This window comes from Anabrus simplex, chromosome 14 (genome assembly GCF_040414725.1).
Source record: "Anabrus simplex isolate iqAnaSimp1 chromosome 14, ASM4041472v1, whole genome shotgun sequence".
NCBI lineage: Eukaryota > Metazoa > Arthropoda > Insecta > Orthoptera > Tettigoniidae > Anabrus > Anabrus simplex.
Genome location: NC_090278.1, coordinates 20,835,300 through 20,907,388, shown reverse-complemented (window position 1 = coordinate 20,907,388; position 72,089 = coordinate 20,835,300). Strand labels below are relative to the sequence as shown.

Below are 72,089 nucleotides of genomic sequence, written 5' to 3'. Positions count from 1 at the left end.
CTATATGCTAGCACTGTGTGTTTTTTTTAACCTCTCCGTACAATCATGATAATTGATGTTAGGAGCTTACACGGGCTTCGTGAGTTACAAGTCGCTCATCAGCACACCGTGTCTTCGTTCAAGGTTAGTGCAGCCGGAAGCCGAGTGTACAATTTCAGCTAACACATGCATTCCATACCTCGCTCTGAATGACTGCGCCGATACAACTTCAAAGATAGTGTTCTATGTAGTAGAACAGAAAATGTAACCCATAACCCGTTCCTAAAGCTTAAAAAAACTGTAAATGTTTGAAGCTCCTGTTTTTACAGCTAGATGTGGTTCCTAACGTAGCAGGACCGGGATTAAAAATATGTTTTAAAGCCGAGTGCCTCCTCCTGATGCATGAGTTTAAAATCGCAAGAATTCGTTTTACGACCCGTTGCCCTTCCTGACGCGAGATTTTAAATCACAAGAATCCGTTTTACAACAGGATGTCCTTCTAGGATTTTAAAAAGCAGTATCTAGCCTCTTACATCATACACTATTGTTTTCGACAGGTTGCCCTTCCTGACGCGAGATTATAATCACAAGAATCTGTCTTACAACTGGATACCCTCCTAGGACTTTAAATAGCAGTATCTAACCTCTTACATCATACAGTATTGTTTTCGACCGGTTGCCCTTCCTGACGTCAAAGAACTGGGATTAAGAATCTGTTTTACAACTTCTAACATGAGAATCGGGGTTTTACAGCTAGATTCTCTTAGATTTTAAATCGCTGTATCACGAACTATTGTTTTACAGCCGGATGCCCTTCCTGACGCAAAACTAAGATGTTAATCTTATATTTTCAAACTCACTGCAATGTCTGACCTGTACAGGTTCAAACTTGGTTTCATTCGAACATCATAACTTTAGTCTATTGATAAATAGTTATTTTCTCTAATCTGCATGTCATAGAAGAGGATAATCTTATAATTTCAAACTTACAGCAATGATTAACCTCTATAGGCTGAAACTTGGTTTCTTCCGAACGTCGTAACATTAGTCTAATGATAAATAGTTGTTCTCATCAATCCTCATGCTATAGAAGAAGTTAATCTTATAATTTCAAACTCACAGCCATGTCTGACCTCTATAGGTTGAAACATGGTTTCTTCCGAACATCGTAACTTTAGTCTATTAGTAAATAGTTTCCCTCTTCTATCCGCATGCTACAGAAGATGTTAATCTTATAATTTCAAACTCACAGCAATGTCTGACCTGTACAGGTTCAAACTTGGTTTCTTCCGAACATCATAACTTTAGTCTAATGATAAATAGTTTTCGCTTTAATCCACATACTATAGAAGATGTTAATCTTATAATTTCAAACTCACAGCAAAGTCTGACCTGTACAGGGTCAAACTTGGTTTCTTCTGAACGTCGTAACTTTAGTCTATTGATAAATAGTTATTTTCTTTAATCTGCATGCCATAGAAGAGGTTAATCTTATAATTTCAAACTTACAGCATTGTCTAACCTCTATAGGTTGAAACTTGGTACCTTCCGAACGTCGTAACATTAGTCTAATGATAAATAGTTGTTCTCTTCAATCCTTATGCTATAGAAGAGGTTAATCTTATAATTTCAAACTCACAGCTATGTCTGACCTCTGTAGGTTGAAACTTGGTTTCTTCCGAACATCGTAACTTTAGTCTATTAGTAAATACTTTCCCTCTTCTATCCGCATGCTATAGAAGAAGTTAATCTTATAATTTCAAACTTACAGCAATGTCTGACCTGTACAGGTTCAAACTTGGTTTCTTCCGAACATCGTAACTTTATTCTATTGATAAATAGTTATTTTCTTTAATCTGCATGTCATAGAAGAGGATAATCTTATAATTTCAAACTTAGAGCCAGGTCTGATCTCTATAGGTTGAAACTTGGTTTCTTCCGAACATCGTAACTTTAGTCTATTGGTAAATAGTTATTCTCTTCAATCCTCATGCTATAGAAGAGGTTAATCTTATAATTTCAAACTTACAACCATGTCCGATTTCTATAGGTTGAAACTGGGCTTCTTCTGAACATCGTAACTTTAGTCTATTGATAAATACTTATTCTCTTCAATACACATGCCATAGAAGAGGTGAATCTTATAATTTCAAACTTACAGCAATGTCTAACCTCTATAGGTTGAAACTTGGTTTCTTCCGAACGTCGTAACATTAGTTTAATGATAAATAGTTGTTCTCTTCAATCCTCATGCTGGTTAATCTTATAATTTCAAACTTACAGCAATGTCTAACCTCTATAGGTTGAAACTTGGTTTCTTCCGAACATAGTTAACTCTAGGCTAGCACACTTACCCTTTAATATCCTATTATTACTATGTGTGATGCAAGTGCTAACGCTACATTTATATATTTGTTCTTTTTAGAAAAACTATGGAGAAGATTATCCAGCTAGGTCATATTTCAACTCCAACTACCAAGCCGCTAACAAGTCTACCGCTAAATGAGCAATTTAAAGTACTTTCACTACGAAGATTAAAAACGAAATTTGGAGAAGGGATTTTATGCGTCTGCAAAGACTTTCAAGTTTTTTTACCTAATAGATTTAGCGTGCTAACTGATTTAGAAATAGAAGAACTAAATCAACGTTTTATTTTCATTATATATCGCGGGATAGAGAACAAATCTTGTGTTATTAGTTTTATTGACGCGTAAAAGCATGTACATACAAGAATTACATCGAGAAAGCAAAAGTATGCAAACATCACTACAAGTAAAATCATTCATGAAAAAACTAGTACATGCAAGATGCGAATAAATACTGTAGAATTGGCATATTCTTTTATTTTAGATTAGGTATTACCTTCTCCTCCTACTCCTTCCTCTCTCGAAGAAGAATAAGGGCAAGAAGGAAGGTGTTGATTAAATTCGTAAGTATGTTATCGTCTAGCACAGTAAGTATGTTGAGAAGATATTATTTTTCTAAACAGTGCTTGATTCCAGTCTTGCAATGCAGTGTACTACAACATCGCACTATGGTATGTATATATATGCTTTTCGAACGGTAGTATGTGTTCAAGTCTAAACTTGCACACTCTCGCTTTTGCAATGCATGTTCGATAAAGATGTACCTTGGCAGAGTAAGTAAAGGTAAAGGGAGTTATGCACATCAATTAATGTTCTGATCACATGTTAAAGTGAACAACATCGAGTGCAGTGATCGATTCTAGTCTTGTTATGTTTCAATCTGATTTTCTTAGAACAAAGGTATCCCCTAACATGTTCTAAATACATGTTGTATCGAGTACAGTGTTCGAATCTAGTCTTGATCAGTTATCTAGTGTTTTGAACACATCAATTAATGTTCTGATCACATCTTAAGGTTAACAATATCGAGTGCAGTGTTCGATTCTAGTATTGCTACGTTTTAATGTCCTAATCACATGTTGAAGCTAAGCAAACAATCACTATCTTACGCAAGCTATTCAAAACTGTAGTCTTGTTTTCTCTTAGAACAAATCGATGTTCTGATCATATGTTGTATCGAGTACAGAGTTCGATTATTTTCTTAACCGCTTCTTTTTAAATTGTCCGCTACTACGATCAAGAGCGCAGCACGGTGCTCTCAGATGACGGATGTGGAATTTGCCGCCACCACATGTCGAAGAATAAAGATGACAACACGATGCTTTCTTTGCAGCTTTTCAAATTGCCCGCATGATAGCAGCACGATGCTCTTTTGATTAAAGATGGTGGATGACAGGCGTCGAAAAAGCACGTAGGCTTGTAAAGCACGTGGAATTCGCCACCACCACAAAGAGGGCAGCACGGTGCTCTCTAGATTAAAGATGGCGGATGATAGCTGAGATAACTTTTCAAATTACCCGCTACTACAGAGAGCAGCATAGTGCTCTATAGTTTAAAGGTGGCAGATGTCAGCTGAAGCAAGAGGGCAGCACGGTGCTCTCTAGATTAAAGATGGCGGATGACAAAAAGCACGTAGCCGCCACCACATGTCAAAGAATAAAGATGCCAACAAGGTGCCCTCTTGGCAGCTTTTCAAATTGTCCGCCACCACAGAATGCAGCGCAGTGCTCTGTAGATTAAAGATGGCGGATGACAGCTGTCAAAAAAGCACGTAGGTTTGTAAAGCACGTGAAATTTACCACCACCACAAAGAAGGCAGCACGGTGCTCTCTAGATTAAAGATGGCGGATGATAGCTGACAGAACTTTTCAAATTACCCGCTACTACAGAGAGCAGCATAGTGCTCTGTTGTTTAAAGATGGCGGATGTCAGCTGACGCAAGAGGGCAGCACGGTGCTCTCTAGATTAAAGATAGCGGATGACAAAAAGCACGTGGCTTTGTTTCCAAACAAGAGCACGTGGAATTTGCCGCCACCACATAGAGTGCGGCACGGTGCTCTGTTGATTAAAGATGGTGGATGGTAGCTGTCAGAAAAGCACATAGGTTTGTTTCCAAACAAGAGCACGTGGAATTTGCCGCCACCACAAAGAGGGCAGCACTGTGCTCAAAGATGGCTGCTGTCACGTAGAATTGTCTGCCACCACATTTCAAAGGTATCTAGCTAAAGAGGGCAGCACGGTGCTCAAAGATGGCTGCTGTCAAAAATCATTTTTTCAAGTTATCCGCCACCACATTTCAAAGGTAAGTAGCTAAAGAGGGCAGCAATGTGCTCTATAGATTGAAGATGGCGGATGACAGCTGTCAAAAATTCACGTGGCTTTGTCTACAAATTCAAATCTCGCGCTAGTGAGGTTAAGTTGGTAGCACTAAGGTTTAGGCCCGTCAAGATGGCTGCACTGAGGTTTGCGATACGTTGTTGTCTGTCAAAAAACACGTGGATTTGTTTACCTATTCAAATCTCGCGCTAGTTAGGTTAAGGTGGTACTACTGAGGTTCAGACCCGTCACGATGGCAGCAGTGAGGTTAGCGATGCGTTGTTGTCTGTCAAAAAGCACGTGGCTGTCAAGTTCTGATCATATGTTGTATCGAGTACAGTGTTCGATTATACTCTTAATCACTTCTTTTGTAATATAATCTTCAAGTATTCGATAAAGCTATACCTTAACAGAGCAGGGAAAAGGAGGTTATAACAATCGCTATCTTACGCAAGCCGTTCAGAACTGTAGTCTTTTCTTCTCCTAGAACAAAGGTATTCCTTGACATGTTCTTTTAAATTGTCCGCTACTACGATCAAGAGCGCAGCACGGTGCTCTCAGATGGCGGATGTGGAATTTGCCGCCACCACATGACGAAGAATAAAGATGCCAACACTATGCTCTCTTGGCAGCTTTTCAAATTGCCCGCATGATAGCAGCACGATGCTCTTTTGATTAAAGATGGTGGATGACAGCTGTCAAAAAAGCATGTAGGCTTGTAAAGCACGTGGAATTCGCCACCACCACAAAGAGGGCAGCACGGTGCTCTCTAGATTAAAGACGGCGGATGATAGCTGACAGAACTTTCCGCATTAACGCTACTACAGAGAGCAGCATACTGCTCTGTAGTTTAAAGATGGCGGATGTCAGCTGACGCAAGAGGGCAGCACGGTGCTCTCTAGATTAAAGATGGTGGATGACCAAAAGCACGTAGCCGCCACCACATGTCAAAGAATAAACATGCCAACACGATGCTCTCTTAGCAGATTTTCAAATTGTCCGCCACCACAGAGTGCAGCGCGGTGCTCTGTAGATTAAAGATGGCGGATGACAGCCGTCAAAAAAAGCACGCGAGTTTGTTTCCAAACAAGAGCACGTGGAATTTATCACCACCGCAAAGATTGCAGCACGGTGCTCTCTAGATTAAAGATGGCGGATGATAGCTGACAGAACTTTTCAAATTACCCGCTACTACAGATAGCAGCATAGTGCTCTGTTGTTTAAAGATGTCGGATGTCAGCTGACGCAAGAGGGCAGCACGGTGCTCTCTAGATTAAAGATAGCGGATGACAAAAAGCACGTGGCTTTGTTTCCAAACAAGAGCACGTGGAATTTGCCGCCACCACATAGAGTGCGGCACGATGCTCTGTTGATTAAAGATGGTGGATGGTAGCTGTCAGAAAAGCACATAGGTTTGTTTCCAAACAAGAGCACATGGAATTAGCCGCCACCACAAAGAGGGCAGCACTGTGCTCAAAGATGGCTGCTGTCACGTAGAATTGTCTGCCACCACATTTCAAAGGTATCTAGCTAAAGAGGACAGCACGGTGCTCAAAGATGGCTGCTGTCAAAAAGCATTTCTCAAATTATCCGCCACCACATTTCAAAGGTAAGTAGCTAAAGAGGGCAGCAATGTGCTCTATAGATTGAAGATGGCGGATGACAGCTGTAAAAAAAGCACGTGGATTTGTTTACCGATTCAAATCTCACGCTAGTGAGGTTAAGTTGGTAGCACTAAGGTTTAGGCCCGTTAAGATGACAGCACTGCGGATGACAGGTGACGAATTTGCTGCTACTGCGATAAAGAGGGCAGCACGGTGCTCTGTAGTTTAAAGATGGCGGATGGCAGCTGTCAAAAAAGCACCTTGATTTGTTTACCGATTCAAATCTCGCGCTAGTGAGGTTAAGTTGGTACCACTTCGGTTTAGGTCCGTCACGGTGGCTGCACTGAGGTTTTCGATACGTTGTTGTCTGTCAAAAAGCACGTGGCTGTCAAAAAACACGTGGATTTGTTTACCTGTTCAAATCTCGCGCTAGTTAGGTTAAGTTGGTACAACTGAGGTTTAGGCCCGTCAAGATGGCAGCAGTGAGGTTAGCGATGCGTTGTTGTCGATGACAGCTGCCAAAAAGCACGTGGCTTTGTTTACAAATTCAAATCTCCCGCCAAAATTAAAATATCCCGCGGGAGGAGGAGGAGGCGGCAGAACCATCCAATTATACTACTGTTACTGCATTGAAATTCGTGTCAACTATTCTACTACTTAATCTGTGTTCTCAAAATTATTTGTGATTTTTAATTCTGCGAGCACTTGTAAGCTCTGACTGTTACTGCTATCTTACGGCTATTGTGGGAACTATTGGTCGCCGTTCTCCTTCGTTTTGCTCTGGCCAATCAGAACGCTTGAGTCGGCCATTTTGGAAACTTTCGACTCCAGAGAGAGAGAGAGAGAGAGAGGGAAGCGATGTCTTGCACTCGCTGTGGTTCCATCATGGAGAGAAGAACCTTGTGTAATTGTCGGCGCGTTATGTACTGGTGTAGCGGCATGGATTACGGATAGTTGAAATAAGGTGGATGGTTCTATCTTTTTTCATCCTCTTGAAGAAGATTCGTGTTCTTTTTCTATTTTTGGTGATCTTGGTCTGGTAAGCTTGCATGGCTAGCCTATGCCTGATACTTTTCTACTGCTCGAGCAGCTAAAATGTTAGACCACATCCTTAAAATTACCTCGGTATTTCTCACCCGGAGTGAACTACTTCAGTGATTTCTTCGAAGAGAGCCTGTTATCATAAAATTAGTGGTGTGCGGCGGAAAATTATGATAAAACCTTCTTGTGAATACTTTATGAACATACTGTGTTTTCATACATCGCGTTGCAAATGTATTAGTTTTGCTTATTTATGTTTCTAGTGTGTTTAACCTTCACGATAAGGAATTTAAATGGTTTCTTGGGCAAAATTGTAAAGAAAAGTAAGAAATGAGGAATTTTAATTATTATTACTATCATCAGCTTTTGATGTTACTTCTGTTTCAAATATCTTGGTCTTAAAACTGGGTTAATACATGGGAGTTCCAGTAAGGATTATCACGGTGGATACCTTTCGTATTAAATTTGTTTCTTGTTGCTTTAAATTAATTACATTGTTCTTTTTGGGATTTTTACGTGTATTTGGGAATGGCTTAAGGCTTATCGGCCTTCATTTTTCCTACCATTGTTGTACTCCTCCGGGATTGGTCCTCGCCATGTATAACAATTAGCTATGGTATCCTTGGTGATGATGACTGTTTTTTGAAAAAGAGATAATTAAGATTTAATATGGTGGACTGCCCCTTGTGATATTGCTCTGTAGTTTGATGTAACCCGTGTTGGGTGTGATTGATTTTATCTTTGGAGCTCATTGACGCTCATTTCCTTTCGTTTCCCCTGTTTGTGTTGCTGGGATTTTTCCTTTTCTTTTGGGTATTTTACTAAAAGTTCTGATATCCTGTGCTGGACCTCCCATTGTAACTGGTCTCTCTGTCAGAAAGAAAAAGGAGAGTTTCAAGAAAGTAAGAAAATATCTCTCAAGGTGTAATTGGAAATGTTGGTAACGGTTGTAATTTCAAATCCCTACCTAAGACATTGGCTAATTTTAAAGGTACATGTTCTCCGTTTAGAAGGAATGGTGGTTGTTGCGAAGGTAACCTAAAGTTTTGTTTGTATCTTTGTCATTTATTTCATTCCTTGCTTACCGACCGGCGGTTTTAATTTAATTTCCTTTAATTAAAGTGTTTAGTTCAACTTGAAATACATTGGAATTTTGCTGTGGATTTAAAACAGTTGATTTAATTTAATTTGTTATTGTTTTAAAGATAATTTGATTCATATTCCATTTCAAACTGATTTTATTTTAGTTCAGGTAACCTATATTTTATCTTGTTAAATCATCGAGGATGATCTGTAATTTTATCTGTTAATTCCGTTTTGAGTTTATGAATTATATTTTTGTTAAAAAAAGGAGAAATATTTGACTTCTTTCTACTCAATAACTATTTGACACACTGGCAGTTCGTAGCTTGATCCACCGTTTTTTTTGTTGTTTTCTACCACCTGGAGGTAAGTTTACTCTCTATATTTTTCATTTGTTCTGGGTGTGTAGTGGTGTGTGACACTTCCTGTTTGTTTCACTTGCACTGGACCTTTCCCTTGGGTGGTGCAGTTTAACTGCCGATCAGCTGGGTTGGTACAGGTTACCTAGCTGATGGGGCAGTATTCAGAGTTAGTTACTGAATTATTTATTCGGCAGTGGATATACGATCATGATTCTATATATTACTCTTAAATAATAAGTAGGATATATCTACTCAGTGGGTATGGTACGAATGCTTCAGTTATTCTCGCTTAACATTTCTCAAGCTTGGCCCTAGTTAAAATATCGCAGTGTATCCGCTACGGTCTGATTCAAGTTCTCTTATTTAATTTGTATGATCCGTGCTGCCTTCTCTACGGACTTACCTATATTCCACGGTAGATTTTGATAGCAAAATGCCACTGATATGAGTTTTTAGAGTGAGAACATTAAGGTTTACGTACACTATATAATTGCTTACGGAATTTCGGCCCTTGGTGCATTAACCCGTTCGGTGGGTGACGCGTGGAGATCCGCGGTTACAAGTTGCTTGCTCGGCGGGGAACGTGGATATATCCGCCGATAATAAATATATTTTTCTCAGTTACCTGCCTGCAGAGGTTTATTTCTTTTTCAGTACCGTATTCTGGATGAGTCTACCCTCTGATGTGAATTTCCTTCAACGATATTCTCTCAATTCCAATGTATCATCCAAGAGTTGGGCCATACAGAACGCAACTTACGTCTGGGCAAGAACGTCCTAAAGCCCAATAGCCCCGCACCGAAGCTTTGGCTCAACGCCTAATCGTCTCTTGGATGAAATAATATTGCAGTAGGAGATATTACTGGAGATCGGGATACTCAACAGACCTCTCTGGTGATACTTTAGAAGTGACTTTGAGTTTTGGGTTCTTTCTTCACGACTGAACTGTGTGTTTACTGCGAGTTTCCATTTATTATAGTACGCATGTGTTCAGTAATACAGGTACAATTCATTATTTTCCTCCAAAGTGCAGAGATCAGGGTTCTATTCAATTCCTTTTCTTATATTTTTTCTGCTAAAATGTCCGAATGGAATCACCAGTCCCCACCGTTAGCTGAAGATGGTTTACGGGTCACGATAAACGAAATGTCGATATGTAGTGGGTAGGATAGTGATCTTAGTGAAGTAAGTTCTGCCACAGTGGAAATCGTGACAGGAATTTACACGGGACAAGTACTGCAGCCTCGAATGTACGGAGTTAGCACCCAGCTGATGCGAAAATTTAGAATTCGCGAAAGAAAGAACCTGTGATCAATATCTGTTCAAGTAGCGATCATGACAGTGACAGAGGTGACGATAATACTGATACGAATCGAAACAGTGTAACTTCTTCGTCAACCTAGACCCAAAAATTCCATCAACATGTAAAGCGCGAGTTTTTAGGGAGAGCAAAACATAGCGAAATATTTTATTTTTTCATGACGAGTTATGCCAGAACATACTGCGGCTGAACAGACAAAAGGTGCCCAGCAGAAAATCGCATCTCAGTTTAGTAAGAAAAACGAAGGGGTGGAAATCAAGATCGGTTCCGTACAAATATGGACGAAATAAAGATTCTTATGGGCGTAAGGTTGCCGCAGGAGATTTATAGAAAACTAAATAAGGTAATTATATTTCCTGCAATTGTTTGTTGACTAGCTACTCCTATTTGCTATGAGCTGATGATATGGAAGTCATTTTTCCTTGCCAGGTTGAGTGGCTCAGACGGTTGAGGCGCTGGCAGGCCTTCAGACCCAAACTTGGTATGTTCGAACCTGACTCAGTCCGGTGGTATTTGAAGGTGCTCGACTACATCAGCCTCGTGTCAGTGGATTTAATGGCATGAAACTGAAATCCTTTTTGACTAAACTCCAGCACTTCAGCGTCTCCGGAAACCGTAAAATAAGTTAGTGGAACTTAAAGCCATTATTTTCATTAATATTATCAAGGTATTCTTTCACATATTTTTAAATTTATTTGATAATAAGGCATATAATGAACAAATTCCTCCCAAAGTAAAAAATAAAGCAAGTAAATGAACACCTGGTCGCAAAATTTTTTGAAGCTTACACCACTGATGGCAACGTTTCATTTGATGAGAACCCCCTGTTACGGAAAGGGTAGCTACGGCGGAAAGTTTACATACCAAGAAGACGCTCGCGTTTCAGAATGGAATCATACAAATTATGTGAAACAGAGGAGGGTACGTAACAAAATCTGCATCCGTGTGTATCACAATAAAGAGCTGTACAGAAAAAACACTGTGAAGACTACAAATACTGTACATATTACCTATATTTTAGTGTAATATAATTAGTGACAATTATGAATAGCACGCATACAAACTGGGAACTTCAGAAGCTCTAACGAACATAACAGATTATTTCGTATCATTTATTCCATTTAAATATTTTAAGTACATGGAAAGCTTTTAAATCTAAAATTAACATGCAGAGAAAAATTTACTTCCAGAAAGAAATTTTTAGTGAACTGCCTAAAATATTTACGTACACGTTATTGTATAATCGAAAACCAGAACTCTGTCATTGGGAAGAAACAAAGTCGGTATCACAGTCTGAAAGCACTTAGTACATTCTTCCACAAGGAAGTCAAAAATTAAAACAGTACGATTTTTAACAATTAGATGCACTGTAATCAAGTAAATATTTCGTAGTGGCCTTCTTATTGATTTTAGTCCAAGATTGTTTTTGAGCAAGTAGTTACGTATTTTCTTCAATCAGGGAAATCAATCCCCACCTGGGAGTGAGCCAGTTTAACGAGCTCCCAGTTTAAGGAATTATATTATATGATTCTCTGAACAATTTAGAGTATTACTGAGCACGCGTTTGCGTTCACACCTGTGTTCGTTTTCAAGTGAACTGTTACACTGACTTTCTGGCTGAAGGATTTGCCACAGACATTTCATCAGTATGGTTTCTCGTCGATAAGCGTCCGCATGTATTTCAGGAGTGCATTTCCCGCAGTGAACAGCATGCTACAGATACTGCAACTGCCTTGCGCCTCATCGGTATGAGTCCCCATGTAGTTGCAAGGTGGATTTTCTAACTGAAGGATACGCAGGAGACATTAAAGCGGTTTGACTTCAAGTCTGTAGGCGACTGCTATCGGTGAAGAGATTTCTACAAATACTGCAGCGGTGTGGCATTTCGCCCGTGAGAGTCCACAAATGGCGTGCTAGGTGGACTTCCTGGCTGAAGGATTTGCCACAAACATTATATCGGTGTGGCTTCTCTCCTGTATGAGAGCACATGTGACGTGTCAGGCTGACTTTGTGGCTGAAGCAGATTACAACAGATATTGCAGCAGCTTGGCTTTACGCCGGTGTCAGGCTCCATATGATCTGTTAAACGGACTTTCTGCCTGAACGAGTGGCCTCAGACATCACAGCAGTGTGGTTCTCGTACGTGTGAGTTCGTATATGGACTGTTAGATGTACTTGCTGGCTGAAATATTCACCATAGATATCGCGCAAGGTGGTTTGTCGCCCGTGTGAGTCAGCATTTGAACTCTTAAATGGACTTTCTGGTTGAAGGATTTGCCATAGATAATGCAGCATTGTGGCATCTCGCCCGTGTAACTCCGCAAGTGATCTGTTAGACCAACATTGAGGCTGAATGATTTAACCCAGACAGTGCTGTAGTGTCGCTTCTCGCCTGTGTGAATCAGCATGTGACGTGCCAGACTGACTTTACGGCTGAGGCATTTACCACAGACATTGCACGAGTATGGCTTCACGCCCGTGTGTGTGTGTGCATATGACCCGTAAGAGCTACTTTCTGGTTAAAGGACTTGCCACAGATACTGCAACAGTGTGGCTTCACACCTGTGTGATTACGCAGGTGGACTGTTAAATTCCCTTTCTGGCTGAAACATTGGCCACAGACATTGCAACGGTGCGGCTTCTCGCCCGTGTGAGTAAACATGTGAACATTTAAATGGTATTTCTGGTTGAATGATTTCCCACAGACTTTGCAACACTTTGGTTTCTCGCCCGCGTGACACTGCACGTGTCTTGTCAGATGTACTTTGCGGCTGAAGGATTTTCCACAGACATCGCAGCGATGTGGTTTCTCGCCCGTGTGAGTTCTCGTGTGATCTGCTAATTCCCCATTGCGGATAAAGGACTTACCACAAACATTGCAACAATATGGTCTCTCGTCTGTGTGTATCCGCATGTGTCTTGTCAGATTTGCTTTGCGGCTGAAGGATTTTCCACAGACATCGCAGCGATGTGGTTTCTCGCCCGTGTGAGTCCTCGTGTGATCTGATAAGTCGCCATTGCGGATAAAGGACTTACCACAAACATTGCAACAATGTGGTCTCTCTTCTGTGTGTATCCGCATGTGAACTCTTAAATCGCTATTGCAGATGAAGGATTTACCACATACAATGCAACAATGAGGCCTTTCGCCTGTGTGAGACCGCATGTGAACTGTTAAATCGATATTGCGTTTGAAGGATTTAGCACAGACATTGCATCGGTATGGCTTTGCGCTCGTGTGAATCCGCATGTGGACTGTTAGGTTGAATTTCGTGCTGAAAGATTTGCCACATTTATTGCAGTAGTGTGGCATATCTCGCGAGTGAATTTGCATCTGATCTGTCAGAAAACATTTTAGATTGAAAGATTTACCACAGACATTGCAACAGTGTGGCTTCAACCCCGTTTGGGTTTGCACGTGGACTATTCGGTTCAATTTCTTGCTGAAGGATTTGCCACAGATGTTGCGCCCGAAACAAGCACCAACGTCATCCGGAGGTTGATGATCTGTGCAGCTTACCTCGGGTCTCGATCTGGAGTCAAAAAATGAAAACGATGTTACCAATTATTTAAAGTCAACTCCGCTACCACTCTCACACAAAGGAAAAGCTACTGAACATTCCACTCCCTGATATCACATGCAGAGAAGTCATTTCACATGAACATTACATTCTTGAGGTTAAACATCATCTGAGGTCGAATTCAGAGTGTAGTAAATTTTTAAAGCTCTCACTTGTTACGAGGACATGTTGCGCTTTTTCTCTCGAGTCACATTATTACGCGCAAGAAACTTCTGACGATATAGGAATGTACGAGCTCGTAGACGTCATTTAAAGAAGGCATGAGCAGAATTGGTCTAGAATAAAGGAGAAATACAAGCTCTTTAATCCGGCAAACATTTATGTACTGAAATCCGTATACGTCTGTCCTCCAATGCTTTGGAGATTTGATCTTGTTCAACCACTCTGCGGTGTTTGGCTGGCGAGTAATAATTTTTGTAAAAACCCTTTTTTCGGTTGTTTGAGAGAATCTCAGTCTTGTAGACATTAATAAAGTTGAGAAAATTGTTTGCCGACAGTCAGCAGGGTCTGCTGAACTATGGCAAATCATTTATAAATATTATTTACTTTCATGCAAAAATACGTATTGTATTTGCACATTGTTATTATAGCAATGCAGCATTTTATTATATCACAGTGTGGTTATTTCTAATTACATAGCTTTGTTGTGCAATAAGATCCGACACACTGTAAATGTAGAACGGTAGGTTTATACTAAGAAGTTCGTACTACTACCACGTATTACAACAATCTACGTCTTAATTGCTGTCTCTAACAGAGGCCGCATGCAATATAGATACAAATAAAGCTGACGAAATCCTCGAAAAGGTGAAATGTAACACCTAGATGATGGCTCTTTCCCCAACACTCATACTTTCATTTCACCTGCAGATACTTCTGTCTTAGATATGATGGCAACAAGGAATATGGCTTAGGTTGTAGCGTTTTATTACAATGTTCTGGTATCCTGAAATAACTGAACCCAAATGCAAGCTATCACGTCCTTAAATATTCTTACGAGTGTTCCCTTAACACTACACGTAAGAGATACATGAAAATCAAGGCTAGAACCAGAATTTGAGATGATAGGGCACTGAATGGAACAGTAGTGGATACTACTGCCATGTAAAGGAAATAATAAAATTCATTTTATTTCAAAAACTTAATGGACCATGTTTTATTTTAGTAGAATGATAACATCGCTGAATGGCATCCAAGTCTATGCATGTGTCTCCCCCTCAGGGTGGTTCTAAATATCCTAGGAAGGACGAGCGGGAAATACAAATTTCTTGGCTAAAGGTGAGATTCGCCTGCAACAGGCACATTGGAAAAGTCGATCCCACAGGAGAAAATTCATCATAACGTGAAGTGGAACTTCCCAATTCATAATGTGTGCACTGAATTCAAATGTACCGGTGGAATGCATGACTTCCTCAAAGGCAAAGTAGTGGGAGGCTCGAACATTTGTTGTTACTGCACTCTTAGGAAAAAATAAGTGGACAAATAAAAGGGGGTCAATGATTACAGACGATACAGACTAGACCACTTGATCATCACACAAGGTATATATATTGCCACCACAAGACACCACGGGGAAGAAAACACGACACTGGTTTGCATGTCGTACGTATTGTGACATCACGCCAAGCAAAATGTTGATTACTGTGCGGCAATTCTTCTTTACGTGATTACGTGATTTTTGCAACAAGTGATTTAACAGGTTCTCAATTAGTTTTTCAGTAAAATGGTATTTCATTTTGTATTCATAAATATTCTCCACGAACCATTTAAACTGCAATAACACATGGCTCGTCCCAGGTGACTGATATGGGTTCCCCACCGGCCTGCCGGCAGTCTTGAGCGAAATGTAATTCCTCTCGTAGACCAAACACACACAAATTTCTTAATGGCAACTTTGGCTGAGATGGAGACGTTCAGTACGGAGCAGTTGGCAGAAGAGGTACTCTACCTTTCTGGAAGTTAATGCAGAAACGAGCGGAGGAGGAGGGCTGCAAAAGGCGTCTGTTCATGTCCGGCGCGACATAACTACCTGCTGTCATGAGCTCGAAAACTCTTTATAACAAGCGAGCCGTGAAATAACTGAATAATGGATATACGTCTCATGGAATCGGAACCAAGCCCAGGGCGTCCCCTGGAAGGGACGTCCAGTCAGCGTGAAAATTATGCAAGGGCTACCGTCGCATGGGCTGTTACGGTTGAACAAGCGAGAGGCCCCATTTGTATCGCATCACTGAACTGCGTCTGGACGAAGTAGCCACAGCACTTGAGAGATGGCATATGTACGGTGCAGGAGAAAATATGGGGTGCAGTTACTTAATGATGTACAACGGAAACTAAAGAAAATTAATTGTGTTGGCATTGTTATATCAGCAAAATTATGTGTGTTTAGTCTCTGAGGTGCAAATGTATGACACTCGCTTGATGTAACATGTCTACGTCCGGGATAGAAGGAAAATAAAATTGTTCAGTGCAACGCTACACAAACTGGCCTGCGCACGCAAACCAAAGATGCCTTCTGGGCAGTGCTTTACAGGAAAACCGTTGACTATCTTCTTGTTGCCTGTGATATGAATGGACGTCAGACGGAGGAAAGAAGAGCACAGAGCCCACTGCGGTCATGGATATGGAGAGAAGAACGATAAAGACAACCAACAAATTCCCGATAACGCACAAAGTGATCATCGCGAACAAACAGTTCAAAAAGCGTGATACCTAGGCAGGTACTACAGTGGCTCCCATCCGACTCACAATGACTAAATCCTTGTGAGACGACAGAATCTCAGAGATGTTGCAGACAACTTCACAGGAAATCTACCGAAATGGAACAAATGGTGGCGTCTGAAAGAGGCCGACGTTGTTGCAAAAATAACAGTGCCACCAATCACCACAGTTGATGTGAGCCGGACTAAACTGTTACACGCCACATGCCATATTCTTGGAACAACTAAATGAGGGCGACGACGACGTATTGGCAATGACACGTGGCTTCGGAGTGACAATCTTCAGGATGCAGTAACGTTGAAGGAACAGCTGTTCCACACGTTTCTGGCTCATTGGAATGCCTACAAAGCAGCCAGTAGTAATGAGAAGGAGGTCACTGCCAAAAATAAAACCAAAGAGCTATGCAGATCTATATGTGAAACTAGACATACGAGAATATGAGCGGGATATTTAACAGCTAGTCAATTCGTGGCATCATGAAACGGAACAATTCAAACGTTTTTACGGCATCAATAACGTAATAGACGATTTACTACTCGACCGGCGGGAAGCGCGAGAACGCCGGCGGAACTACCTTAACAAAATTTCAATCTTGGAATTTCCGTATCTATCAGTCCCAATCACCTCCGCTCAAAATTAAGGGAAACCCTGCCTATTTTTATAATTACCGCCAGATCATACTTCTGATCTACGCAATGACAGTTTTCGAACAAATCCTCGACAACAGGATTAGCGATTTAGCCAAAGTTACAACTAGCCAAGCTGGATTTTTGTTAAATTGTGGCACAACCGGAGCAATTAACATCGCACGGCTGTTTTGTTGAGACACTGAAAAAAGAATAAGATAATAGGAATAAGAGGCTTCATCTCGATATTCTGGACCGTGAGAAAGCCCTCCATCGGTACCTCGTGACATATCTGGTCAGCGCTACAAGAAAGTGGCATTCCAAAGCACCTTGTTGAGAGGGTACAATTGCTCTACGTAGAACGAGGGATTTATGTTCAAGCTGCCACAGGAGCATTTGATGACTTCCGCATAACTGTAGGAGTCCACCAAGGCCCTGTCGTATTACCGCTGCTGTTCATTCTTGTGGTGGACAACAATATATCAGACCTGCACAAGCCAATACCATGGACACGTGTCTATGCTAATGATGTCATTTTGGCTGTAACGAATAAGCTTGATCTGCATCGCCAAACAGAAGACTGGTACAATCGACTAGCACTATACGTCCCACGCCTCAACAAAAAAATAAGACAGAATACATGACATTACATCGTCGAGAATTTGGAACCATGGATGTTGGCGGTGAAAATTTAGCACGAGTAGTGAAATTTAAGTATCTTGGCTCCACAATCTCTGATGATGGCCGACTTGGTGATGAAGTCAATTTAAGATTACACAAAGCCTGGCTGATGTGGAGAAAGACAAAGGGCACCCTTGCGATCGTGGGATGAAGAACAATCTGAAATCAACTATCTACCGAACTGTTATCTGTCCTGTCGTTTTCCACAGCAATGAATGCTGGCCAGCTACAAAGGAGGTAGAATGTCAACTATGCGTCATGGGTACAGAGATACTTAGGTGGAAGGTTGGCATAACTAGAGTGGCTGACATTACAAAAGATGTTATTCGGAAATGTCTTGGCATTGCACCAATCCAGAAGAAAATTGAGAAACGCCGTTTGTGCTGGTTTGGGCAATTGTTGCATACAGAGTATAATATATTGTGAATGTCAGCATATACACAGGAAGTAAGCAGTAAGAGGCACAAGGTATGAACAAGAAAGCGAACGACAGATACAGTGCTCAACGACCCGAAAGCTGTGAAACTACATACAGACACGGTCTGAGACCGATCTAACTGGAGACAACATATCACAACACTGGACCCTTCCACGAGGCAGGACTAACACAAGTGTAACTGTCGTTATTATCACAACTCCGCAACTCGCACTTAACATTGGAAACAGCGTCTGCAGACCTCCCTATGCTGTTCCTCGGATAACACCAATAGACATGCAATTTAAAAATCTTATTCACTTCATGTGCAGTAATTTACTTCGATATCCATATACAACGTAGAATACCACAGCAAAGCATGGCTACATTTGCTAGTATTCTCTAAAACACGAATAAATTTCAGAATTTAACATACAATGTTGGCTATAAGCATATAAATACAATGTGTGTACTGCTCTAAAAATGACAACAAGATCAATGCTACTACAGTTATTCATGATCATGCAACCAATCTATTAAATAATCCAATTTCACCTATTAAATATAAAGATTGGGGGTGCAGTCATATTTGAAGAACTAAGAAGAAATCACCATATAGCCATCGAAGGTATAAAATTCATTAAACCCTTTCTTACAAGTATACTTCAACTACCAAGTCATTCATATGTAATATTTGCCAATGCAAACAACCCAGAGGAACATACTTATAAGAGTATAACTTCTACTGAAATCTCAAATGCTCAATGTTATTAAACCCCCTATACAATGGAAGAACGGGCAATTAAAGCATTCAACTTAATACGTTCCAACACATAACTCAACAAAAGAAAACTTTCAGGATTATCTGTATTAATCGGGAGATACAGTTTGTATAATCAGTGAAATTATATGGGTACCAACAACAGAGGAGTGCGTCACGGTATTCTAGGCTGAATGGAATTTCGCAATTCATATTTCTGCTTACATCCATCATAGATAGCAGACGATCAGATCAATCATTTTTTTATATAAATTAACGGGCCTAACATCAAAGGTCATCGGCCCCTAATGGTACGAAATGAAAGAACAAAAATTGCAAAGGCATCCACTGACCAAAATAAAAATAAAATATGGCATGAAGAATGAATGGATGGACAGGAACTCAACAAAACACAAAACAAACAAACAAACAAACAAACAAACAAAAACCATTGGATCGGACGCAATACAGATCGAAAATAACAGTATTACCGACCAAGGAACCACTTATAAAGCACAATGATGCTTGGTGTCTAAAGGGGGTGCAAAATCTACGTCTAAGGCCCCACAGAATGGTATATGTCGCGAGTAAAATAGAACCATGGTATGTGTCATGCTGGGGTATTAATCAGAAGTAGCGAAGACTCACGGTGTTCCACAAAAGATGGTACTACTCACAAGTATTGCAATACGTACAAGTAACGCAGACCTATGGTGTGTGTCACACAATGGCCCAACTCAGAGTCAACGCAAACCGAGAAGGTTCCCCACCTAGGTGTATTAAACACGGGCGCCGGTATTCCCGTGGTGTTCCTCACATAGTGGGTACTAATCACAGGCAACGCAGACCCACGGTGCTGCTCATATAGTGGTACAACTCACAGGCTACGCCCAGACCCGCGGTGTTGCACATATGGGTACGACGCACGGGTACTGGAATCCACCAGGCCAGGCTTTTACTGCTACTAATCACAAACCTATTTCGTACCGAATTTAGTGGTACGACTCGCAAGTACAGGAAACCTATGGTGTTCCCCGCGTGATGGTACGATTCAAAATGAGTTTCATGGTTCTAATTCAGTCAGCCCTTGGTCGCCCCTTTTAGTCGCCTCTTACGACAGGCAGGGGATTCAGCGGGTGTATTCTACATGTGCGGCCCCCACCCGCAGGGGGTAGTGTGTTTGGTCCGCGAGAGGTATTTTATTTCCCTCAAGTCCGCCGGCAAGCCGGTTAGGACCCCCCTATCAGCCACCTGGGACGCGCCACGTGGGAGTATCACCTCTCCCCCTGCGTAGCAGGTTCGTGGATCAGATCAATCCATTTATTTTCACCCTGATTAAGTCTATAAATATGAAGACCACGGAGGAAAGGCATAAAGTAGTCAGCTCAGGGCCATGTGTTCCCATACAAACAGACGTTAACCTCATCACTAATTATTTACCTTATGGCGATGTGTCTCTCCACAAACGGAAGGTAACCTCATCACTAATTATTTACCTTATGGCGATATCTCTCTCCACATGTGGAAGGTAACCCCATCACTTATTGGTAAGCTCAGGAACATGTGTCCTTCCACAAGTCAGCAATTAGGAAATGTTATAAATCTTAAAACCTGTTCTTATGTAATTCAGTACGAAATTGACTCGACAAACCTATTAGACATTTTGAACGAAGTCATTTAAGTTGCTGCATGATATTTGTAAACTGCTGAAATGAGAGTCTGGATAACACAGTGCCAGAGGTGAGATATAAAATTGTACCGGGCGGTACACCTCCACGCCGCTAATTCAAACTTTGCGCCTGTTGAAACTCCCCTACTGGAGGAAGTCTGAACTTTATCTAATGGGTTAATTTTCAAGTTTCTCAGATGTCACTACTTGGAAATTTTGAAGTTTCTGAACTAGGTCGTTTTCGATGTGTTTTTGTTTTGCCTGTAGTAACAAGTGTGAACATTCTCTTCTAGAGGACACTACTGAAGAACTACAATGGTGCACCCTAGTGCGAAGTGAAAGAACTGTTTTTTTTTTTGGAGAAATTTTTATTTCAAAAGTTTGTTTCTTGTTAAATTTCTTTCTGTTATTGTTTAAGTTGGCTGTATAACCCCTTCTTTCCCCCTGTTTTGAATTTAGCCAATCCCGAATTTCTTTAATTAATTTATGACCAATCAGGTGTATCTTCCCCAAAGGGGATATATTGCTTAACCCTAGCCAATAAAGTTTTTGTGGGAGGGTGTTCTCATTCCAAAAAACGCCTCGAACTTTCCGCGAGAGTATATAAACTGCTAGCCACTTCAGTAACATCTTTCAGTGTGTAAAGTACATAGCAGGGGGCGGGAAGCGCCTCTTTCTTCGGGCAGCAGTTCATCCATAAGGTAAAGGCCGTTTAATAACTTCTTTTCTTGCTAGCTCAGCAGTTTAACTCTCGGGGCGGGTTCGAAGCTTTTCCACCATGTAACTTTTCCCTAAAATGTAAAGACTCTTAGTATCTATTCTCTTTTAAGCTACATATTGGGATAGAGAGTGTTTAACCCTCTCGAGCTCCCACTCATATTGTTTTGAGGTGAACTTATTTTTCTCAACCGTTTCTTCCTTAACGTAATGTAAATTGTTTCCTTCTGTAAGTCATCTCTTTAGTATGGGATTAGCCCTCGCATTAACGGCCTAGTGCCAATTAGGTTTTACTCAAAATGTATTAGGAGTGCAGATCGCCTCCTCTCAAATTGGTATTTTAGAGGCCATGTAATTAACCTTTCCTTTATTAATAGGCCTCAGTAGGTTGGGTATTTTACCCCTGTGTCTATGTCCCTAGAGGACAGCTTGAACGTCGAGTTTGGTGTGGCCTTTGATAGGCTTAAAGTTTGAGAGCGAGTGGCTCTTTCTTGAAAATTGAGTGTTGTATGCCTCGAGGAGGCTTTTCTGTGTAATATGGAGCAAGTGCTCCTGGGCATGAATGGGGTTTTCTGCCCCTCTGTTAAAACTTGTTTTGGGGTAAAGTTGGGCTAATTGCCCAAGAATTGCGAGTTCGGGGCTCGAAGCCCAAATCCTGTAAATACTGTAATTGTACTTTTGTAGCCTTGCTACTCTGTACCTGCCATTCTTGTTATTTCTTGATTTTGCAAAGAAAATATAACCTTGTTAAATTTTAAATTAACTTTAATTTCGTAGCCTGAGACCTGTTCACCCCCGCACCTTCTTTCACCTCTGCTAATCCACCAAACCACGGTCCCAAGTGGTAGCAGAGCGTGGTTGAATGGGTCTCAATTTAGCCCCTTTTGACGGCTAAACATTGTTTTGATCCGAACTCTAACAATTTTCTCTGTTGCTGGAAATTTTTGATTTTTCTTTTTCAAAATTGTTCTGTCATCATGCCCGGCCCTCGCGATGTTCTCCATCTTAATTATTTGCGCCATGAGGAGGTGATCTATGAGTTAACTATTAGAAATGTGCAATCTGGAGGCACGGTTGCGCTAGACACAAATAAGCTTAGAGAGTCCCTTGATTTGCCCATTTCCATCCCCACTTTGGGAGAGAAAGAAATTGACGACTCTCTTTCCACGATCACTGACAATAATACTGAGCTAGCATCTGTAGTTAGTTTTTTTGAAGAAAATGATCCTTCTCCTAATCAAATTAAGCGTGTGCAAGCCAGGCTATTTCATTTTTCAAATAGGGTTAACGATCTGTTGTCTCTGAAGTTGAATGACGTTCAGAGGAAGGAAGCTAGTATGGTTCTTGAAAATCTTTCTGAATTGTCCAGTAAGGTTACCCAATTGTTAACTGGGGAGGTTCCTCCCAAAACTGATCAACCCGTCACGGTGAATGTAGGTAGCGAGGAAGAGCCTCCTAAGGGAGACGTCAATAGGAAAACCGTTGCAGCTCAAACAACCTCTGCCCCATTGAACGAGTCTGAACGCCGAACCTCGTTGAATAATGTACGTTCTGAATTAACGTCTTTGCCACTTAAACCTTTACCTACTATGTCACCGGGGTTCAGCAGCTTGCCTCATCCATTAGCAACGTTGCTTAGAGGTATCTCTAAGTTTTCTGTTAATACCACCAGTGAAGTTATTTCTTTTTTAAGGTTTTTAGTTGAGTTCCAGGACCATGCTCTTGTTTTTTCTCTTTCTCCATGTCAGATTTTGCAAATCATCTATCCCTATGCAATTGGTATTCTCTCAGACAAAATAGTAAGAGCCATTGCCGAGCAATCATCTATCGAGGACTTCCACGGCCACTTGCTAGCTAACTTCATCCCGGCTAGGGCAAGGTTCTCCCTTATTCGGAAGTACTATTATCGTGTACAGCGCTTGGATGAAAACTTGGCAGACTTCATCCAAGATATTAAGTTCTATACTAGGGTGTTTGCTCTTCACTTTCCTGAGGATCAGATTGTACAAGCTATTGTGGAAGGTATCTCACCATCCTATAGGTCATATTTATGTTTCGCGGCGTGCCCGCAAACCTTCTCTGAACTTGAAGCATTGGCCGTCTCAGCGGAAGGAGTTAGATACGCCGATTCCTTGCGTGTCGCGAAAGAACCCCCTCCTTCTTTTGGTAATCCTCGGCCTCCACCTCGCCGACCAGTCACACCTCGTATATGCTATGCTTGCGGGTCGCCTGACCATCTTCGGAACAAGTGTCCATTGATCAAATCTAGTAGGGCAAATAATGGAGCTGGTTCATCACAAGGCTGTTTTAAATGTGGGGCTTTCTCACATATCGCCAAGAATTGCCCAAATTCAAATAGCACCCCCTCCTGCTCAACCTCTGGTGCAAATTCCACCAATGCCAATAATAAAAAGTGACTAGTGGCTTCGGCTGAGTCGACTAATCCATCTTTCCGAGGCTCAGCCCCTGGTAAACAGGTCGAAAATTCAGGGAAAGTTCAGTCTTCAAATTCATATTTTGAATGCCCCAAAGAATGTCTTAGGATTGCGGCGGATACCCCCGCACCGGTGCCTTTTCTCAAAATTGAGTTAAATAATGAGCCTATAACAGCTCTATTAGATTCAGGCAGTGTTTGTTCTATTATTTCGGCTGAATGGTATTCAAAATTGAAATCTGTTTGTAAGCTTCCCGACTATTGTTTGTCTGCGATCCAATATGTTTCGGCTAATTCATCTCCATTAGAAATTCTAGGTTCTTTACATGTCAAAATTCGTATTTTTAAATTTACATGGAATATCAAATTGTTTGTGGCCAAGCACTTGTCTTGCCCCATTATATTGGGAGCTGACTTCATTTCTCACACTGGTCTTGTGCTCGATCTTCAGAGTAGGTCGTGCACTTTCAAATTTGCGTCTAATTGTAAAATCCCATTATTGAAATGTAATTCTGCATCATGTTCATCTATTTCGCCTACCCAGGATGAGATGTTGTTAGACCTTAGACATCTACCTGAGGAGCAGGCTGATAGTATTCGTAAATTGTGTCAGTCATTTCCAGAGGTGTTCTCTGATACTCTTGGTGTTACTGACCTTATTGAATACAAAATTGAGGTCACGGATTCGATTCCGGTCCGTTTTCCACCTTATAGGCTATCTCCACCTAAAATGAAGGCTCTGAAAGAAATCATCGATCAGATGTTGAAGGATGGTATTATTAGGCCCTCTAAGTCGGCGTATTCTTCGCCTATTTTTCTAGTCCCGAAACCCCAAGGGGGCTTCAGGCCTGTCATTGATTATAGGGCTCTCAATCGGAAGGTGGTGTTACAATCTGTGCCCCTTCCCGACCTTCATTCTTGTTTTTCATGGTTCCGTAAGGCCAAGTTCTTCACCATCTTGGATTTGAATCAGGCCTACAATCAAATTCCCCTTGCCGAAGAGTCTAAACATCTTACAGCGTTTGCCACGGATTGGAATTTGTATGAATACAACCGCGTGCCTTTCGGGCTCCCCACGGGAGCAGCTGTACTCACTAGGCTGCTAGATAGGGTCTTCTCCGACATCAAATTTGAGTACTTGTATCACTACCTGGATGATGTCGTCGTATTTTCGGAGACCTTTGAAGAACATCTAGATCATCTGCGAGAAGTTCTTAATCGCCTTCGTAAGGCTGGGTTAACTGTTAAGTTGTCCAAGGTTGCCTTCGCTAAGCCCTCCATGTCATTCCTAGAGCATATTGTGTCTCCTGATGGTGTTGCAGTCGATCATTCTAGAACACAGGCCATCCGTGATTTTAAACCCCCCAAGGACATCAAAGGTATCGCCAGGTTCATTGGTATGGTGAATTTCTTCAGGAAGTTTATTCCTAACTTCGCTAATAGAGCGGCGCCCTTGAACCTTCTTCGTAAGAAAGGCATCAAATTCGAGTGGGGACCTTCTCAACAAGCCGCTTTTGAAGATCTTAAATTAGCTCTCTGTAATGCCCCTGTCCTTGCTATGCCTGATTTCTCAAAGAAAATCATCGTCCAAACCGACGCGTCGTCGTCGGCGGTAGCTGCAGTCCTTCTTCAAGAGACTGAACTAGGGAGGCGACCCATCGCCTATGCATCTAGGACCTTGTCGGCTCAAGAAGCCAAGTATTCCATCTATGAGCTCGAAGGTTTGGCAGTCTTATTTGCCTTAGAAAAGTTCCGTCTCTATCTGGAACATGTCAAATTCGACGTGGAGACAGATAATCAAGCCTTAAGCTGGGTCTTAGGTAGGCCGCGTCGTACTGGTCGTATAGCCCGTTGGGCCATCCGTATTTCTGCCTTCCAATTCGATGTCAGGCATATCCGAGGTACCGAAAATGTTGTTGCTGATGGACTCAGACGTATGTTTTCCAACGACGTTGAGACCCATGAACCGGTCGATAGTTCATCTCCTCCCGAGCCCATGCTATCTGATGTTAATGCCATCTTAACAGATGCTCCCATGCTCTTTAGGGATATCGAGAAATACCAACGTGAAGTCCGACGCTGGCTCCGATAATGGAAACCCTTTCTTCTGGGGAACATATTGTCCCTTATGTACTGAGGAACTGTGTTCTATGTTGCCCTTCGAGGCATGACAAGAGGATGAAGGTTGTCGTTCCAGCTGTTCTTGTACCTATGATCTTCAAGTACTATCATGAGACCCCATTAGGGGGGCATCTTGGAATCTTTAAAACTCGTGAGAAGATTCGTGAAAGGTTCATCTGGAAGGGTATGTACGGTGAAATCCGTGAACTAGTAAAGGCTTGTACATCCTGCTTGCTTAGTAAACCCACCATGTCAACCAAGGTAGGCCTGTTGTCTTCTCACCAAGCGTCGCGCCCTATGGAACGCCTGTATATTGATTATGTAGGAGCCTTTCCCCAGTCGAAGGGAAATGCCAACAAGTTCATCTTGGTATGTGTAGATGGTTTTACAAGATTTTCCTGGTTATTTCCGACTAAGCTGGCTACCGCTCAGTCCACCATTACTTGCCTAAATTCAATTTTCGCTTCTTTTGGTCCGTGTCAATATATTGTGTCTGATAATGCTAAGGCTTTTACATCTAATTTATTTCGTAAATTCTGCTTTGATCTGTCCATCTCTCATGTGACAACTTCTGCTTAATACCCTCAACCATCTCTGGCTGAACGGGTTAATCGTAATCTCAGGTCCGCGCTTATTGCCTATCATCATGAAGATCATTCCAGGTGGGACACGTCCCTGCATTGGTTAGCTTTTGCTTTGAACTCGGCGGTTCATGAATCTCATAAGTTTACGCCAGCTTCGCTGATGTTCAAGTTTGTTCCCAACACGCCGCTCTCTAACCTCTGGTCTCTGAGTGACATTCTACCTGAGACAATAGACCCAGATAACATTAAAGATCTTTGGAAGAAGGCTAAAGCCAATCGTAAGGTGTCTCATGAAAAAGTTAGGGAAAAATATGATCGTGGACGGAGACCCACCAATTTGAAGATAGGTGACCAGGTGATGGTCAAACATTTTGTTCCCGCGGGCAAGCTTGCCCCCAGATTTCATGGGCCGTGTATCATTCTCGATTTCCTTACCCCCGTTACCTTATTGCTAAGCAATCCAGCCACCGAGAGGATATTTAGGGTTCACCTGTCACAGGTGAAACCGGTGTAATTTCTGTGTTAACTTGCCTCATATAATTTTGAAAGAAATATGAAGGTTATATTTTTTTAGGGGTTTCACTTTTAAGGCCTTCTGCCCTTTCTATAACGTTCTTAATATGTAAACATTTATTGTAAACCTTCCCCGCACTGTTAAACTGCCATCCTGTCCTTGCCACGGCCATTACCACGCTCCCGTCTCCTGCTCCACAACACACAGTGGCTTATAAATGCCATGAATATCTGCACGCCGCTGGCCCCTCAACCTCTCCACAAAGCCTGTGCCCTCAAAAAGATGATGGTCCAACAAAATTCTGCCGCCTAGCCTTAATGTTTCAGTGCCCCCGCAGCAGCGCGGCGCCGTACCGCTCCTGAGGCAGGGTACGGGCCCGCCCTTCCCCAGTGAGGCCAACCTGTGTACGGCGAGCCGGAGTCCTCCTCCCGGCCAAGGCTGATGTGCGGCGCACAACCTGTAACTGGCCCGCGACATGCATGTTCGCCGCGGGCGCGGCGTGCTTCAACTCCACTACTCCTCTCATAGTGCGTGCGAGCGGTATCTCAGGGTACTTGAGGGGTCCGTGCGGCCTCCTCTGAACTCAAGCAGCGGTGGCTGGTCTGGCCGCCAAAATTATCAACGTTTAAAGTACATATCCAGCTATATGGACATTCCAGTTCAACATTACTACCTTTTCTTGGATTTTACTGCAATACCTGGTGGACTTAGAAAATGTTTCCTCAACCTTAAAAACTAATTTTCCTTCTGAATTCAACTTCTACAAACATAAAGACATTACTTCAACAGTTACTATAATGAATTCTGAAAACTGGATCAGACCAAATTTACAAAAGTTTTATAAATACTTCTGCAATTAATCTCCATATCAACATCATAACTTGGACGTTGTTTTCAAACAAATTTCATGTGTCACCCCTGGAGGGACTTTGGGGGGGGGGAGGTCTGTACCGGGCGGTACACCTCCACGCCGCTAATTCAAACTTTGCGCCTGTTGAAACTCCCCTACTAGAGGAAGTCTGAACTTTATCTAATGGGTTAATTTTCAAGTTTCTCAGAAGATGTCACTACTTGGAAATTTTGAAGTTTCTGAACTAGGTCGTTTTCGATGTGTTTTTGTTTTGCCTGTAGTAACAAGTGTGAACATTCTCTTCTAGAGGACACTACTGAAGAACTACAATGGTGCACCCTAGTGCGAAGTGAAAGAACAGTTTTTTTTGGAGAAATTTTTATTTCAAAAGTTTGTTTCTTGTTAAATTTCTTTCTGTTATTGTTTAAGTTGGCTGTATAACCCCTTCTTTCCCCCTGTTTTGAATTTAGCCAATCCCGAATTTCTTTAATTAATTTATGACCAATCAGGTGTATCTTCCCCAAAGGGGATATATTGCTTAACCCTAGCCAATAAAGTTTTTGTGGGAGGGTGTTCTCATTCCAAAAAACGCCTCGAACTTTCCGCGAGAGTATATAAACTGCTAGCCACTTCAGTAACATATTTCAGTGTGTAAAGTACATAGCAGGGGGCGGGAAGCGCCTCTTTCTTCGGGCAGCAGTTCATCCATAAGGTAAAGGCCGTTTAATAACTTCTTTTCTTGCTAGCTCAGCAGTTTAACTCTCGGGGCGGGTCCGAAGCTTTTCCACCATGTAACTTTTCCCTAAAATGTAAAGACTCTTAGTATCTATTCTCTTTTAAGCTACATATTGGGATAGAGAGTGTTTAACCCTCTCGAGCTCCCACTCATATTGCTTTGAGGTGAACTTATTTTTCTCAACCGTTTCTTCCTTAACGTAATGTAAATTGTTTCCTTCTGTAAGTCACCTCTTTAGTATGGGATTAGCCCTCGCATTAACGGCCTAGTGCCAATTAGGTTTTACTCAAAATGTATTAGGAGTGCAGATCGCCTCCTCTCAAATTGGTATTTTAGAGGCCATGTAATTAACCTTTCCTTTATTAATAGGCCTCAGTAGGTTGGGTATTTTACCCCTGTGTCTATGTCCCTAGAGGACAGCTTGAACGTCGAGTTTGGTGTGGCCTTTGATAGGCTTAAAGTTTGAGAGCGAGTGGCTCTTTCTTGAAAATTGAGTGTTGTATGCCTCGAGGAGGCTTTTCTGTGTAATTTGGAGCAAGTGCTCCTGGGCATGAATGGGGTTTTCTGCCCCTCTGTTAAAACTTGTTTTGGGGTAAAGTTGGGCTAATTGCCCAAGAATTGCGAGTTCGGGGCTCGAAGCCCAAATCCTGTAAATACTGTAATTGTACTTTTGTAGCCTTGCTACTCTGTACCTGCCATTCTTGTTATTTCTTGATTTTGCAAAGAAAATATAACCTTGTTAAATTTTAAATTAACTTTAATTTCGTAGCCTGAGACCTGTTCACCCCCGCACCTTCTTTCACCTCTGTTAATACACCAAACCACGGTCCCAAAAATAATACACAAAAGCCTTGTCACGTTGCTGGTTCGCGAGTGCCTCTGCACAAGATAAGTTTCGGGAGAACAAAGCTAAATTAAACTCCATTAAAAAATAGTAATATTCATTTGGTATGTGAAAAGTATTCATAAGCAACATTTTTATTGGTGGTCATATTTCAAGATTGTTCTCTAACATAGCCTATTGTGTCCTGTTACACAAGAATTACAAAAACCCAGCAGAATATGAACCTCAACGAGATGATGTATTTGGGCATTCTTTAATAGTGTGCATGGTTCTGCTCTGTATAACGATACTGGGCAGTTCTGAGGACTGAAATGAATATTTCTTGCCACTAGTTGTGAATGTACAGTAGGAACAATTCAAACAACACAGGCGGGAACTCGAAAAGAATTTTCAGACTCCAAAGTGTTCTCGTTTATTTTACAGCATTATTCACCTTCGGCTGTACTTAGCACGCTTAAACTAAGTCTACAGTAGCGTGTATATTCCTCTTACAGTTTTGAAGCTACGTAAAGTGAAAGTTGAAACATTGTTTTCTCAGAAGTGAAAAATTGTAATTCACCACCGCCAATAAAATGGAACCAAGGGTGTGAGTCCGTCCTGTTCCTCGGCTCTACGCTTGCTGCTTGTTTCTTCGTCAAGTTTCAGGTGATCCATCTTATTTGATGGCGACTACGACCATCACGTGTAAACTTGCTCCGCACTTACCTGCCTAATTATCAAGAAAACTAGCAGCTGGGATTCCTTGTATGTGTTCAGCCGTCATCACTAAGTGCACGTTTTGATTTAAAACGGTCAAAATGACTCTCATGGACGTCGAGAAGAGGTTGTCACAGTACGAGAACCGCATGGCTGAATTTCAAGCTCGCTTGGAGGAAGCCATGACGGCTTCCGACCGCAGTGCAGACAGCAGTGCCGCCAACCCCCAGGAGCTGCTTACCAGCCTAAGCTCCGACTTTAAGAACTTCAGAGATTCCATGGGTGCTGAGATAGCTGACATGAAGCAGGCCATTGCGGAGATCCATCAAAGGATGGATAAACAAGAGGAGATGGCTGATGAAGCAGCCCAGTACAGTAGGCGAAATTGCCTACTGATACATGGGGTTAAGGAATCACCTGAAGAGGGCACCTATGGGGCTGTTATAGACGTCATTAAGAACAGACTCAAGATATATATTGGCATGGACAGTATCGATAGATGTCATAGATTGGGTGGCCAGCGCAGGACGACTGCCAACGTAGTGGCCACTGGGAACAGGCCAATAATTGAGAAGTTTCTGCGATACCATCAGCGGGACCAAGACTGGCGGGCGAAGCGACTACTGAAGGGCACAAACATCATGGTCACGGAATCCCTCACGGCAACAAGAAAAGGGATTTTGAATAAGGCACGCGATGCATTTGGACTGCGGAATGTGTATACACAGGATGGACGTGTGACTGTAATTACACCAGACGGCAAGAAAACCACTCTGATCACTCCTAGCGACCTAAACGTTCTGATCAGGCAGCGTAGCGGAGCACAGAATCAGTGACAATGAGTGAATGTGTTATAATAGGGCTAGTTTTAAAATATGTAACAGGACTCTTGTTTACCATGAGTTTCAAATTTGCCTCAAATACTGTTAATTATGTGTATATTTTTTTGAAATGTGAGTGTGAATGTGTGTGTGCAACAGTCAACGGGAGGCAGAGGTGAGTACCCATTGTTTCTGTGAACCTAAGTTAAACATAATCCCCTTGTAATGTTAGCTCAACGCCCGCTACCTGAGTCTGGCTCCGGTCCGCAACCCCCTGTTGCAACAAGTGTCTTGTTGAGACAGGCTCTCTCCTCTACGCCACATGGTTTGCAATGTTGCGATGTGAACGTACAATTGTTAACGACAATGACGTACATGTTTTTTGTATTAGTGAAACTTGGCTAAGGCCTACTATCCCTTCCGCTATGGTAAATATTAATAATTACGAACTCGTCCGCTGGGATAGAACGGATGGTAGGAAACGTGGCGGTGTAGCCCTTTAATTCAGAAATGACTTGAGAGGTAGAGTAATATGCACATCACAAAATGCCACTCAACCGGGACCAGAGTTCATGGTCGTGGAGATCACCGTTAAAGGGACGAAAGTCCTCTTCGCCGTAGTTTATAAACCTCCAGATATAGTGAACATGACGGAGTTGGAAGCTTGTTTATTCAACCTAGTACCAACTTACGAACATATCGTACTATTAGGAGACTTAAATATAAACTTACTGAAAGAATCAGCTCAGAAGGACAAACTACTTGATATACTATTTTCCTGTAACCTTACGATTCTCCCATTAAATCCTACCAACCATATATATAGCAATAATCACACTTCACACTCACTAATCGATCTAATCATAACAAACAATCCCCAGAAAGCCTTAAATCACGGCCAAATTCCTGTTCCATCGATCTCAACACACGACCTAGTTTATTTATCCTATTCTCTTCGCATACCCAAATACAAACCTAAGTTCACCACTTGTAGGAATATAAGAGATATTAATTTAGATCAACTGAAGTATGACGCCTACAACCTACCATGGAACGATATTCTACTACTAGACGATATTGACGCAAAAATAGACAAACTAAATTCCCTCATTACTAGTCTATACGAAAAACACGCTCCCAAACGACAAGTGAAAGTGAGTCTCCCCCCCCTGCCCATGGCTAAATGACGAAATTAAGAATTTGATGGCTCGCCGTGATTCATGGTTCCGACGGTACAAACGTACCCGTAACGAATCCGATTTTGAAAACTATCGGGTACTTAGGAACAGAATTAAGCAAGAAATCAGAAATCAGAAATTTAAGTACTTAAACTGTCTTTCAGGTAAAATGAATGCCAGGAATTCCTGGAAAGAACTACGCTCTCTTGGTATTGTAAAGGGCCAACAACAGCAACGTGAACCAACTGTTCCCCTAGACGAGCTTATTACATATTTCTCTGAAGAACGAATCACGTTTAAACCAATCAATCAGGCAGAATTAAATACGAATCAACCAACCATCCCTCCACTTAACCGTCCTCAATTTTCATTCCAAGAGGTCACTAGCAACCAAATTAAAAAAGTACTGTACTCTATTAAATCTAAGGCAGTAGGAGTAGATGACATCCTTATACATTTCATACATAATATAATAGGCGCTATCCTCCCGATTATCACACATATATTCAATTACTGTCTTAGAAATGGAACTTTCCCTGCACTCTGGAAACAAGCTAATGTCATCCCAGTGCCCAAGATAAACGATCCTAAACTGACCTCTGACTATCGCCCTGTTTCTATTCTTCCAGCGCTTTCTAAGGCTTTGGAAAGACTGGTGTACGAGCAAGTATTGAAATATTTAAATAACTATTCTCTCCTTGACCCATTACAATCGGGCTTTAAGAAAGGGTACAGCACTGCCACGGCTCTCCTTAAAGTGACAGAAGACATCAGACTAGCTATGGAACAACGACAACTTACAGTACTAACACTACTGGATTTCAGTGGCGCATTTGATACAATAGACTTACAGCTACTAATTAAGAAAATGGAATCTTACTTGTTTGACCATTTAGTACTGGAGTTTTTTACGTCATATTTGAAAGATCGGAGGCAGCGGGTGATAACTCGCGAAAGAAATTCAGAATGGCGTACAAGGAAAGTTGGCACGCCACAAGGTAGTATTTTAGGACCGTTGCTTTTTACATTGTATATCAATGACATTTCATCTTCTCTAAAAACGTGTAATTATCACCTATATGCTGATGATCTCCAAATTTACTACCATTGCAGCTTAAGCGAATTACCAAAAGCAGTAAAATGCATAAATGATGACATGAAAAAACTCAGTGAATATGCTCCCGCAAACAAACTTCTCATAAATCCATCAAAATCGCAAGCTATCATTGTCGATTCCCAGAAGCTCCTACACAAGATCAATGATTCGATCATTCTTCCTTTACAAATAGATAATAGCACAATTCCGTACAGTAAAACAGTGAGAAATCTTGGGGCGACTATGACTGAAACTCTAAATTGGACAGAACATATCAAAAACATAAGTCATAAGGTGTTTGCTACTCTACACCCACTGAAATTAAACAAAGATATTATACCACTAAACATGCGGCAAAGATTAATACAGACCCTAATTCTTCCTATCCTTGACTACTGTGATGTTATCTTGGTAGACGCTACTAAAGAACAAACTAGGAAACTGCAGCGTATTATGAATTGTTGCCTTAGATTCATTTTAACCTAAGGTATGATGTGCATATTACTCCTTAATATCAAGCACTGCACTGGTTAAAACCTGATAAGAGACGTGAATATCATACACTGACTGACAGAGCAAATGCAACACCAAGAAGGAGTGGTCAGAACTTTATGCCAATTGCAGGGTAGACTGACGTCACTGAGGTATGCTCATGATGTGAAATGCGCCGCTGTGCTGCGCACGTAGCGAACGATAAATGGGACACGGCGTTGGCGAATGGCCCACTTCGTACCGTGATTTCTCAGCCGACAGTCATTGTAGAACGTGTTGTCGTGTGCCACAGGACACGTGTATAGCTAAGAATGCCAGGCCGCCGTCAACGGAGGCATTTCCAGCAGACAGACGACTTTACGAGGGGTATGGTGATCGGGCTGAGAAGGGCAGGTTGGTCGCTTCGTCAAATCGCAGCCGATACCCATAGGGATGTGTCCACGGTGCAGCGCCTGTGGCGAAGATGGTTGGCGCAGGGACATGTGGCACGTGCGAGGGGTCCAGGCGCAGCTCGAGTGACGTCAGCACGCGAGGATCGGCGCATCCGCCGCCAAGCGGTGGCAGCCCCGCACGCCACGTCAACCGCCATTCGTCAGCATGTGCAAGACACCCTGACTGTTCCAATATCGACCAGAACAATTTCCCGTCGATTGGTTGAAGGAGGCCTGCACTCCCGGCGTCCGCTCAGAAGACTACCATTGACTCCACACCATAGACGTGCACGCCTGGCATGGTGCCGGGCTAGAGCGACTTGGATGAGGGAATGGCGGAACGTCGTGTTCTCCGATGAGTCACGCTTCTGTTCTGTCAGTGATAGTCACCGCAGACGAGTGTGGCGTCGGCGTGGAGAAAGGTCAAATCCGGCAGTAACTGTGGAGCGCCCTACCGCTAGACAACGCGGCATCATGGTTTGGGGCGCTATTGCGTATGATTCCACGTCACCTCTAGTGCGTATTCAAGGCACGTTAAATGCCCACCGCTACGTGCAGCATGTGCTGCGGCCGGTGGCACTCCCGTACCTTCAGGGGCTGCCCAATGCTCTGTTTCAGCAGGATAATGCCCGCCCACACACTGCTCGCATGTCCCAACAGGCTCTACGAGGTGTACAGATGCTTCCGTGGCCAGCGTACTCTCCGGATCTCTCACCAATCGAACACGTGTGGGATCTCATTGGACGCCGTTTGCAAACTCTGCCCCAGCCTCGTACGGACGACCAACTGTGGCAAATGGTTGACAGAGAATGGAGAACCATCCCTCAGGACACCATCCGCACTCTTATTGACTCTGTACCTCGACGTGTTTCTGCGTGCATCGCCGCTCGCGGTGGTCCTACATCCTACTGAGTCGATGCCGTGCGCATTGTGTAACCTGCATATCGGTTTGAAATAAACATCAATTATTCATCCGTGCCGTCTCTGTTTTTCCCCAACTTTCATCCCTTTCGAACCACTCCTCCTTGGTGTTGCATTGTCACTGTCAGTCAGTGTATATTTGTCTTAATACACAAACTCCTGCATAGTAACTCCCCCCTGTATATTTCATCTAAACTTCACTTCCTCTCTTCCTTCCATAATCGTAACACTCGCTCGGGCTCCACTTTAGCTATTCCTCATCACCACTCTTCTGTGTATAATAAATATTTCATTGTAACCGGATCCAGGCTTTGGAATTCCCTGCCAGTAAGTGTCAGGGGCATTGACTCTTTCCCCAAATTTAAAATATCTTGCCGAGACTTCCTGTTGAGAGATACCGATTGAAGTGTGTATTGGTGTGTATTGTGTGCGTGTGATTGGTAATTGTAAAATTAAAAATTGTTTCTGTTAGTTTTATATAATATAAACGTAAGGGTAGTTGATAAGTGTGTACATTGTAAGTGTATGTGCAAGTGTCTGTGTGAGATAGAAAAGAGGACTGAAGTAACGAGCTAATAAGCTAATAAGCTGCATAATGTGTGGATGTGTAACTTAAGCTTAATTTAGGAAATAGTATAAGGAGTGTAATTAGTATAATTAGTAATAGGCAACCTTAATATTATTTATTCTATTGCGGTTAAGTGTAAGAGAGGGCCGTGTGCCCTAACTTCGCCACATGAAAGAAGCCATAATAAATAAATAAATAAATAAATAAATAAATAAATAAATAAATAAATAAATAAATAAATAAAATAACAGATGAGGAGACTCTAACCACTAACAAAATAAAATAAACCTTTCAGAATTCGTAGTTTCCAAATATAATCTGGATTGAAGCCAAACATCAGGCTATGACTAGTCATTCCAGAACATGCCGATACAAGAGTGGGGCTAAGAGAACAAAGCCGACCTTATACAATCGTTTCCCGGGGATCGTCAAAGATCGTTCCACACAGTAACCAACAAAGGTGTGACAGCAAAACATTAATTTTCAAGTAGTCTGATGGCACACCAACAGTTCAAAAACTCTACTGCATTAAAAGTTTGAAAACAGGATACACACTTCTATTACTCCGTTATGTCACTGATAAAAATAACAATTTTGAAATAATATTCTATCGTTACATCATTATTTACCTGCTACTAGGAGATAATAAATTCACTTACTTGCAGAATTCTGGAAAGTTTTTAGGCAACTTGCACAAATTTAAAACTTCTCTTGTAACTGCCCAATATATTAGTTGATAATAATTGTGTAAATGTGTTTGCAAACAAAGTACAAGCACTTGACTGACAATGAGCAGTAAAATGAAAAGTGGGAAATGTCAATAATCAGCAAGTGTGACCACAACACTGGAAGAAGCAGAAATTCAATACCACGCTTACAACAATGTGGAAGTATTATTTTAAAACTATGACATTTAAGATGTAGCACTGCTCAATGTTTCATTTCTACAACTCATTAACTGCCTTGGCTTTCACAAATTTAACACAAAATAGAACTGGAAAGAAATCTAACCCAATAAATAATTAAAAAAATGACATTATTTGAGTTATAACATTATTGAACTGAGCCATCAATATATTGATTAATGAAACTAAATTACATTCGTTTGAAATTATTACATTGTTTGCAATGTACCTAAAAAATTAATTTGAATTTGAAGATTTATTTTACAATCTACAATCATGCCTTTTTCTGTGCGTCACTGTTGGCACAAACGTACAAAACTACTGAGAATATCTGGAGGCAATAGTTTCAGATGGTATTTCCGATAATAAGAATGTGATGAAGAAATGGTGCAGTGACAGTGAAGGAAATAATTAATTTTTCACGATTGTTTAAAGGTATTTTTTGCTACTTGATTTCCATTGCATCGACACAGATAGGTTTTATGGCGATGATCTAAGGTGTTGTAAACAAATAGACTTCGGAAATAACTACAGTAGTTCTTCTAGACATTTTCTTTGTAGGTATACAGTATATTCAATAAAAGTACATGAAGGAACAATACATTTGATCTTAAAGTTCCTGGAAATTTTAGATAATTTTAACCAATACAATTTTTGAGATATTAGTGTTGCAATGTAACCTCGTAAAGACAGAATTAAACTGATAAAAACGGCAAGTTTCAAAGATAAAACAACCACTGCTAAACACAACTGTGAATAAGTACAACATATTCCATATTGTATAGGGCTGGTGGTGTACGTACTGTGTTTCTTCTTTGACGTATGCCAGCAGCTGATCATCAGTATTTTGTTCTATGAATATTTCCTTCTTATTGTCTTCAGAAGGCTATAAGTAAGAAATAAGAATAATAGAATAAAGAAGTAAATGAATAAAAATAGTAGTATGTAGGACTACACTAGACACAGAAGAGAAAGTAAATTTCATACTGGCACAATAAGATTATAATTAATTTATCACAAAATTTAAAATATAAACATTTAAGAATGAAAAGTAACAATCAAATCAAATCGAATCAAATCAAAATCACTTTATTTGCAAAAGAGGTGCCTACCTTGGTGGCAAATGGTACACTAAAATACATTATTATCAAGCACTAAATTTTAAATTGACAAGAGAAGAGACATTTTCCTAAAATACAGTGTTATACAATTTACACTAACAATTTTTTATTAATCACACAGCTCACCTTTAATATATTTATATTGTTCACAAAATTATATTTCATAACATCTTCTGCACTTACAAACATAATCAAATCATATACATTATGTGGAATGACTTTAAATAATACTATACAACTGCTACAAAATTAAAATTTACATTACATCTACTTTGATTTTTTACCCTTTTTGGAACCAAACTAGCATAACGACCTGCTCTGTCTTAACCAGAGCCCCTTCTGCCACCGATTTTCGGATAAGTGATCAGAAAGATAAGAACAGGAAACGGTACATACTATAGGATAGCAGTAGACAAGGTAGCGATGGAAGAGGAGGAACATGAAAGGACAAAATCTATCTCCAAATCCTTACCCAATACCATTCCTTATTCTCTTTATCTTTCTGTTGATCCTTATTTTCGCAATGACTACCTATTTTCCATATCCTCTTATATTCACATTCCACTGTACCCATGATTACATACATGATTTAACTTGACATCTTGTTACTTTCCTTGTTCCTATATCTACATAAATAAAGTTGTAGGGGGTCCGCCGTCTGTAATTTCGTTTTTATGCCAGTTTTCAGATATTTATCCCTTTTAGGTCAACTCAAGACCGAATCGGTGGTTTTTCTTTTTCTTGTCTGTTTGTCTGTTCCACCATCACGGCGAAACGTTGGATAGATCTCGACCAAACGTCATATTTAGTGTATACTCATCCCCGGGGATACGCATATCATTTTTAATATTTGAACAGACGGGGTTTATACGAAAACCAGAACGGTTTTGCTCCATTTTCTCTTATACTATTTTATGTAAACGCCGTGGACTTCATATGAAACGTCTCTTCATTATAAACAACTTTTCTTATGTTCATAATTTACCTTACTGTTCAAATGACGGACAAAATTACTATTTTCCCAGGGTATCATGCTCTGCAATTTGAGACCGACAGGCCGACAACGAACCTACAGGTTATCGTGGCAACGTCTCTGACTGCTTGTCAGCACGGAAGTAAAGTATTGCCATTTTCGTCATCATTCCTGTAAATTCAAGGTTGTTCCTTGGGTAGAAAGCAAGAGAGGCGTCAATCGGCCATTCTGCGGGATATTGGCGGAATATCGTTGGAGGTTATAACCGTCCTCGAATAGCATAAGTAATAACACCATTAGTCACCTTCTTATCTGTTTACCTAAGAATTCCTGCGCCTAAATTTCTCCCCTATTACAGCTTTCTTATATCCATAACTCATACCAGCATAATTTATTGAGGGGCATTTGATTATCCAATACATTCACTTGGTATTTACATATTTGTTCTCATCCGGCTGTCCTCATTTATAATCCTATTTTCTATTAATTTCAACTTTCTTAACTGTATTATTTTCTTCCTTAATTACTCCGTATGTACGCGAGTGCAAACCCCGAAACACAGACACTTTTTTCTTTGAGGAAATGTTATAAGCTATGCAAATGTATAACTTTTGGCCACGGAAAATGTTCAATAAGGATGCAATTTTAACGACCATTAATGCCATTGAAATGAAATGTCGTATGGCTTTTAGTGTAGGGATATCCCAGGATGGGTTCGGCTCGCCAGGTGCAGGTCTTTCTATTTGACGTCCGTAGGCGACCTGCGCGTCGTGATGAGGATGAAATGATGAAGAAGACAGCACATACATCCAGCCCCCATGCCATTAGAATTGACCAAGTAAGGTTAAAATCCCCGAATCGGCCGGAATCGAACCCGGGACCCTCAGAACTGAAGGCCAGTACGCTGACCGTTCAGCCAACGAGTCAAACATTAAATGTCATTAATACCATGGTACTATACAACTGCTATCGCCTTTCATATTGGAGAGATCTACAACTTTGGTCATATGATTTTTGTCGTATTTCTATCCCTTATACGTTAAATAGAGCTGTATTTCTCGAGTTCAAATTAATTTTGTACTTTTTACACGTATATGTTATCCTTTGGCTCACTTATATGGAATACAGAATCGTGACATTCGACACGCACACTGACATGACCATTGGGCATATGATAACCAAATTTTATGATTGTAGCTGTCACATGAGTATCCAAAAAATATAAAGTATGGGTAGTATATGAAAACTGTACAAAACTTCACTCCATTCAATGACTATCTCAATCTAACCCATAAACATAGGAGATACGAGAAGATGTCATAGGACCAGCCACGTAGAACACTGAAAGAGGCGCCTGATGGCGAAGCCCGTTTGTAGATACGTCGTACAGTTTCAATGCAGTAACTCTCGAAATAAAGGTCTGCACTTCCAGACGTGTCCATGCTTATCTATATAAACAAATCTGTAAGGGATCCGCGTTCTGTAATTTCGTTTGTTTTTCCTAATTTTTCAGATAATTATCCGTTTATCGGTCGACAAAAGACCAAATCGGTGTTTTTTTTTACTTTTCTTGTGTCTCCGTCTGTTTGTCTGTTCCACTATCACGGTGGAACGGCTGGATAGATCTCGACCAAACGTCATATTTAGAGCATAGTCAACCCGGGGTAGGTTTCGATATGCATATCATTTTAAAATCTTTGAATAGACGGCGGATTTATAGGTAAACCAGAACGGTTTTCCTCCATTTCCTCTTATACTATTGATTTTCTTAAGAAACCGTGGACTGTATGTGAAACGTGTCTTCATTATAAACATCTTTCAAATTTAACTCTTCAAATGATAGAGAAAATTACTATTTTCTGCGAGTATTACGCTCTGTATTGAGTGACCGACAGACCGACACCGAACCTACAGTTTACCATGGTAATATCTCGGATAGCAGGGAAGAAACGTATTGCATTTTCGTCATCATTGCTGTAAATTCGTAGTTGTTCCTGGGATAGAAAACATGAGAGACGTCAATCGACCAATCTGCGGTATATTGGTGGAATATCGTTGCAGGTTATAACCGTCCTTGATTAGCTTAAGTAATAACGACATTAGCCATCTTATCTGTTTACCAAAGAATCCCTGCGGCTAAATTTCCCCTTTGTCACCGCTTTCTTATATCCGTAACTCAAACCATCGTAGTTTACTGAGGAAGATTTGATTTTCCAGTACAACCACCTGGTATTTACATTGTTGTCCTATCCGGCTGTTCTCAGTTATAATGCTATTTTCTATCCATTTCAACTTTCCCAACTATATTACTTTCTTCCTTAATTACTCCGTATGTATGCGAGTGCTAATTGCGAAACCTGGACATTCTTTTCTTTGAGGAAATATTCCATGCTATGCAAACGTATTACTTTAGGCCCCGGAAAATATCGGAATATGAATGCAATTTTAACGACGGTGGAGACCTTCGTTCCGGAATAATTGGTGGCTAAACGGTAAGTCGTACCACAAAAGAGAAAGTACAATCGCGTTTAAATGTACAGAGATCTACAATTTTGGGCCTATGACTTTTTGACTTAGTTATCTCTATCCCTTATACGTTAAACAGAACTGCATTCCCGAGTTCAAGTTAATTTTGTACTTTTTACACGTATATGATATCGTTTCGCACACTTATAGGAAAGAGGCAATCATGACATTGGGCACGCAACTGACATGACCAGTGGCCATATGTTCGCCAAATTATATGGTTCCAGTGTCACATGAGTATGAAAAAGTAAAGTAGTATGTGAAAACTGTACCAAATTTCACCCCATTCAATGACTAACTGAATATAATCCAGAAATATAGGAGATACGAGAAAATGGCATAGGACCAACTTTGTAGAACACTGAATTAATACAATTTTACTTACTGCCTTTACAGTAATTTACGGAGAAATCCGTATACTAGTATAAAATAATCCCGCATTATTCCTACCACTTTCCAACAAGTGGACACGCTACAGAAATATCCATAATCCTTCTCTGTACATCACACTGCGACCAAAATCAATCAATCAATCAATCAATCAATCAATCAATCAATCAATCAATCAATCAATCAATCAATCAACCACAAAATCCATACACCTCCACTGAACAGAATTTAGGGCATTCACCCAGGTGGCAGATTGTTTGTCAGTTGTTTATGTAGGAAAAGATTGTGGAAATTCCTGAAATAACTCCCTTGGTAAATTATTTCAATCACTAAATCCTCTTTGTATAAGCAAACATTTGCCAATAAATGTGCCCTTAAATTCCAAGCCAACACTCTAATGACATCTCAGAATATACTGCTTAGTCGAACAGACTGTCTCCTTTCTTGAAGTCTTCCCAGTTCAAACTTTGGAACATCCCAGTAACACAAATTTTTTGTCGGAGAGCACCCACAAGAAATGGAGCTGTTTCTGTAGATTACTTCCTGTTGTCTAATCAAGTAATTCTGGTTAAGGTCTCATACTGTAATTGTGGCATTGTTGGAGATTTATATGCCCTCTCCTTTACAAAACCTAAATAACCTCATATCATATTAAGAGATCTGTAAATTTTTTTTTTAATCCTGTTTATGTGATCACCACAATGAAGATCTGTCTTTATTATTAGTATGAATACCCAGGTACTTACAGAGATCCCCATTAGGAACTTTCTCCCCATAAACACAATAATGAAAACAGAGAGAACTCTTTCTATTTGCGAAACACAGAAACTGACCTTCCACCCCGTTTACCATCATGCCATTGCCCAACGTCCATCTCACAATATTGTCAACATCTTTTGCAGTCGCTCACAATCCTGAAACTTATTTACCACAAAGAGTCTTATCTCTGATTCCAGTTCATTATTCATATTGTATGTATGTATATATATATATATATATATATATATATATATATATATATATGTGTGTGTGTGTGTATAATAAAATAACGGACTCATTATACTGCCATCTAGGACCCAATCTCACAGTCATTAAAAGATCAAATAAAGCTTCACATACTCTAATGCTCTGAGTCATATTTTCCAGAAATACAGCCTCCCACTTAGTCAGAATTCTACCTAGCCCAATTGAACTTATATTTGTCAGTAGTCTCCCACGATCTGTCCCATCAAGAGCCTTATATATGTCCATCATGACACATTTGACCTCCTGAATCTAAAAGATCTGCTATATCTCGCTGGAATCTACAAGAAGTGCTTCAGTGGAATAATGTTTCCTAAACCTGAACTACCTTCTATCGAACCAGGTATTAATTTTGTAAATGTCTATAATACAATCAGAAAGAATGCGTTCCAAGAGCTGGTGCTAAGGTGACCAGTGTGTAATTATTGGCATTATGTATATCACATTTCTTTATACACAGGTGCTACTACACCAATTCCTCATTCATTTGGTTTAGCTGCTTCATACATACACTATTCAATTTAGCACTCAGATTTGGTTCTACATCTCAACCAATTGACTTAAGCATATCCCCAGAAATTTTACCAATCTCAGCAGCATTTCTACTTTTAAATTATTGTACCTTAATTTCAATGTCTTTTTTTAATCATAGATCCATGTGGACATTGCAAATTAATTTCAAAGGATTAAGTGAAATTGTCAACTGCGTCAGGTACTGCAAAAGGACATGACCATACCGTTGGTGACACGTCCTATGCCTCACGAGTGATGGGTGCGATGCCCATTTGCTGGTGAATGGTGTCTTTTTTACATGATGCAGGACTCCGACACCCATTATGGCGTATATAATAATAATAATAATAATAATAATAATAATAATAATAATAATAATAATAATAATAATAATAATAATCGTATGGCCTCAGCTACCGTGTGCAGACATTTCAATTTGACGCCATCTGGCTGTCTGCTCGTCAATTTCGACGTTCCGTTTTACTCTAGGTCCCCACTAGATGGCAGACCGAGGAAACCGAAAATCTCTTGGGCGTCTATGGCTGAGATTTAATGAATTTTGTCGGGTAAACATCAATATATATATATCACGTATTTTGGAGTATGTATAACTTGAATATTATCAAAATTAAGAAGCTAGCTTCTTACTAGCAGTACCGTTGACGAGCGCTCGGCGGTGATTAACAGACTGAGTGTTCCATCTGAACTACACTCTCCTGCCATCTGGGAGCGAACGGTGTACTACAGAGTCGCCAGCAGAATTATCAATCGAGTACAACAATATATTTGGTTGTTGTTTTGTTTCTAGTAGTTGTTTGAGATCGGTGGAAGTAGACTCATGAATCTGATCGCAGATAGTTGGTTTTTAAAAAGAAACTTAATCAATAAGGAGAAAAGACAGGCGAGATGCCGCTGATTTTCGACCCGGGTTAAGTTTGTGGCCAACCGGCCACAAATTCTACTTGGATTGTGGTTTGTATAATATCTTATGTTAACTTCAAAGAAATTGTAAGTACCCTGCATGATGATATCTGCATGAATGCCTTTTTCTATGGAGGTATCTCCAGCATGCTCAAGATATTTCTATTGGACTGAATAATTTAAAAGATGTAAATTGCCAGTATGTTTTAATCTACCATCATCAAGAGGAATTCTTGAGATCACGCGGTAGCCTTTAATCTGGCGTTAAAGACATGTATTTTTTTAAACAGGACTCAGTTTCCTTATGTATATTGTAAATTTTAATTTCAAAACCTTTCTTGCAACACCAAGTTAAGTGTTATTTTATGGATCGCTGATGAAAATCTGTAAGTTGGGGTTGTTTGGTCTATGTCTATCTAATAAGAATTTGGAAGCCATCTTTTAATCGTGTCACGTGACCCGTTTCTATGGGAACTGTGGTAAACAAATGTGTATTCCTGGTTTTGACGGAAAACAGATGATTTCTGGTGATTGTACCATGTTGGTTCGGTATGACGAGAAATATTGTGCTCTGATTTAATTTGATCTCGACTGTATTCTAACCCCTAAATTGAGAAACGTCCTCCCTTTTCTTATGATTTAATTTTATTGAGTATTTTCTTCTAATTATCCCTAAAACTTTGTAACATTAATATACGGTTCGGTTATTTCACTGAATTCATGCTAGAAGTGTCTGAGAAACAAGTCCCTACTTACCGTTAGTTAATTCACTGCCACTCAACTAATGTAATGATTGATAATTTTTGGTTTTCAAGGATTGTGATCCAAAAGATTGTTACCTATATTCTCAAGGGTCGACCCAACTTATTTTATCATTCGTTTTAAGGGCACGTGTACGTGAATTATTTTCAAAAAATCGAATTTTTTATTTTCGTGTATTATTATTCTTTGGAATTCTCTCTTTCAGAATATATATAGTTTACATATGTTAGCAAGCATATTTTGTCATAAATGTTGTTTTTAAGAATGTGTGCGTTAAAATTACCCAAGCCCCTTTAAATGTCATAACTTTTCCACCAGTAAAGATATCGGAAAGCGGTAAGTACTAATTTATTGATTGGCTGCCCTGCGTACGAATTGATTGCTCTTAGACCTCCCAGCCGCAACGTGCTAGGTTGTAAAGAGAACCTAGTAGCGTGCATGACATTCTCTATTTGTAAACATCCAGCATTGCCTGGTGTGAAAATGGGAAACCACAGAAAACCTCCTACAGGGCTTATTAAAACTGTACTATGGCTTTGCTATAAGGAGAAACCAGGGTAATTTGGAAGCTATGAGAAAATCTGTATGGGCTAGTTTACTTCACAAAGCATCAGCTGATGACCACCCACAACACGTGTTATGTCCTCCATGTCCAGACTTCTGGTGTGGGTACCAGAGAGCAAAGACAGAGGGTAAAGATTATTTTATTTTCATAAACATTTATTACCTTATGCTGTTATTGAAGCCATACAACCTATTTATATATATCTTAGTGCCAAAAATCTCTTGGAAAAATGTTTGCATGTACGAACACAGAACCCATATGAGAGTTTCCATCACTGCATTTGGGAACGAGTGCCAAAAATCGTATTTTTAGGTCTTAATACCCTAAAATGGGTGTATTGGATACAGTTATCTGCTTCAATGCAGGTGCTGCATCCAGATGTAAGGTACTGGAGTCTTTAGGAATGTCCCCAGGGGAAAATATGGCATCAGCATTAGCTGCAATTGATCGTCGTAAGGTAACTGACGCTGAGAGGGCTGTATTTGATAGCTCTAAAGAAGCCAGGACAAAGAGGAGGAATAGGAAAAGACAGCATTATGATGAGAGTGTCTAAATCATGAGGAATATGGATCTGGAAAGCATCGAAACTGTACGGGTTGGTCACAAACTTAAATTTTTACTTTGAATGGCTCTCCTAAAAAATTGTATTTTTTTAGAATATTTATTTTACTATCTCAGTAACCGTTGATGATAGACCACTGAAATTTGGCACACAGTTTTAGTGTGCTCTTGTCTGAAAAGTAGACTACAATCATGAACGTAGCTTGTTATGTATGAAAAATAGGCCATGAAATATTCAACAAAATTTATGAAAATTTTAATAACAATTTTAGAACTTTTCCCACAAAAGAACCATTTTACCAACTATCATGGTTGTAGTCTACTTTGTAGCTACATGCTGTGGGTAGCATCTGTAAAAATATCAGTCATATCACACAAGTAGTTTCCGAGTTTACCCTACCAACATCTAGAGTGATTTTGCAGTCTTGAAAAACATTACACGAAATAAACTCCCATAAAAAATTAACAATGAACTTTAACCAACAATTAATGATATAACAGCAATCTACAATGTTCATTCATTGTACATAATAATATTTGTCCACCTATAACAAGTGTATCTGGTCAAGTTATGATGGCAAATATAGTGATTTTGCACAATTTTACTATGGTCTTCACAGACACGTGCCCTTAAAGTAATAATCATTTTCCTCTATTTGTTGAATCGTCGTATAGTAAGTCCAGATATTATTACTGTTCATTTTAATTGAAATCCTGATTCATTAAAATTAAAATTTTAATCGATCTTTCCCTTTATAGTCGTTACATTCTCTTTTTTGATTCGCATAGCCTCTACGCCCAGTTGTTGGTTTTTATGCTCCTTTTTGGGCCTATGAGGTAAGTAACTTGTCTTGTTCTTTATCTGAACGGTCCAGCGTGCTCCGACTGCTATCCTTTGGAAAATTCTGAAGACACCAAGGTAGAGTTGGGCCTTATACTGTGGTGTTGTTAGAATAATTGGTAGCATCGCATTGGTTTGGAGTATTAGCAATGCGGTGTTGGCTACCTTATGGACTGATTTATTTATAATCAATAAGTGGTGTTGCTCTCACAAGAGAATATACTGACTGGAAAAGGAGATAGGTTATAACTGAAAGTGTAAAAGAAAGTGTAAGGAGAAGGGCAAGGTTACCTTTAATTTGTTTGGAATTTTCTGTTTCATGTCCAAATTGTCTGCCCGGTTTGTCTTACTGCCACGCATGTATAGGAAAAGTGAGCTGGAGGTGCGCGGGGTGATCTCGTCAGGGTCGGTTCCGGGTGATGTTGCATTGTTTATGGATTCCCTGGATTGTCCGGTAAAGCCCAGAAATTTGAGCTACGAAATGGGTGAGTCAGTGCAGCTTATAAGTGATGCATTATCTAAAATTAGTGCCGTTGTGAAGGAAATAAGTGATATGGAACCTTCGGTGTAGCAAATAAAAGTCACTACATCAACAGAGTTCAGGATTTAATATCATTGTCACCAGATTCTGAATTGCTTGCCCGGTGTACCTCATTGGTAACGTTGGGAATTAACCTTTCTGTTGAATTAGATATAATCATGAATATTAGAAATGTCAATGAACTTTCCTTAAGTGATGGATCTAGAAAAGATGAGAATGAGAGTTAGGAATTGAATAACGGTACCACTTCCCCTGAATCGTCGCGTAATGAAACAGCTCATTGCTGCGCTCTCGCTCCTGTTTTGGAAGGCTTGTTAGGTAAACCTAATGCTACTCCTAATTCTATCAAAGAGTTATTCAAAAATGTAAAAATATTTTCGGTAAACTCTATTGATGAAAGTATTACATTTATGCACTTTTTAGGGTTCTATTTCCTTACTGCGAGGGAATAATAAAGAAGGAAATTTCTAAGGCCATTAGTAGCAACCTAAGTATAACTGAACTCCACGAGCTGATTTTGTCCAAATTTATCCTATCTCTTGCATTACAGAGTTTGATTCCTAAGTATTGTTTCGGGACTCAATTTCTTCATGAGAGCTTGTTAGCATATGTTCTAGACCTGAAGCTTTTTGCTAAGTCTTCAAAACTGTTGTCTCTGAAGATGAAATGGTAGCTAGGATTCTTGAGGGAATTGCTCCACAGTACAGATCCTTCTTGTCGTTAACTAGGACTCCCACTGCTTTCGCTGAGTTAGAGGAGGTGCCTTCCTTACCGAAGATGTTAAGTACTGCGATGAATCACGTCATGTTAACTATCCACCCCTACCTCCTAGTAACTCCACCTATTTTTCCTCTCATACACCTATTGAGGTCCAGGGTAAGAAGTAGTGATGGGCAGTCTGAGACGAAGTCTCGAGATTTCTCGGAATTTCTCGAGACTAGGGCAGGCACTATCCCTCGCGAGAAATTTCGAGAGATCTCGAGAGCGTTTTCCCCGCATTTTTCGGCGAGCATCGTGTCATAGGCCTACAGGTAGTCGGGGCTGAATGTTGTTTGTGCCGAGTATGCGAATAGCCAACCACGGTCCTTCTCAATTTCGTAAGTACGTGTCAACAAGCGACTAGGGCGTTCATTTCTACCGAGGTATATTCAGACGCAGTATAATATAATTATAAAGGATACGCATTCTGGTATTGTATGCACTGGTAGGTACACGAATAAGTGGTTTAAGTAGAGAAACTGACGGCTGTTGTAGGTACATGTACCTGGATACTAGAGGCGTGCGTTATTCGAACTCGAGACGAGGCAAGATGCGCCTTGCTGCATATGCAACCACCATTACGTGCGGGTGGAATGTGTAATCTCAAATGCTTCAGTTTGCTCCAATTCTTTCGACAGGTAGGTGTACATCGTTATCAGACCCCACATTCAATATCATATTATGGCCACTGCTTGTATTTACCAATATTTTGATGACGAAGGAAATAAGTCCTTACAATGTTATCGAGTATTCGCGTCATAATTAGGTACTTCGATACGGTGCAACGTGAAATTGTGTCCAGTTGTACGCGACAACTTGAAAGAAGATGTCCGAAACAACGTAAGTTGTGGATGTCGGTTATTTTGGAGATGTCCCATAGCACTGCCCGCTATGTTGCTTATTCAAAAGAAGTAAAATACGTCGGCAGAAATACTTCTGGGATGATCCGACACTTAAAAAGACATAAATGAAGAGGAATAGTCACAGAATACCTCCGGCCCGGTCTGAATCACAAGAAGCTTCATTGCCGACAACGATTGTGAGGCATCCAGGTAGGTTTATATCCTAATAACAGTTATTAACAAATTATACGGGTTATTCAGCTAAGTCCACCTGACACAACTCGTGAACAGTTTAAGATACCAGCATTTTGTCCTCACTTTCGTTAATGGTTTTAAGGAGCTCATAGTTCAACATGCAGTGCTTTCCTAGGCTTTTGAAAAATTTATTGTCACACACGTTTCCATATGAGAACAGCTGATGATAACTATCAAGCTTACACTCGCAGTTACTGTGACGTCGCACAGCGCGCAGCACACGAGAATCGGTCTCGAGAGCGTTGCCATCACCCCTGCTGAAAGAATTGGAGCAAAGTCGGGAATTTTAGATTACACGTTCCACTCATGTGTAATGGGGGTTGCATATGTAGCAAAGCACATCTTCCCCGTCTCAGGTTCGAATAATGCACGCCTCTAGTATCCAAGAAGGTGTACATCCTATCTACAGTTATTCACAAATTATGCACTGTTATTCAGCTAAGATGTCCACCCCAAATAAGTTATGAACAGTTTAAGATACTGATATTCTGTTTTCACTTACATTAATGGTATTAACGGGCTCATTGTCGAACATGCAGTACTTTTCCAGACTTTAAAAAAATGTATTGGCTGAGACGTTTTCATATGAGAACGTTATTTCACGCAATAACTGCCAGTGATATACTAGCACGTTTACAGTCGTAGTTACTGGTACGTTGCACAGCTTGCACTACAGGAGGACCAGTCTCGAGATTCTCGCGAGAGTCTCAAGATCTGCGACGTCAGTCTCGAGCGAGAGCGTTGCCCATCACTAGTAAGAAGTGTTATGCGTGCGGGTCGAAGGACCATCTCAGGAACAAGTGCCCTTCCGTTAGAAATAGAAGTGGTGTAGTCCAGAATCAGAACATCTGTTGTTTTATTTGTGGTTCTAGACAATGTATGAAAAGACAGTACCCTAGTTTCAACAAGAATAATTTACGGTGACTAGTAAATAAAATTAATGAATCCAATGAAAGCGTGCCTAAGCATACGGAGTTAAGTGGTGAGTTTCGTGTCCCTCAGGGTAGGGTCATTCTGAGAACTTCTATAATTAAGGTCGAGGTTAATAACGAATCTGTATTGGGCCTAATTGATTCTGGGAGCATTATCTCTCTTGTGAATGATGCCTGGTATCGGAAAATGAAAAGTTGTCATAAATTGCCCGAGATTGTAACTTCGAAACTTAATTGTGTAACTGCCAATGGGAGTAAGTTAGAAGTTGTTGGTTATACTGTGGTCAAAATTCGAATAGCTGAATTTACGTGGAAAATTACTTGCCTTGTATCTTCTAATTTATCGCATCAGGTCATATTAGGTGCCGATTTTACAGTTAAAGTTGGAATGCTCCCGAATTTGCAAGATAGAATGGTTTACTTCAAATTCAGGATAGGGTGGCTTGTGTATTGAAGGAGAATAGTGAGGAGGGCGAGAATGACAAATTGGACTTGATCGTCTATCGGACGAACAGGCTCCAAAAATTCGTGAGCTTTGTGCTCAATACCCTGACGTTTTTACTGATCGACTTGGGTTAACTAATGTGCTCAAATATCATATCGATATAAGTGATAAAATTCCGGTGAGGTCTCCTCCCCATAAGATGATTGAGTTGAAAAAATAATTGAACAGTTTCTCAAGGATGGAGTAATACGACCTTCTATTTCTGCGTACTCCGCCCCAATGTTCCTGGTTCCTAAGTCCTCTGGTGGTTACAGGTCTGTTATTGATTATCGGGGACTGAACCGTAAGATCGTTTTACAGTCTGTTCACTTGCCTGATTTACATACCTGTTCTTCTTGGTTCAATGGTGCTAATTTTTTTCAACTTTTGTCTTGAATCAAGCATAGAACCAAATACCCCTTGGTGAACATTCCATTCCTCTTACTGATTTGAACCTGTATGAGTACACGAGTATTACTTTCGGGCTCTCGACTGGAGCTGCCCTGCTCACCCGGTTGCTCGATGCCGTGTTTGGAGGTGTTTGGAGATGTGAAATTCATGATCGTGATCAACTACTTAGATGACCTGGTTGTATATTCAACTAATTTTGAGTACCACCTCAAGCAAATCAAGGAGGTTGCTGAAAGATTGAAGAAAGCTGGGCTAACTGTAAAACTCTCGAAAACTAAAGACCTGTTCAACATTCAAGTCATTCGACACACACACACACACACACACACACACACACACACAGAGAGAGTCTCTCTCTCTCTCTCTCTATAAACCTCACATATATTGTAGCTAGGCGGGCTCACTCATACCCATTTACCGTCTCAATCACTCGGGACCCCATAACTTTCATCCATCCTCCCACTCATACTGAACATTCTCACAGTAGAAAAACTATGTTTTGTACAGAGGGTTTCGTTATATATACATCCTTTTTACGTCTTTACAAAAATTTTCTGCAGTGGGAGTTCATCCACAACCGAGCAGAACGACTAAAGAAGCCACTTTGATATGAGCACCATCTTGCTCAAATTCTGGTTTTACCTCCGCTAACCCTGATAATAGGAAATGACTAGTGTCATCGGCTGAGTCAGCAAGTTCTCCTTCCCGAGGCTCAGCCCCCGTTCAACAACTTAAAAATTGTGTTAAGTGTGAAATTTCTTCTAATTTATCATTGGAAGGCCCTAGAGAATGCCACAGAACTGCGCCAGAGACCCCAGGATTCGTGCCATTTCTCAAAACTGAAGGAAGTAACGAACCAGTCACGACTCTATCAGACTCAGGAAGTGTGAGTTCCATTATTTCTGAAGAAGGGTATTCTAAATTAAAAACTTCTTGTAAATTTCCGAACTATAATATCTCCTCTATGAAATGTGTTTCGGCAAGCTCAACTCCATTATAAATTTTAGGTTCCATTTTTGCTGAAGTTCGCACTTCAAAATTTACTTGTAAAGTTATGTAGTTTGTAGCTAAACAATTGTCTTGCCCTGTAATATTGGGGGCCGATTTCATGTCCCATACTGGTCTTGTGCTTCACATTCAGAGCAAGTCGTGCTAGTAACTCTAATATTCCCCTTTGTAAATGTAATTCTGTTTCATGTTCACCCATTACGCCTACCCAGGGTGATGTCGTAGATATTAAGCATCTTCATGAGGAACAGGCTGAAAGAATTAGAAAGTTGTGTCAGTTTTCCCCATGTATTTTCTGATACACATGGCGTCACGGAACTTATTGAATATAAGACTGAAATAACAGATTCTATTCCAGGTAGGTTTCCGCTTCATAGGCTGTCCCCACCTGAAATGAAGGCCCTTAAGGAAATCATCGATCAGATGTTAACGGATGGTATTAATCGACCTTCGAAGTCAGCGTATTCATCACCCATTTTTTGTGCCGTAATCCCAAGGTGGCTTCAGGCTTGTTATTGATTACAGGGTTTTGAACCGTAAGGTGGTGTTACAATTTGTGCCCCTTCCTGATTTTCATGGTTTCGAAAAGGGAAGTTCTTTACCAACCTTGATCTCAATCAGGCATATAATCAGATACAATTAGCAGAAGAAGCTAAACATCTAACGGCTTTCGCCACGGATTGGTACTTGTATGAATACAACCGCGTGCCTTTCCGAATCCACAGTAGCTGTTCTTACTAGACTGCCAGATAGGGTCTTCTCTGACATCAAATTCGAATATCTGTATCATTACCTCGATGATGTCGTCGTGTTTTTTGAGACCGTTGAAGAACACTTAGATCATCTGAACGAAGTCCGCAATCGCCTTCGGAAGACTGGGTTGACTGTCAAACTATCTAAGTTAGCTTTCTTAGGGCATATTGTGTCGCCCGACGGTGTTTCTATTGTCCATTCCAGAACACAGGCTATCCGTGATTTTAAGCCTCCTACGGACATCAAAGGTATTGCCAGGTTCACAGACATGGTGAATTTCTTAAAGAAGTTTATTCCTAACTTCGCTAATAGGGCGGCATCACTGAACCTACTGCAGAAAAAGGGCGTCAAACGTGAATGGGGGCCGTCGCAGCAAGCCGCTTTTGAAGACCTGAAATTAGCTCTTTGCAATGCCCGTTCGATTCATGCCAGATTTCTCTAAGAAATTCATAGTCCAAACAGATGCCTCTTCATCTGCTGTTGTTGATGTCCTTCTTCAGGAAGACTAACTCCGATGGCGGCCCATCGCTTATCCTTCTAGGATTTTATCGGCTCAAAAAGCGAAATATTCTATCTATGAACTTGATGGTTTGGCAGTATCGTTTGCCCTAGAGAAATTCCACCTTTATCTGAAACATGTCAAATTTGAATCAGAGACTGACAATCAAGTCTTAAGTTGGGCCTTAGCTAGGCTTCGTCGTACTGGGCGTATCTCCCGTTGGGTAATCAGTATCTCAGCATTCCAATTTTATGTGTGACACATTAGAGGATAAGAAAATGTAGTTGCTGATGGACTAAGCCGCCTGTTTTCCAATGAGGTTGAGACCAGTGAACAGGAAGATACTTCTTCTCTTCCGACGCCCATACTTTCGAGTATCAATGCTATTCTGACTGATGCCCCTACGTTCTATCGGGATATTGAGAAATATCAACGCGAAGATCCAGTGTTGGCTCCCATTATAGAAACCCTCCCTTCTAGGGAACATGTTGTCCCTCATGTAATGAGGAACGGGGTTTTGTGTTGCCCTTCGAGGCACGAGATCAGAAGATGAAAGTAATGGTTCCAAGTGTGATCGTGCCCATGATCTTCAAATAATATCATGAGACCCCATTAGGGGTTATTTAGGCGTCCTCAAAACTCGGGAAAAGATCAGAGATTTTTATTTGGAAGAGTATGGACGGTAAAATTAGAGAAATCGATAAAGCTTGTAAATCTTGCTTGCATAGTAAGCCAGCCTTGTCTACTAAGCTAGGGCTATTGTCATCGCACCAGGAATCTCGCTCCACGGAGCGTCAATATATTGACTATGTCGGACCTTTCCCCTAATCAAAGGAGAACGGGAATAAATCCATTCTTGTATGTGTAGATGGCTTCACTAGATTTCCATGGTTGCTTCCCACTAAGCTGGCCCCCCGTTCAGTCTACAATTTCTTGTCTTAATACTATCTTTGCTTTGTTTGGTCCTTGTCAATATATAGCTGAGAATAATTCAAAGGCATTCACATATAACTTACTCCAAAAATTCTGTTTCGACCTGTCTATTTCACATAAAACAACCTCTACTTATTACCCTCAACCATCTCTGGCTGAGCGGGTCAATCGTAAAATTCGATCGGCGTTGATTGTTTTTCATCATGAAGATCATTCCAGGTAGGATATTTCGTTGCATTACTTATTTTATGCCTTAAATTCGGCTGTTCATGGGTCCCACAAGTTCACTCCAGCAATTCTTATGTTTAAGTTTATTCCCAAAACGCCGCTCTCTAATCTTTGGTACTTAATGAAATATTTGCAGAGACAATAGATCCCGATAATATTAGAGACCTATGGAAGAAGGCTAGGAGCAACCTTAAAGCTTCTCATGAGAAGGATAGAGAAGGATATGATCGTGGACGGGGGCCGACCAATTCAAAAGATGGAGATCAGGTTATTGTTAAATATTTTGTACCTGCGGGCAAGCTTGCCCCCAGATTTCATAGGCCATGTACTATTTTGGATTTCTCAGCCCCAGTCACTTTATAGGTCAGCAACCCAGCCATGAAGAGGATATTTAGAGTTCACTTCTCTCAGGTGAAACTAGTATAATTTCCTTGTTCAATAACATAAGCAACTAAATCTTGGCAGTCAGCGAAGGTTATTTTTCTTTTAGGAACAGTCTAGTATATTAAAAGTAATTAGATAAAGAGTATTTGAAATACAGAGGCCTTCTGCCCTGATCATAAGGGAATCATCTTGTACAATCTTCCCTCTCATAACATTACCTGTTGTCCATGCCCTGGTGGCCATTACCTAGCCCCCGTCTCCGAAACCATGAAATTAAACACACACTCATCCTCTACACCACCCGCCTCATCATTACCTTCAATGTAAAGAAATAAAGACCCTTAATCTCCAGCAAACAATGTCTGTCACCGAGTAAATTACTGCTTCACTGCCCTCTCAGCCACCAGCAGCCGTGTCTCAACATCCGGCGAGCGATGCCGGAGTGGGGTAAGGGCCCACTCCACACTGGTCCAGTCTCCTTCAGAAAGGCGCACCGGACCTCCATCCTTCCGGCAAGGGCTGAGGTGCGGGAACTCAACCGCCTACCCATCTTGGAGCAGCATTACTATATCTGGTCTATGGCGACCATCACCATGACTAACCCTCTCATGCTCGCGAAAGAGGTGTATCTGAGGGTACTTGGGGGGCCCGGGATACCTCACCCAGGTATCGGCAGCGGCGACCACTCTTGCCGTCAAAGTTGAACTAGGCATCATGGACTTAGACTACTTCTGGAAGACTTCAAGACTGATTTTCAAAATATTTATCTCTTATTAATTTCAGCAAGAAATTTTCCACGTGTGAAATTCCAACATAAAACTTTTTTTTTTTTTGCAAATTTCTAGTGTCACCCCAGGAAAGGACCTTTGGGGAGGGAGGTCTGGACCGGGAGGTACATATCAACCCCGTGCATTTAAATGTAGCGCCTTCAAGAACGCTATCTAACACACAAGGTTTACAACACCTATTTCATGAAGTTGGGACTTTTCTCCATAGACGTCTCTACTTAAGATCTGATGTCATGCACTCTGGTGTAAAGTGGAATAACTAGGAATATAAAGAAATTTTGTGTTCATATGTTTTCTGAACTTAATTGACTTTCCTTGTTTTTGATACTTCTAGGTAGTCAACATTTCTTACTCATCCCGCCAGACTTGGAGTCTAGCCAATCAAGAATTTTGTGTATTTATTTTTCTGCCAAACATAGGCTTCTTGTAACTTTTTGTTTATCCAGTAACATGAGAGTGTGTGTCTGGTTTTAGTCCAGAGCCTTCTCAAACCTTCATCTCGGGTATAAAAGCTGACGCCTTTTCGAACTAACTTGTCTTATTGATCATCGTGTAACGGAGTGTGTGTCTTAAGTGAGGAAGCGGAGGCCTCATTCTTCGGCAGGCAGAAAATCAGCTAAGGCAATGGCCACCATTTTTCTACCTCAGTAGTTACCTCTGCAAGCTGACTCGAGAGGAAGGTTCAAATCTTTAACTATGTAACAGTCAATTTCCTAAAATGTAAACATTATTCCTCTCAAAAGTTCAAGTAAGCCAAGAGTACTTAAACTGAAAAACGGGGATAGAGAGTGCGTTACCCTCTTGAATTCCCTATTAATTAATCTTGAGGTGACTACGATTTTGTAACCGTTTTCATTTGTAAATTGCAACTACACTTTTCCATCTACTCACCTCAGTAGTTTGGGATTAGCCTCTGCAACGTCGAGCCACAAGCCCAAGTAGCATTTTAATCTTTGTTTTCAAGGAGCGCAAGTGTCCGCCTCCATACATTTTGCTTTCTGGGCCAGTAATTTAACCTGTACTTTTTCACAAAGGCCCGGTAGAATGGGTACTCGATACACCGGTATTATTTCTTAAAATACAACTGCTACACTCTTGTTAAATGTAGGTTGTGCTAAATAGGCCAGAAAGTGTAAAATGTATTGAGCTAGATGCTCTAATCACAAGTGTAAAAGTTAATGGTTGCCGAGAGTAGGCTGTAAGTGTTTGGGAGCGTAGTCTCCTTGGTAGAACTGTAGAGAATTGAGGCTCTTTTCTTGAAATGTAAAATATATATCTGTGTGATACTGAATGGTTCCTTTGGAAGGCTATAACTTGTACCTTTGGAGAAAAGTACTATTGAAAATTGTGATTTCAATTTCTGTAAAAGAAATTGGGATAATCCTCTCCTTGTCTATCTGTCTAAACGCAAGTGTAGTGATGTAGGGACCTTGTATATAGAGATCTGGAAGCTCGAAATTTGTAACTACCCTGTTCAATGTTTTCTGTTTTCTGTTTTGTACAAAACTACCACTGTATCTGAAATCTTGTTTTTTCAAATGTAATATATGAAAAGAAATAGAACCTTTATTTTAAAGTTTTAAATTAATCTTTGACTATCGTAGATAGACCCACTCAAACCAGCACCTTCTTTCACCTCTCTGTGATCCACGGAAACCTCCGTAACATTAATGAACGTCGATATTTCATTTGAAAGAGGGAAAGGAGTGAAGGACTTCCGGTCATTGGCGTACAAAGCTGAAACGGCGGGATTTGAATGTTTGAAGTTCAAACATCGGGAGAAATAATAGAATAATCCGCAGGAAGGAAAACTATCGAAAAACAGGAGTTCCCGCCTAAATAAGGAATGTTGGCAGGTATGTTTTTATATTTTAACCCCCCAATTCCCCAGGAGTGCTAGGGGTGTTTTCCTCCAACAGTATTTATTTCAGATAGTAAGTCATGTGTGTACCAACACTGTATGGAGGCTATGCTGGAGGAATCATACATACATGCGTAATTTCCATAAGTTTGGATATTTTCCTTCTCGCCCCTTCTGATCCTCATGTCAATTATGGCCTAACATGGACTCCAAAGACATCCGCACTATCATTCTTCACCCCAAGGACCCCGAAAACTATGGACTGCATATTAATACTTGTCGTCGTTTATTATCTTAATATTTCACCTCTATTTAAGTACACTTTTATAATTCAACTCTGCCACTAGCGGTGCTAGCTGAATCGTACCGCTCTAGCAATTTCTTCCAGGTCCCAGTAATTCATATAGGTACCATGTTTGGTTGAGAGGTATGCTAGAATATATACACATACATCCGTAAACTCGGTCACTTTAGACGTTTCCTTTTCTTCGCTCGTTCTCACCCCCTCTGCCGATTGGGACTGGACTTTATCTTAAACAGTATCCAGAGGGTCAAAATTCATTTCAGTGACTCTGGGAGCTATGCACTGGTAGAGAGCTATGCTGGAACATACACACATACGTTCATTATCTCGGTGATTTTTCACGTTTACTCATCCATGATGGCAAAGGGGGTTGAGCATGGACTTTAAAACATCCAGAGTGTCACTATCATCTCAGCGAGCCCAAAAACTATGGATTCAACACTATTTTCAATTACTCTTCTTTCTCACACCTCACTCCCAACCAATAAGGTTCCCAGTGGTGTCTTAACCCCACGTGGTTAGTCGTCTTATAATAAATCACATGTGTAGCAAGTTTGGTTTAAATCAGTCCAGTAGTCCTCAAAACTATGTATTCGATATTAATATCGGTCGGTTTTAGCTCTATTTATATTTCACCTCCTCCCTTGGAGGACCTAGAGGTGTCTTGCTCCAAGATTTTTCACAGATAGTAAGAAATATTTATACCAAATTTAGTTGACAGCTATGCTGGAAAATACACACATACATCCATAATCTCCAATATTCGGCTCATTTTATTCTTTCACTCTTTATCTCACCATATGCCAAAGGGGCCTGAACTTCTATATCTCACTCCCCCCTGACCCCCACCGAAAATCAGGATGAACTTGGACTCAAAAAACTCCGGAGTGGCACTGTTCTTCTCAGCGACCCCAAAACCTATGGATTCCACACTACTTTCTGCTACTTTTTATTTTTATATCTCACTCCCTCCTTGCTCTCCCCACCCAAATGAGACCTGAACTTGGACCTTAAAAAGATCCGGAGTGTTACTATTCATCTCAGAGACTCCGAAAACTGTGAATTTGACACTATTTTTTATCACTATTATATCTCAATCGCCCCACGCCTCCCACACAAAAAGGGGCAGAAATTGGACATTAAGAAAAAATCCATAGTGTTACTATTCATCTCAATGACCCCCAAAACTATCGAATCGACACTATTTTCGATTTCTTTGGTACCTCAATCCCTCCTCGCCCCCTTCCCAAGAGGGGGCTGAAATTGGACATTAACATTTTCCAGAATTTCACAATTCATCTCAGCGACCTCCAAAATTATGGATTAGTAACTATCATCCATTATTTTTATATCACACTCCCCCTCGCCCCCACATCAAAGATGGCTGAACTTTCACTTAAAAATATCCGTAGTGTTACTATTCATTTCAGCAACCCCAAAAACTATGGATTCAATACCATTTTTGATTATTTTTATATCTCACTCCCCCCTCGGCCCCCACCACAAAAGGGGCTGAACTTGGATTTTAAGAAATTTGCAGTGTCACTATTCACCTCGACGACCCCAAAAACTACGCATTCGACAATATTTTCAATTCTTTTCATTCCCTAACCCCCCACTCTGAAGGGGGCTAGAGATGGCTTAACTCCACAGTGCTCATCTCCAGATAGCAAATAAGAAGTGTTCAAAATTTGATTGACATTACTCCTGTGGTTTAGGAGGAGATGTGTCATTTACACACATACATACATACATTTTATATATAGTAAGATAGAGGTCAACTCATGAACATTTACAGTGATAACAGCATGAACTTATTCGGAGCAGCTAAATAAATCAAGGCCTCTCTGCTAGACAACCCTCAGAAAAACCAACTTTTCACTGCAATTGCAAGCATGGGACTGACGGACAGCAGCTGTCAGGAGTCTGGTATATCACCCCAGAAGAGTGATGGATTCTTATTGCTTCACCAGCAAAGAATGGACCACTCGTACAACACATACTCACATATTCGCACCAAAGTTAAAAGATGACCCTTTTGACATTCCTTACCTAACTACATTTCATTTCCTTATAGCAGAGCCTATTACTACACTCCCTGATCATGATTAACCTTCCCCTCCCATCACCCAGTTGGCAATATATATTCAACAGCTAAGCCAGAACTCAAGGAGGAGATGGTCAAATGAATATCTCAATAAATGGGCAATTAAATACCCCACAGCAACATAGTCTCTCTGAATGAAGACGACACACATGATATACAGTGGACGATGGCAGTGATCAAATATATATCCTGATAGTGATGGATTCATTCATGTAACAAATGTTCAGGTGAGTAACAGTAAACATACAAGGCCTATTCAAAAAAACTATCCCTTATGAAGTATGAAACAGAAAGGCAAGATCAGTCTTGATGGGCTTATTTATTCATTGCAAGTTTAAGTAATATTATAAGTCGCAATATACTAGTAACACAACAGACCACCTTAGGAAGATTAAGAATGTTTCTCACTTGCCACGAGATGGCTACACTATGTGTAGTACATAAGTAAACGCTCACAGAAAGCAAGCATTACGCCTGCAACTTGTATCTACAAATAATTGTATTATATAGAAATCAGTCTATGTAAATAAAATCGTAATGACCGTGTGTCTGTACATTGACCTTCTTGGCGAAAATTCTCTACAGTTAACCGTTTCAGGTGCAATAATGACCATCTGCATATTTTTTAGCTTTGGTGTCTGAATGCCTGCTTGTTTCTCTATAACCTGAAAACTGCTGGATACATTTCCACCAAACTTCATTTTTAGAATCCACCTGCCCTTGGGTGCCCTTGAAATGACTGGGGCATTGTACAAAACTGAAACCATGATTTTGAACTGCTTCAAAACATACTCAACCGAACTAATTGGAAATCCACCTACCATAATGGAAATCAATTTCTAAACCTTCTTTTCTCATGAGCATCATTTCGATAGGAGGATTAATAAGGGATATATCATTAATGGACCATTTTTTGGTGAAAGTCCCATCAAGTGCATGTAAAGAGTATTTCTTATAACCTGAAAACTACTAAAGACATTTCAACCAAACTTCATATGTAGCACCCACCTGTCCAAAGGTACATCTTAAGGTCAATAACATTTTAAATTCCCCAAATGGACAGAGGTTTTATAGTGAACCAAAATGGTGATTCTACTCTCCCACAATATATACAAGACCAATCTGACTGAAAATCGACCATACTTGATGGAGTTCCATTTCTAAAACTTTCTTGCATGGGCATTTTTTCGACAAAAGGATTAATAAGGGAGATATTATGAATGGTCGGTTTTGCAGGCTAAGTCCCGCAGACATAGTCCAAAAGGTGTTGTATGTGGAGCAGATTTCTTATCTATCTATTTAAATAAAACTGTAACGACCATCTATCTGTGCATTAACTATTTTGCCTATCTGTTTTTGCGGTAATAATGACCAACTGCATAATTTGTAGCTTTAGTTTCTTAAAGTCCTAAGTTTCCTCCCTCACCCAAAATCAAGATTGCAGCACAACCAGCCATATGCACTAGGAACCTGAAATTAGGCAAAATTAAACGTTTTAGATGGTAACCAATGGAAAACTTCCAAAACCTTCAAATTTTGGGCGAATATTTTAGCCTAGCCTGAGGATGAAGGAGAAGTAACCAAGACAATGCCAAATGTGCTCGTCTTCCAGAAGGTGTGGCTTACGACGTTGCGCACTTAGAGGTCACTCCCAACTCCATTTTTTTTTCAGGAACTGATTAAGATGTTTCTATGGTTAAACATTCTGGCTATACTAGCTTTTCCTAATCAAGGAAAACAATTAAGTGTAATTTAATTGCGACGAAGTGTGCACAATGTAATCCCACCCCAGTACATGGCATTTAATTGTTTGATCAGCGTTGATAATAACTTAATGGGAACGGTTTTTCAAAAATGACCTTGCGTCACTGATAATAATATTTATTAAATGCCAGGTTATTTTTTTACTCTAGTTTTTGAAGATAACAATTAATATTATGATGATTATTATTGTTAGTAGTAGTAGTAGTAGTAGTAGTAGTAGTAGTAGTAGTAGTATTTAACAGGGCCTATATTGACTAAAATCAGGTAATTCTTTCTTACAGTGGATGCCATTTGATAATGAAGTCATAGCTGCCTCTGTGGGTCCGTGGTAGAGTGTCGGCCTCCGGATCCCAAGATAGCGGGTTCAAACCCAGCAGAGGTAGTCGGATTTTTGAAGGGCGGAAAAAAGTCCATTCGACACTCCATGTCGTACGATGTCGGCATGTAAAAGATCTCTGGTGATACATTTGGTATTTACCCGACAAAATGAATTAAATCTCAGCCATAGACGCCCAAGAGAGATCCGGTTTACTCTATGCCCGCTAGATGGCAGACAGAGTAAACCGGAACATCAAAATTGACGAGCAGACAGCCAGATGGCGTCAAATCGAAATGTCTGCAAACGGTAGCTGAGGCCATACGATTATTATTATTATTATTATTATGAAGTCATAGACGAGACTGCTAAGATTTCAGCCAGACTTCGCACACAAGAATTTCAAAGAAACTGGATAATTGGCCCTCAATGAGCTGATGCACTGATTATGTCTGTTGCCTTGAAGGAGCCGTGTGGTTCCTCCCTTCATCCCCTCTCCCTTCATTGTCGAGCCGGTGGGATGTGTGGGCAGGCGAGAAAACAAGTAACTTCCCCTCCGCATGTGTTTCATTCATGATACATATCCTCGTACTTTTCTCCACTTCCACTCACTCTTCAGATGTGTGCATATCTTAACGCATCTAATGGATGTGACCAATGAGAGAGAGTGTATAAGCAGTACAGGGTGGTTCTGAGGGCTGTAATGATTTCTCGCCTAAAATAATAATAATAATAATAATAATAATAATAATAATAATAATCGCATGGCCTCAGCTACCGTGTGCAGACATTTCAATTTGATGCAATCTGGCTGTCTGCTCGTCCATTTCGACATCCCGTTTTACTCTAGGCCTACTAGATGGCAGACCAAGTAAACCGAAACTCTCTTGGGCGTCTATGGCTGAGATTTAATTAATTTTGTCGGGTAAACACCAAGCATGTCACCAGAGATCTTTTACATGCCAAAATCGTACGACATGGAGTGTCGAATGGACTTTCCTCCGCCCTTCAAAAATCCGACTACCTCTGCCGGGATTGAACCCGCTATCTTGGGATCCGTAGGCCGACACTCTACCACTGATCCACAGAGGCAGCTCTCACCTGAAATGAATATACGAGATACTAAAGATTTCGAGTGTACCTAGAGTAGATCCCTTATCTGTATAAATAAAATTATAATGACAGTGTGACTGTATATTGATTATTTTGGAAACATTTTTGTACAGTTATCCATTTCACGTGTAATAATGACTATCTGCAAATTTTTTAGCTATGTATAGTTTTTGAAACTCCTAAACTTTACCCACTCAACCAAAATCAAGATTGCATGATAATCAGCTAGTGAGCTAGAAAATTGAAATTACGCAAAATTATATGTTTTAGCATGTAATTGTTAAATTAATAAATTTCATTGTTTGTCCGTATTGAACCAAGATGACAACTTTTATTATAATTTGGATCCAGCTTATTCAATACATAAAAACTGTTGTTTAGATGAAATTACAACATTTATTTCAATCAGAACTAGTTTTGACGCCCCTCTGTGCCATCATCAGCTGATACAGGTTCTTGGAAAAATTAGCAATCACATAAGTTTATCTACGTCAAATTGAACACAATTTAAAACCATATTAACAACTTAAAACTGTGTTACGATTGTACTGTCTCAAAGTCCATATTTTCTACAAGTCCGAGACTTGCGAGTCTTAAACCATAAATTGATGAAAATATATGCAAACTGGTTTGCTCACTTATAAAATAACTTCAATTTGAAAGAACAATCACTTAAAAATAAAATAGTCTTGAAGAAACATTAGCTGTATTTATCACACTTCTTAAAACGTAGCGTAGAATCGTAGTAAAATACTTCAATAAAATCTTCAGAGTCGCTTTAATGGAGCAATCCTAGTGAGGTGGAAATGAGTAATCGGTTCTCTAAGATGTTAACAAGTACAACGTTCCCAGTTCAATGCGGACCTGTAATAATAGGAATGTAATAAAATATCACTTAACTGAAGAGGCAATATATAAAATTACGTCTTATAACGTAAACGTTTTTACGTGACTCACCTCAAAAGATCGCTGTCCATGCGAAATACAATGAAGCGTAGCGAGCAGTGTTGTGATAGTAATCAAGTGTCCAAAGTTGGTCGGGACCAATGGGGGAAATAAGGGAAAGTGGGTGGAGCAACTGAGGAACGGCGACTTGTTGGAGCTCCGGAGGGCGTGGTCGTAAAAAGCAACTAGAAAAGCTATTATGCATAATATGAAACACCGTCCTATTGACCAGGATATGTCCATTTAAAAACACTCAATAAAGAAATCAAATACAATATTTGATTTTTCACAAACTTCATTTAAATTAAGGTTTGGATTAAAATACTGTTCCAGGTGTATATAGCAACCTTCCGTAACATCCAGCAAACTTCCTTTTCCTATGTTCTCCAAGATCTCAATGTCCTGTTCTATAGATGTGAATTTATGCTTTAGCTCATGTACATGCTGGCCTACCGCAGATATCCTGTTATATTTCACGGCATTAGTATGTTCCGTGTATCTAATTTTAAAACTTTGTCCTGTTTGACCTAGATATGTGCACCCACAGTCGTTACATTTAAATCTATACACACCCGATTTGGAATATGGGTTTGATCTATTAACTGAGGCTGAATTGTGCAATACAACTGTATTATTATCAGTACAAAACGAAACCTTGACATTGTGTTTCTTGAAAATATTAGTAAACTTATATATATCCTTATTATAAGTAAATATTGCGAATGCCTTTTCATTAGGTTTGTCTTCGGGCAAGGTGGTTTGTAAATGGTACCTCAACTTGTTGATGATATGTTCAATAAAGCACTCACTTCACCTTAGCCATTGAACGGATTATACTGAGTTCTTTATTCAAATTAGCTTTTGTCATGGGGATCCTAAAAGCCTGTTCTACTAAACTATTGTGTGTAGTGTTTTTTTGACTTGGTGGGTATTCTGAGTCTTGTCTAATAGTGACTGCCGTTTGTGTAGGCTTTCTAAAAATACTATAAGCAAAAGAAGAATCTGATTTGTTGATTTTTAAGTCAAGAAAATTAATTGATTCATTACTTTCTCACTCCAAAGTAAATTGAATCTGTGGGTCAATGTTATTAAGTACAGCTAGAGTATTTAAAGATAAAAATTTCATTGTTCCGTATTGAAAGTATTAGCGTTAAAAATTAAATAATTGAAGTTCAACCTATTCAATACATAAAAGAAAGAAATGTAGTAATTACATTCTTATTTAATAGTAAATATAAATGGGACCGGTTTCGACCCTAGTCCAGGTCATCGTCAGCCGTAAAAACATGTAGAAATTGTGAGTCACTTAAAAGAAAATAGTACGTAATATCTAAAGACACAATAAAACCAACTGCTTTTTCCACCTTCACTTTCACTCAGGATGCTTATAAAATAACTAATATTTTTAAAAAACATAACATGAAAATTTCTTTTAGAACTAACAATAGAAATCTTGATATCTTACACAACTCTAAATCTCTAAATAAGTCTAATGCTTTTTCTAAATCTGGTGTATACAGATTCAAATGCAACAACTGCAATTCCTCCTACGTCGGACAAACTGGCCGCAACTTCAATATCAGGTACTCTGAACATGTCAACGCCATTAAATACAACAGATTCTCTGCCATAGGACAGCACATACAAGACTCCAAGCATAGTTTCACCAGTATTGACAATGACATGAATATACTTAAAATCATTAACAAAGGCCCCCTCTTAAACATTACTGAAAATTGCTTTATCCACCTTGACCAGTACTTCAACCCTAATTTCAATTTAAACGACATTTCTGAAAAACCCAATATCCTTTTTGACTTCCTAATTCTTCTTCTCAAAAATTCCAAATTCCAAAACCCCAATTCTATTTTCTATGCCCTACAAAGTTCCCACCCACATTTTCTACCTCCAATAACCCACCCTCCTAACCCACCCTAAACTACCCCTCCTACATTTCCCTATCTTATCCTTCCTCAATACCATCTAACTTCAATCTCTTTTATTCTTTCTCTTATTTCAATATCACTCTTCCTCTGTTAATTTATTCTACCTTCTCTAAAAAAAAAAAAAAAAAAAAAACCATCTACCTTCATTTCGGTTCTCGTCTTTCAAATTTTAACTCCTGTCTTGCGCCAACTTCGACTACTTCAATCATGACCTACAAATTTTTTCAATTCAAAATAGCGCACTGTGCATATAAGTTTTCATTTGTTTTCCGATATTGCGCTTTTTACTACATTTTTTTCTCTTTACAATTGTTTTTCCAAGTCAACTGTTTTCCAAGAACTTAGCAGGAGCACAAGTACTCATTCAATTATACTGATTTGCATGGTATATTTTTATATACGTACTTAACTTCCCGCAACTGAGACAAATACTGGACCTTCAAGACATTCTCCACTCTACTTTGGCGTTCGTGACCGCAGCGCATGACCTTGAATGTGCCGCGCTGATCACCGGGAACTGGCGGTTTGTTTCTACAAATCTATTCGTCTGCGACTTCAAGTTATTTATGATCTTCATATATTATTTAATAGTGTTGTGACTTTGTGCCTGACAGAGTGTGAAACTGACCCATTTGACCGTTCTCCAATATTCATAAACATTGTGTGATTTCGCCTATCATTGCGTGTGCCATACTACCATTCTTAATATTACGTACTATTTTCTTTTCAGTGACTCACAATTTCTACATGTTTTTATGGCTGACGATGACCTGGACTAGGGACGAAACCGGTCCCATTTATATTTACTATTAAATAAGAATGTAATTACTACATTTCTTTCTTTTATGTATTGAATAGGTTGAACTTCAATTATTTAATTTTTAACGTACAGCTAGAGTAGACGTTGCGTCCCTAACACGTTCGTCTAAAATTACTAATGTACCGTCCTCAAATCTAGACCAAAACAGAATGTTGGCAAATTCTCTGTTGTTCTCCATCATGTATGTCTCCAAAGAATCCAGGTAAATCTTCCCCAAGATTCCCGAGGCCGAAGATCCCATTGCCAATCCATCCTGATTATAAATGACCTTGTCAAAGACGAAGTAGTTATTATTTACAAGTAATGTATTTCAAGTTCACTTAGCTGACTGTAGGATCTTAGATTCTTGAAAACAATAGGAAGCAACTTATTGGTTCTAATACTCGGAAATATGTTGATGATATCAAATTAATGTAAGGTATGGTGAGCTTGTAATTTAAAATTGCTCAATTTATTAACCAATTCCATTGAGTTCTTCATGGATTTGTTTGCCGTAAATCTATAGTGTTGTTTAAGGAATTTCTGAATGAACTTAGCCAATTTGTATAGAGGACTGGGTCTGTAATATATTATGCGCCAAATGGGAACCCCAGCCTTGTGGATCTTGGGGAGTGCTCTTGCTGTTGGAACAACCGGGTTCATATTTACTAGTTTTGGCTTCTCCTGTTCGGCAAAGAGGAAGGATGTATTCTTTAATGTTTGTTTTAATTGGCATTGTAGAGTTTGCGTTGGGTCTTTCTTTGGAGACATACATGATGGAGAAAGACAGAGAATTTGACAACATTCTGTTTTGGTCTAGATTTGTGGACGATACATTAGTAATTTTAGATGAACGTGTTGGGGACGCAACGTCTACTCTAGCTGTACTTAATAACATTGACCTACAGATTAAATTTACTTTGGAGTCAGAAAGTAATGAATCAATTAATTTTCTTGACTTAAAAATCAACAGATCGGATTCTTCTTTTGCTTATAGTATGTTTAGAAAGCCTACACAAATGGCAGTCACTATTAGACAAGACTCAGAACACCCACAGAGTAAAAAAAAAACTCTACAGACAATAGTTTAGTAGAACGGGCCTTTAGGATTCCCACGACAAAAGCTAATTTGAATAAAGAACTCAGTATAATCCGTTCAATGGCTAAGGTTAATGGTATTAGTGAATGCTTTATTGAACGTATCATCAACAAGTTGAGGTACCGTTTACAAACCACTCTGCCCAAAGACAAACCTAATCAAAAGGCGTTCGCAGTATTTACTTATAATAATGATATATATAAGTTTACTAATATTTTCAAGAAACACAATGTCAAGGTTTCGTTTTGTACTGATAATAATACAGTTGTATTGCACAATTCAGCCTCAGTTAATAGATCAAACCCATATTCCAAATCGGGTGTGTATAGATTTAAATGTAACGACTGTGGGTGCACATATCTAGGTCAAACAGGATGAAGTTTTAAAATTAGATACACGGAACATACTAATGCCGTAAATTATAACAGGTTTTCCGCGGTAGGCAAGCATGTACATGATCTAAAGCATAAATTCACATCTATAGAATAGGACATTGAGATCTTGGAGAACATAGGAAAAGGAAGTTTGCTGGATGTTACGGAGGGTTGCTATATACACCTGGAACAGTATTTTAATCCAAACCTTAATTAAAATGAAATTTCTGAAAAATCAAATATTCTATTTGATTTCCATATTGAGTTTTTTTAAATGTACATATCCCGCTCAATAGGACGGTGTTTCATATTATGCGTAATAGCTTTTCTAGTTGCTTTTTACGACCACGCCCTCCGGAGCTCCAACAAGTCGCCGTTCCTCAGTTGCTCCTCCCACTTTCCCCTATCTCCCCCTTCGGTCCCGACCAAACTTGGAAACTTGATTACTATCACAACACTGCTCGCTACGCTTCATTGTGCTCTGCATGGACAGCGATCTTTTGAGGTGAGTCACGTAAAATCGTTTACATTATAAGAAGTAATTTTATATATTACCTCTTCAGTTAAGTGATAGTTTATTACATTCCTATTATTACAGGTCCGCATTGAACTGGGAACGTTGTACTTGTTAACATCATAAAGAACCGATTACTCATTCCCACCTCACTAGGATTGCTCTATTAAAGCGACTCTGAAGATTTTATTGAAGTATTTTACTATGATTCTATGTCACGTTTTAAGAAGTGGGTTAAATTAAGCTAATGTTTCTTCAAGACTATTTTACTTTGAAGTTGTTGGTCTTTCAAATTCACGTTATTTTATAAGTAAGCAAACCGGTTTGCATATATTTTCATCAATTTATGGTTTAAGACTCGCAAGTCTCGGACTTGTAGAAAATATGGACTTTGAGACAGTACAATCGTAACACAGTTTTAAGTTGTTAATATGGTTTTAAATTGTGTTCAATTTGACGTAGATAAACTTGTGTGATTGCCAATTTTTCCAAGAACCTATATCAGCTGATGATGACGCAGAGAGGCTTCGAAACTAGTTCTGATTCAAATATATGTTGTAATTTCATCTATACAACAGTTTTTATGTATTGAATAAGGTGGATACAAATTATAATAAAAGTTGTTAGCCTGTAACTGACCGAGAATTTGCAAGATCTTAAAATTTTCACTCTTTATCCCTGAAGAATATCAAAGTATGGAGGCAATTTTAATGACAGTGCAGAATATCTTTCAAGGCATTTCATGGATAAACAGTAAGTCCTATCACAAAATGGATGGCACAATCTCCATTCAATTTGGAGTGATCAACAATTTTGGTCCTATGATCTCTTATTATATCTCTATTCCTTATATGTTACATTTGTCTCAATTTGTAGAATATACCTATATTCTGCTCTCTGCACATATAGCAGTTTGTAGTCTGAATGACTTATACAAAAGACAGAATCATCTAATTCAACACGAACATTGGCCCATCCAATTACGTGAGCCAAATTCTATGGTTGTAGCAATCACATTAGTAACCATACTTAATGCACTGTGAAAAAACCTTATCCAAATTTCACCCTATTCAACGTTTCTAACTCAAATTTTACCCATAAATAGATGAGACAGGAGCATATATCCTAAGACCAGCCATTTAGACCGCTAAATAAGGTGTCTTATGGTACAACGCTTTCTCGATATGATGTATTCTTAAGCAGCAGTTAATCTGCAAATGAGGGTTTGTAATATTGTAAAGATGCAATCAATCTATATACATTCATTGAAGTATATTTGTAGCAATGTAAAAAGGGTGTGCCTGCCAATATAATTAATATTTTACAAATCAATAGTGACTCTCAGCAGAAGGGCATCTGCTAATGACATCATTACTCTCTACATTGACACTGACTGGCAACAGGAATGGGATCCTTCTCCAACTCCTGTGTAACTGGCATCAGTAAGGAGGAACTATCATTGTAATGAATAATTCTCTTCCCGATCTAACTGGCAGAAGTCAAGGGAGTAAGCAATTCTGTTCAAAACTCCTGTAACCGATGGTGTTTCGGAGTAGGCAAGTGTGTCCGAAATTATATATCTAAAATGTGACTAGCATTAAGCATTCTGGCATTGCTATGATAATGGAAACTCACCAACTCCGTGTAATTGTCATTAAAAAGGGGGCCTGACATTAAATGATGACAGCACAACTCAGTTTCAACTGGCAGCAGGTAAGGTGACTGCTACTATAATAAAATCTCCTCAAATGTAATGTGTCTGGAAGTAGGAAAGGGCACTTGCCATTGCAACGAAAACACCCCAAATAGATTGTGACTGAGTAGAAGGTAATGGGGCCTCCCATTATAATGAAAGCTTACCTACCTACTTGATAGTGAATGGCAGTAGGCAAGTGAGCATGCCCTTATCATTAAAACTCTGTTGATCGCACCTTACATTGGAATCAACATACTGGAACTTCACCCTGCTGTTTCTGGATAATGGTAAGTGACATGCAATTTTAAAAAACTCTTATTTACTGCATGTACAGTAATTTACTTCAATATCCATATACAATGTATACAATGTAGAATTCCATAGTGCTGCACAGGTACACTTGCTTATAATCAATAAGATTACACAGGTGTTTCACTTGGAAGCAACTATAAAATATCCAGTAACAGTAACAGAAAATCTATCTTATAGCAACTCTGTGTTTCAAACTATTTGCGAAGTCAAAACTATTACAAGGAATGATACCAGCTCCCAAATGATATACCGTATAGATCTTTGGAGCAATCCTAACGGCTGCTCAGTACAGAATGCAAGATCGCGGAACAACTTCAAGGAAAAGTGAAATTAGGTAAGTAAACACTCAAACTCATGTAGGACTATCAGTCGTATGCATTAAAATGAAGGGTCAACCACTGCTATCGTTTGAGCCATTTTCTAACTATTTTCATTACCTGACAATGGCATATCAAATCATATACATTACCTCAAGAGAGTTTTCCTGTGTTGACTCTGGCTCTGTTAACTCTGATTTGGCTTCTTGTTTCAGAGCTATCACTTCTGATACATGTTCACTATTTTCCTGTGGAAAATAAGATATATTAATTATGCACATAACAGACATCTACAACTAAAGTCACCAACAAGTGGGCATGATAATTCATGACCTGCCAGTATTACAGTTACTTTCAAAATTTCACAAATGTTAAGGAAGATTTCTACCAGCAGAGGATTGTTAAAACCAAAGGCTCTACAACTCACTCCTTATGTCAGCGAAAGGGTGAGACTGAGAACCAAATATAAAATGAGAAACATTTTCTATCCACATCAGAAGATATCCTACCAGGGGCAGAATTGGGGCCATCTCGCTTAGAATTTGGAAGGAAGTTGCCATAGACATAAACACTAAATCATATGAACTGTTTTCATATGTCTAATTTGATGATTATTCAAGCTTTTGGATAAATATTCACATTTTGCTCTACTTATACCCTCTACGTTAAGTTGGTAAATTTATAGTGATGGTCCAATTTTACAAACTTGAGGGTCCTGAGAAGGACCTATTTGGGTATTTTTCTTCCTTTATCTTTGACAGAGAGGTTGTTTAAGGCAGTTTATTGTTCCTCACTTAGCACCACCCAGGGAACACGTGCAGATTAATGACGAGGTAAATTCTGCGGACGTGAGCAACAGTAGACCCTTTCAAATAGAAGAGACTATAGAAGCAATGAAGTGCATGAAACCTGGAAAGGCAGCAGGTGTTGGTGGCATTTATCCCGAATTTCTGTTACACTGTGGTCCAGTTACTGTCAGATGGTTGAACACCTTCTTTTCCAACATTGTAGAAGCAGGTTATCTGCCACCACTATTCAAGAAAACCAAGATCATTGCTACACTAAAGCCAAACAAAGACCCTTCAAAAGTTGAAAATTACCACCCTATTGCACTGCTTAGTTTGATATTCAAGCTGCTAGAGAGACTGATTCACCATAGAATCTCCTAAGCCATCA

General features: G+C 40.0%; 1 protein-coding gene and 1 long non-coding RNA gene across 2 annotated transcripts; both read right to left on the bottom strand.

The window, feature by feature from the left end:
* Nucleotides 1-12,191: 12,191 nt before the first annotated feature.
* LOC137496909 (zinc finger protein 502-like) lies at nucleotides 12,192-13,322 on the bottom strand. Its single transcript, XM_068230262.1, has one exon. The coding sequence runs from the start codon at nucleotides 13,320-13,322 to the stop codon at nucleotides 12,543-12,545; it is 780 nt and encodes a 259-aa protein (XP_068086363.1). The 3' UTR covers nucleotides 12,192-12,542.
* A 150-nt stretch (nucleotides 13,323-13,472) lies between these two features.
* Nucleotides 13,473-71,141, bottom strand: LOC136885503 (uncharacterized). Its single transcript, XR_011018996.1, has 3 exons — nucleotides 71,066-71,141; nucleotides 37,237-37,319; nucleotides 13,473-13,605 (listed from the first exon to the last, which is right to left on the bottom strand). It is a non-coding gene; the product is annotated as an uncharacterized lncRNA (long non-coding RNA).
* Nucleotides 71,142-72,089: the final 948 nt, after the last annotated feature.

Excerpts from the sequence above, each read along its gene's own strand:
- LOC137496909 (XM_068230262.1), bottom strand. The coding sequence starts at position 13,322 with ATGCGGATTCACACGAGCGCAAAGCCATACCGATGCAATGTCTGTGCT.